Genomic DNA, 72,089 nt, shown 5'->3' on the forward strand with positions numbered 1-72,089 from the left:
ACATGTTCTGGTTGTCGTCAATCACACTCTCCAATAGAGGATTTTCGTGCCCAGAATACCCGGTTGCCTCAGTTACAAACTTTGTGAGATAAGCTTGGAATGTGCTTCTGAGTTCATTTACCCTATGCTCCTTCAAGATCACCCCCTCTTTCTTATGACAACTTGGAAACAGACATAGGAATGTTTTACAAGTTGACATTAAACTGTGGCATCTCCCATCTTGGAAAAAGTCATTTGTAACAAACTTCCCTAATCACTGTGCGGTCTTTCTGAAATATTGTATATATTTTTGTGTACTTCTTTTAAGGTACAAAGAGTTAATAATTCCCCCTTTTTTTAGTGAAGTTCAGTTTTGTTTTCCTTGTGTGATAATTCTCTATCTCTCAAGAATTGCAGAAACCATGCAGGTATGCCCCCATCTTGGCCTCCTATGTTGGTGTTCTGTCCTAGGCTTCCCCAAAAAGCACTAAGCAAACTCTTTGTCCTGATCAAACACCTTTTATTAAATGAATGTGAATTTCTTCATCCCCTAGCGCTACATCATCTTATTAAAAACAAGCTGAATACAAAGATGCAGTTATATTAATTGTGAACATTTAATACCTTGTTCTTGGGGGCGGTTTCTCATTATTTCAGCTGTTTTTAGAAAGAAACAGACACGTGTTTGAAAGTTCTTTTATTAGATCCTTGTTCCACTTGCCTTGGTTTATTAATATTATCTGACTTCCTTTCTATCCAATGAAACTCTGAGCTGTGAACAAAATAAAAAAACAAGTCAAGCCCCCTCTTAAAAATACACACCAGAACTTCACATACCTGAGGTGCAGTAACTAACATCCTGACCAATGCGGGGGAATAAACCAGGCTTTCTCAATCTTCTGAAACAATAGTAGGTCCAATCTGTTCATCTTTGAGTGAGAATACTCCATAGCACAGGCACCACCATAAACAAGCCATGTCTCCTGGGCTCATGTGGGGACATTGAGGGGCTCTGGAGCAGTCCCACTGTACAGATAGTCCTCAACTTACAACCGGTTGCCTAGTGACCATTTGAAGTTACAACAGGCCACTCCCTCAAAGCTACTTAGGACCCCGATTTCAAAGTTATAAAGACTGCACACGCACCCTGTGATCACATGATTGCATTTGGGTTGCTTGGCAACTGGCTCTCCTTTACAACCATTTGCAGCATTCTGCAGTCACATGACCATGATTTATTTGATCATGGTTGATTTGTTGCTGCTAATTTTTTTAATATATTTTGTTGTTGCTTTCTGGCTTTTGGTTTCTGGCAAATTATGTCCATTGAATAAAATGGATTCATTTCACAACTTCAGCATTTGCTTAATGGAGCCATGGTGGTGCAGTGGTTAGAAGTCAGTATTGCAGGCTAACTCTGCTCACTGCTGGGAGTCCGATCTTGACCAGCTCAAGGTTGATTCAAAGAGGAAGAGGAAGAGGAGGAGGAGGTGGTGGTTGTAGAGGAGGAGGAGAAGGAGAAGGAGAAGGAGAAGGAGGAGGAACTATATTTAAAACTGTAAGGTCCCAGAAGTTTCCCCAAAGCCACTGAAATGCCAAAGAGAGTAAGACACAAGATGAGGCTTGCAAAAAATAATAGCTTTTTATTATGGCCAAAGTAAAAAGTCTGGGTGAATACTATGTCCAAAACATACAGACAAAATGCATGTAAGAAATAGCCACACCCTTACAAGAGTGGCTCAGAGTATTATACACATTTTACCCCATTAGAAACAAAGTTTACCCAATGAGAGACAACGTGGCCTTCTTTGTTCAGGTCCCTGTCTCTGCCCACCTTATCTATGGAGCATTCCTATAGGGGAGGTTTCCCTCCCTGGCCAAGTTGTTTATTTAGCAGAAAATGGTTTCAGGATTCAGAATCTATGAGGCAGGAAACTCCCTACTCTGGTTCTTTTATCTATTGGGCCTGATATTCCTGGTTAACAGTTTCTTCTATACTTTTAAGGATGTGCCTAGCTTCGAAGCCAAGAACAGAAGCAAGAGACAGAAACAAGATAACAAACTTTGTACTAATAGTAGCCAGTATCAAGGCTACAATTTACTAAGCTAGAATTAATTCCTAACAAGTAACTTCTGACAGTATAGACTAATATAAGCAGAAGCCAATGACAAAGGTTAATTCCTAATACATGATTTTTAGCGGTATATTATATCAGAAGCAAACAGCAAATATTGGTTTGATCACTATACTCCTTCAAACTGCTAAATTTATCCCCTCAGGAAAACATGATGAAATGAATATCAGAAATGAAGGAAGCACATCTGGTCCATTTGGGACATTTTTCTCTGGCTGCATCTCCCCTGCCCTCCCCCTTGAGTGAATCCAGGATGTGACTGAGCTGATTTTCCTCTCCGTGTAATTTCTTCAGTTGGCCTTCTGAACAAATCTCCAGAGATTTCTCTCAAGATTGTCTTAAATCAAAAACCAGAGCAGAGACAAACCAAGGGTGATATCTTGCCTTGAGCCTGTAAATAGAGCAGCATAAAGCTCTGCTGACACTGAGAAATGATGCTGAAGATCAGGGTACAGAAGAAGAAAGATTCCTTTGCTAGGATCGCCTTCCTACCTGAAGCTAAGGAAAGCCAACTAAGACTTAGGCTGCTCTTCATTCTTCCCAGTTTTCCTAACTGTGAGGAGCAAGTGGCTATGCCAGCTATGCAAGGAGTGAGTCTCTTCTTTTTTCTGCTTCTCCTTCCCCCGATTCCTGGGGGGATGCTGAAGGCAAAATGTCCCTTGACTTCACAACGACCTCCAGCAGAGTGGAAAAACTATTTCAAGCCAGGTGATTATCTCTTTGGAGGAGTCATCACTGCAAGGAAATGTCTAAATCCACTTTACCTTTTCAACCAGATCCCCTCCAGCCAACGTTTCCAGTGGTGAGTCATAATTTTGGAATGAAAGTTCCAAAAGCTGCTAGGTTTCTTTACCCTGCATGTATTTCACTCTCTTATCATTATCTTGTCCCTCTTAAATTGCTGGTGGTGGTGAGAAAGGATATGGAGAGCTGCGGTGGCACAGTGTTTAGAAGGCAGAACTGCAGGCTGCTTCTGCTGACTGCTGTCTGCCGATAATTTGGCAGTTCGAATCTCACCAGGCTCAAGGTTGACTCATCCTTCCATCCTTCCGAAGTGATGGCCCAGATTGTTGGGGGCAATACACTGACTCTGTAAATGGCCTAGGACTGCAAAGTACTATGTAGCAGTACATAAGTCTAACTACTAAGAATAAGAATAAGAATCCTTTTATTGGCCAAGTGTGATTGGACACACAAGAAATTTGTCTTGGTGCAAATGCTCTCAGTATACAAAAAAGAAAAGATGCATTCATCAAGAGTCAAGAATCATAAGGTACAACACTTAATAATAGTCATAGGGTACAATAAGCAATCAACTCATACCAGGAAACAGTCAATACAAATTGTTAGAATACAAGCAAGAAGGTTACAGTCATAAGTGGGAGGAGATGGTTGAAAGGAAGGATGGAAGGATTAATAGTAATAGTAACATTAATGCAAACTTTGCAAATAGTTTGACAGTGTTGAGGAAATTATTTGTTTAGCAGAGTGATGGCGTTCAGGAAAAAAATGTCCTTGTGTCTAGTTGTCCTGGTGTGGAGTGCTCTCTAGCATCATTTTGAGGGTAGGAGTTGTGTCCAGGATGTGAGGGGCGAGCATTCTTTTTGACTTGTAGAGTATACAGGTCCTCGGTGGAAGGCAGGTTGGTAGTAATTGTTGTTTCTGCAGTCCTAATTACTCTCTGAAGTCTGTGTCTGTCTTGTTGGGTTACAGAAACAAACCAGACAGTTATAGAGGTGCAGATGACAGACTCAATACTATTGCTATTGCAATCCCTGAAGTACCCAGCCATCAAATGCCCAGCATGCTCTTTTGGCTGGAGAAATTCCTTTGGACCAATGTTGTCTGATTTTCAGAAAAAAGCAAAAATCATGTATGCTGTTGACAATATCCGAAGAGTGCCTCTGTGTCCCTTAAGTTCTCACTTCCCACAAGTGTGGAAGTTGTGGGTGTCAGAAGAATAATTTGGGGTTCCAACTCGAGCTGGGGTTGGTCAGCAACAGTGTTCTCGTTGTTAATGAAATTTCTTATCACTTCCTTTTTATAGATGTGTTAAGTCTGTGACCTTTCCACCAATCATGAGAGCCATCACACCTAATATCATTCAGGCCTATCATACAGGTTGTCCTCAACTTATGACCACAGTTGAGCTCAAAAGTTATATTGCTAAGTAAGCCAATTGTTCAGTTAGATTTTTCCCCATTTCTTGCCACTGTTATTAAGTTGATAACTGCAGTTCTTAAGTTAGTAACATGGTTGTTGAGTGAATCTGGTTTTGTCATTGACTTGGCTAATCAGAAGGCTGCAAAAGGTGATTGTATGACTCCAGGACACTAAAGTGTCATAAATATGAATCAGTTTCCAAGCATCTGAATTTTGATTACATGACCACAGGGGTGCTGCAATGTTGTAAATGTGAAAATGGTCATGAGTCATTTTTTTCAATGTCATTGTAACTTTGAACAGTCACTAAATTAATGATTTTATGTCAAAGACTGCAAGTATTTTTCTTCCTGAATTAAATTTGCTGTTTCTCTCTCTGGATGTGAAAGAAGGTAGAAGTAAATGAGATGTTATGGCTGAATTTGGCATATCGATACATCATCTGATTTGCAGGAATCGAAAACTACCGATCTGGTACCTCTTGTCCTTCTTGATCGCCAGCCGCGAGATCAAGAGGAATCCCCTCATCTTACCCAACATCACTCTGGGTTACAACGTCTATGACAATCATTTCAATGCAGAGATGAATGCTGAAGCCTTGCTAGATCTGCTTTCTGCTGGAGAAGCAAATGTTCCAAACTACAAATGTGGAAGACAGAAAAATATCCTGGCTCTCCTTGAAGGGACCGATTCTGACCTCTCCCGCCACATTGCAACCATGGTCAGCATCTACAAAATCCCACAAGTAAGTGTGGAAGTTTTCAGTATAACTGTGGCTCAAGATGCAGAAGGACCTTGACAGACTTGAACATTGGGCACGATCTAACAAAATGAAATTCAAGGGTGAAAAAAATAAGGTTCTACATTTAGGCAAGAAAAATCAAAGGCACAGGTACAGTATATGTGGTACCTTGCTCAATAGTAGTAACTGTGAGAGGGATCTCGGAGTCCTGGTGGACAACCACTTAAATATGAGCCAGCCATGTGCAGCAGCTGCCAAAAAAGCCAACACATGTCTAGGCTGCATAAACAGAGGAATAGAATCAAGATCACGTGAAGTGTTAATACCATTTTATAATGCCTTGGAAAGGCCACACTTGGAATACTGCATTCAGTTTTGGTCACCATGGTGTAAAAAAGATGTTGAGACTCTAGAAAGAGTGCAGAGAAGAGCAACCGAGATGATTAGGAGACTGCAGACTAAAACATATAAAGAACGGTTTCAGGGTATGTCTAGTGCAATGAAAAGAAGGACTAGGAGAGACATGATAACAGTCTTCCAAAATCTCAGGGGCTGCCACAAAGAAGAGAGAGTCAAACTATTCTCCAAAGCACCTGAGGGCAGGACAAGAAGCAATGGGTGGAAACTAATCAAGGAGAGAAGCAACTTAGAACTAAGGAGAATTTTCCTGGCAGTTAGAACAATTAATCTGTGGAACAATTTTCCTCCAGAAGTTGTGAATGCTCCAACACTGGAAGTTTTTTTTTTTAAAATGTTGGATAACTATTTGCCTGAAGTGGTTTTGTTAAGTTTGAGGCATGGGTTTAATGAACGGAGACCAGACTGTAAACCGTGAACTTCAGCTCTTTATTCACAAGCATAACAGAGACAAAAAAAACCCGGATAGCAGCCGCCCTTTTATAGAGTGAACTGCTATCCGGATGACCAATGGATGTTGTTATAGGGTTTGAACCTTGTCCAATGGGACTCGGCCCACTAATAGCCAATCAGATTGCTCGGAATGAACCAATCATAACTTGTCATTATATGGGCCAATAGAAAGAGCAGGATTACGATCCTGCTATGCAAATGAATCTTTATTAATTACATTTCTTTAGTTCACAACACCCCTCCCCCCTTGGTTCCGTTTGACGGCCGTGGTGACGTAATCGCGCAGGTATGCAGGTTGTTTTACCTGCCTATTCGATTTTCGCTGTTCCACCGGTTTTTGTTTAAAGTTCGGTTCCGGCGGAACGTAAGGCTCGTCTTCGCACAGGGTTGATTCCACGGTGCTGTTTTCGATACTATCAGGGTCCCTTAAGTCCATTCCTGGATCGGGCAGGCATGTTTCTACTACGGTGTTCCTCTGTGGGGAGGATGCCCCCGATCCCGGACCTTCTTCAGGTGGCGCGAGTACTAGGTTTAGCGGCCGTCTGTCCTTGATTACGTCATCGTCTATACGGCCTTCATCCCCCTCGGTATTCCCTCCCCCTTGAGTTTGGAAGTCCGGGGGGTCGCGGATATTGGGTTGTAAATGAGATCGAAGTTGATCTATGTGGCGTTTCCATATCTTGCCGTCTGTCATCTTAAGGCGGTAAGATCTAGGGCCAGTGAGGTAGACTACGGTGGCTGGGACCCACAACGGTTCGCCGGAAAGGTTTTTGGCGTAGACCAAGTCGCCTACCTTGAATTGGCGATGCGTTCCGCTGGATCCACAAGGTTTCTCTGGCGAATACGACGGATGTAATCGGTCGAGGTGGGAGCGAAGCTTTCGCCCCATTAAAAGTTCGGCTGGAGTCTTGTTGGTGACACTGTGGGGGGTAATGTGTTGTAGTAAGAGTATTTTGTTCAATTTAGTGTCAATGTCCCCCGGATCCATTTTTTGTAGTGTCTTTTTAACGAATTGGACCATCCGTTCCGCCCTACCGTTTGCCGCAGGGTGAGCCGGCGAAGTTAGGGCATGGCGGATGCCCCGGTCCGCCAAGTATTGTTCGAAGGTGAGAGCAGTGAACTGGGGTCCATTGTCGGAAACTAGAACGTCCGGAAACCTGTGTGTTGCAAATAATCTATCTAGTTTTTTTAATAACGGAGTCAGTAGTTGTGCTTTTCATCTTGTGGATTTCGAGCCAGTTGGAGTAAGCATCCACGGTTAGGAGAAAAGTGTGTCCTTTAGTGGGTCCCGCGAAATCAATGTGGATGCGGGACCCACGGGCCTCGAGGAGTTTCCCATTCGGTGGGAATTGCTCTCGGTGGGGCGTTGCTGACTTCTTGGCAGTTTCTACACGTGGTTACCCAGGCTTCAATTTGTTTATCGATGCCTGGCCATCACGCGTAGCTTCGAGCGAGAGCCTTCATGCGGACGATGCCCGGATGTCCTTCATGCAGGGTTTGCAACATGAGTCGCTGCAGTCTCTCTGGTACGACGACTCTATCTCCCCATAGGATGCAGCCCTTCTGGGAAAATAGTTCCGTTTGCCGGTGTTTGAACGGTGCAAAAGTTTCTTTGACTGGCCACCCGCGTTTGACCCAACTGAGAACTCTTGCGAGGATAGCATCCCGTTTTGTGTCGGCGGTGATATCCCTTGCCGTTAGTGGCGGTGAGTTGAGGGTTTCAATTTGCAGCGTAGTGAGGGTTGGAGCTGGGTCGCTGACGGTTTCCGGAAGTGGGGAACGGCTCAAAGCGTCAGCGTGGGGAATGGCTTTCCCCGGGCGATGCTGCAGTATGTAGTTGTAGGCTGCTAGGAATTCTGACCAGCGAGTCATTCTAGGCGACAATATATGCGGCGTTGGTTTATCACCTGATAAAATGCCAAGTAAAGGCTTATGGTCTGTAACTAGAATAAAGGGCCGCCCGTAAACATATTCGTGAAATCGCTTCACGGCCGATACAATAGCAAGAGCCTCTTTGTCAAGTTGGCTATAGTTTCGTTCAGCCTTTGATAACGTGCAGGAAAAATACGCAATAGGAGCCTCATTCCTGTTTGGTAACACATGGCTCAAAATGGCTCCAACCCCAAACGGTGATGCGTCGGACGTAATATTTAATGGCAAAGTCTCGTTGTACTGCATTAGCACAGCGTTGGAGGTTAATAAGTCTTTCACCTTTCTGAAAGAGCGCTCCTCTTTGTGACCCCAAACCCAAATAGCTTTCTTGTCGAGAAGTCGATGTAAGGGTTCGGCTACTGTTGCCTTGTGAGGCAAGAAGATGTTGTAAAAATTAATGAGTCCCAAGAAGGCCTGGAGATCAGCCTTACTTTTAGGTCTTGGGGCGTTTTTAATTGCTTTGAGTTTGGTCTCGGTGGGGTGAATCCCTTGTTTATCGAGGAGATACCCAAGAAACTTCACCCGCTCAGTACACAGTTGACACTTATTTTTTTTCACCTTGAGACCGGCGTCTTTGAATCTATGCAGAACTAGTCTGAGACGCCGTTCGAGCTCTTCTCTATTACGGGCAGCAATTAAAACGTCATCAAAATACGGCACAACCCCTTTTATGCCTTGCAAAAGTCTCTCGATTAGACTCTGAAATATCCCTGGGGCTACACTCACTCCAAACTGGAGTCTGTTGCAGTTAAAGGCACCTCGGTGTGTAACGATAGTCTGTGCCTCTGCGGTTTCCGCATCAACAGGTAGTTGTTGATACGCTTGCGCTAAGTCCAACTTTGCGAAGATGTTCCCGCCGCCCAGGGAGTGGAGAAGATGTTGAACCACAGGCACTGGATAAGCGCTCTGTTGGAGTGCGTGGTTCAGGGTGGCGCGGTAATCTCCACAAATTCTAATTGACCCATGGGTTTGATAGGGGTTACGATTGGGGTTTCCCAACGGGAATGGTCAATAGGCTCCAACACCCCTTGGGCTATTAACTTATCAAGTTGCTCGTCGATCTTGGGTTTAAGGGCGAATGGCACCCGACGAGGCTTAAGGCGGATAGGGGCTACTTCTGGATTGAGGCTAAATGATATAGGGGTCCCCTTGTACTTGCCTAAGTTGTCCGAAAACACATCCTGGAATTCTTGGATGATGCCCTCTTCCCAATCATCGCTCTTGGCATGGTGAATGCCGGCTAATTCAATCCCTAGTGGGGCGAACCATTGTAGGCCTAGCAAGCTGGGCCGGTTACCATCGACGACAGTCAATGGAAGTGCTGCACTATGATTTTTGAAAGTTACTCGAACTTGAGTCAAGCCGGTGACTGGAATCGTGTTCCCCTGGTAATCTCTGAGGACGATCTTCTGGGTGCTGAGATCCTGACGACGGATGGCAGGGATGAGTTGTTTGAGGGTCTTCCAGGAAACCATCGAGAGGGACGACCCCGAATCGACTTCCATTTGGCAAGGTTGGTTTTCGATGGCGACTCTCACTCGGATTTTCTGTGCGTCTAGTAGTGAAGCGTGGCCGATGGTTGTCGTTTGGTGTGCCTCTTCCCGTTTTGCTTGAAGAGCCGGTGCCCTGTTTCTGTAGGAGTGGTTGTTCTCTTGGTTACCCAAGCGATGCCAATTTACAAGAACGTTTCTTGTGGGTTGTCGGAGGTTGCTCTCCCTTCGGTTCGGGTTGGACTCTCTCTTGCTTCTGCAGGCCCGTGCGATGTGGCCTCTCTTCCCACAGGCGTGGCAGAGTGCGTAGCGGAATTTGCAGTTGCTTCTTTTATGGGTGGCTCCACAACTTGTGCATTTGTGCGGAGTCCTTAGAGTTCGTGGACTTTGATTGCCCAGAATCCTGATGACTTCTTCTTCATCACTCTCTGGATTACGATTCTTGTGATGGGTTGTTGCCGAGAACTTCTCTAAACCAGGTGAAGTGTCATGGGCGAGTCGACGAAGCGGTGCGTGGTTGCGGCGCCTTCGAGCAGCCGACTTCCTGGTTTCTTCTGCTGCAGTAGCATAGGTGACGGCCTTTGGAAAGCTGACGTTGCCTTTCTCCATAGGCCTTCTATGTCCCCGTGTGGTGCATCTAATCCCAGAACTATGCAGCTCTGGTTTTTCTGTTGGTCCCTCTGGTAATATTCGCGTATTCGGGCCAGTGTTGATGCAGCGGATGCATAATGAGCCCGCAGGAGAGGTACGAGGGTGTCCCAATCCATTTCTTTTACTTCAGCCGGTTTTGCAAGTGCTTTAGCCACCCGGAATACGGCAGGCCCGCAGTGAGTCAGAAACACTGCTCTTTTCTTGCTGGTGGAAACGTCCTCTAAATTGTTGGTTTCCAAGAACATCTGAAAACGATCCATATACAACTCCCAGTCTTCTTTTTCTGGGTCAAAAGGAGCGGGTGGTATAGCGCCACCTGACATCCTGCCGATGTAGGTGCGCTCTCAGCCACGTGCTTCGGTTGGTGCTCTGTAGGGTTTAGCCAGCTCTATTGTCTCCGCATCCCACCTTCATCGCCAGTGTTAAGTTTGAGGCATGGGTTTAATGAACGGAGACCAGACTGTAAACCGTGAACTTCAGCTCTTTATTCACAAGCATAACAGAGACAAAAAAAACCCGGATAGCAGCCACCCTTTTATAGAGTGAACTGCTATCCGGATGATCAATGGATGTTGTTATAGGGTTTGAACCTCGTCCAATGGGACTCGGACCGCTAATAGCCAATCAGATTGCTCAGAATGAACCAATAATAACTTGCCATTAAATGGGCCAATAGAAAGAGCAGGATTATGATCCTGCTATGCAAATGAATCTTTATTAATTACATTTCTTTAGTTCACAACAGGTTTCTTGCCAAGGCAGGGGGTTGGATTAGAAGACATCCAAGGTGCCTTCCAACTCTGTTATTTGTGGCTATTCTGTCTCAGTATTTTTCCATAAGACAAATCCTGCTCAGCACGTATACCTCTCAGAGCAAAGTTCACCAAGCTGACAGGAAAAAGGAGCTGATAAGATTAGTTTCACAGAGGTCTGTGTCAGATAAAAGATGTGTATTCGGTAAAACATGTTTATCAGTCACAAAGTTCGTTACTTGTATCACGTAGCCTGGTCTCAAAGATAAAGTTTGTAACTTCTTTGTCTTCCTGCAATCCCCCTCACCCTCCCTCTTTTATTCAGTACAATAAAAGAGGACAGCGCAGAGCAGGCTAGCAGCCTGAACAATCCCATCTGTCTCAGGCTCAGCCGGGATAATTCCATCTGCCCCAGGCGATGTGCTGCCTCACCTGAAGAAATCTTTTGTTTCGTGTCTTTTTTTCTTTGTGCTTTGCACTCACCCTTGCGAGGGCTCCACTAAATTGCTTTCTGAGAGGAATTCAGCAAGCAAACCAGGAGATCGAAACAACAGACCGGTCGCTCGACGCGACAGCTGGGGGCTCGTCCGGGATCCCTTGATTCGTCCGGGATCTCTTCGATTTTCTGGTTCCAAGGTGTGACTTCTGTCTAGAGGTGCATCGCCTTCACTCCCATTGCTACGCACCTGGCATAGGTTTCGTACGAACGTAAGTAATGGGCTCCTCACTTTCTCAAGTTTCGTCAGGGCACAGGGACGAACTTTATAGTCTAGTGAAGAAGGCTAATTCCTTTCAGAAAATTAATGGTACAACTGTGTACCCAATTTCGAAGAAATCTTTAAATAAATTTATAATTTATATTGAGGCACATTGTCCAGCCTATCCATCTGCTGGAACTCTTAGCCATTCTCAATGGGAAAAATTAGGGAAATATCTACATGAAATTCCCAGAGCTCCCATGGATATACTTATCTCTTGGAGAGCAATAATGGCTGCTATAACAATTGTTTATCCATCTTCTAGTCTTCCTGAAAATTCTTTTTCTCCTGTTTCCTCTGATTCCCCTTCTTCTAATTTAAAAACTTCCAAGCCTCTTGCAGCTCATCTTGATACAAATTCTTCCTTACCACCTACTTATCCTGACATTTCTTCCCCTCCTCCTTCCTCTCCTTCTTCTCTTCCTGATTTTTCTCCTATGAAACCTGTGGGAGGAATTATAACTAATCTTCTGTCATCACCTCTATCTTTAGAAACAGAAGATCCTTCTGCTTATCCTATGACTATCATCCCTGGAGCAGCAGGAGGCAATGTTCATAGTAACATTGAGTTTAAAGTTTTGAAAAATATTAAAGATGCAGTTACAACTTATGGATTACATTCTCCTTTCACTAGGGGAATACTTGATTCTTTGGTTACAGCTAATACAGTTATGTTATTGTTTGATTGGAAAATGCTTTTTTCTATGCTTATGACTCCAGCGCAATATGTTGTGTGGCAATCTGAATATGAAAAAGGTATTGAGGCTGAAATTCGTAGGGGTTTGCCTGCTGGAGTAACTGTAGATCATTTAATGGGCAAAGGTCAATTCTCCACTCTAGTACAACAACAAAATTCTCCCCGTCGTAGTTTTGCTATTATTCATATGTGTGCTATGAATGCTTTAAAGCGAGTGGATGATTCAGATTCGCAGTCCACTCAAGCATTTTTAAAAATTATGCAAGGTCCTGATGAGCCATATGCTTCATTCATCAGTCGGCTTCAGACAGCCCTAGATAGACAGATAGATAATTCTGTTGCTAAACAAGAATTACTTATAAAATTGGCTTTTTCAAATGCAAATCATGATTGTCAAAAAATTCTACAGCCAGTCGCTAATAAGCCAGGAGTGACATTGGCTGAGTTTTTACAACTCTGTAGAATTGTAGGAACAACTACTCATAAAATGGATATGCTTGCCACTGCTATCACTGCTTCATTACCAAATTCTAATTCTGCTTCCACTTCTCCTCCTGATGCTTTTGCTGTAACACGCAATGGCAATTGTTTTAACTGTGGCAAGCCAGGACATTTTAAAAATCAATGTCGTATGCCAGGGGGTGGAGCTGTTCTTCGTGGCCAAACCAGAGGTCCATCTTCCTCATCTAAGCCAAAAACTATCTGTCCTCGCTGCAGGAAAGGCTATCATTGGGCTTCACAATGTCGTTCTAATCCTTCTCCCTCTCAGCCTTCGGGAAACTAATTGAGGGGTCTTCAGCTAGCCCCGCCACAAAGGCTGAATTACCTGTCACAACATTCCCTGTGGTATTGTTAGAGGATCTTGTGTATGATGATCCTGGTGCTGTTTTTACTCTTCCTTTAACTACAACGCTTCTCAAACCTTTACCTCCTTCCACACCTGTCTTGCTTATTCCCAATTCTTCTCTTACAATAGAAGGTGTGGTTGCAGCTCCTTACTTATATGATTCTTCTGCTCTTAATAATCTTGCATTGGCTGCAATAGGAGATCGTTGCTTTACTTTAAAAAAGGGGACAGTAGTGGCTACACTTATAATTTTGCCTCTTTTTGAACCACTTTCTTTGTTTGCATTACAGCAGCCTGTTCAAGCTTCAAAACCAACTCTTTCTGTTACACTCAATGGTCGAATTTTTGAAGGTCTGATTGACACCGGTGCAGATGTTTCTGTTATTCGTTCTTCTGAATGGCCCTCTTCTTGGTCTCTCACAGAAGCTTCTTCAGTGCAGGGTGTAGGTGGAGCTCAAGCTGCTAAGGTCAGCTCTCATTGGCTCTCTGCTTCTACTGAGCATTCTACTTTAACTGCTTATCTTAAACCCTATATTCTTCCTCTACATTGTAATCTATGGGGACGTGACTTACTTTCTCAATTTCAGGCTTATATTCAGATACCATAGTTTTTCTATCCAAATGTCTATTTCTCCTTTATCTCTTACTCTTAAAACCTCTATTCCTGTTTGGGTGGATCAATGGCCTCTCACCAAAGAAAAATTGGAGGCTTTACATCTTCTTGTTCATCAACAGTTATTAGAGGGACATATTGAACCATCCACCAGTCCTTATAACACCCCAGTATTTGTAATTAAAAAGAAATCTGGCAAATGGCGTCTCCTTAATGATCTTCGAGCCTTGAATTTAATTATTCAACCCATGGGGCCACTGCAGTGTGGTCTGCCTAATCCTAATTTGATCCCAGCTGGATTTGATCTCATAATAATAGATTTAAAGGACTGTTTCTTTTCTATACCTTTGGCACAAAAGGATAGGATCATCTTTGCATTTACAGTGCCAGAGCTTAACAATTCTAAACCCACATCTAGGTATCAATGGAAAGTTCTTCCACAAGGTATGCTTAATTCACCAACTATGTGTCAATTTTTTGTCAATGAGGCTCTGCATCCTTATAGATCTCAATTTCCAAGTTTTCTTGTATATCATTACATGGATGATATTTTAATTGCTGCTGATGGGCCAAAGGGGACAGTTCAAAAAACTTTCCCGATCCTCTTGACCACATTAGCAAAAGCAGGGTTACATATAGCACCTGAAAAAATCCAGTCTCACTACCCAATGCAATATTTAGGTCACAAGGTTTTAGCTTCTACAGCATCTCCACAAATTCCTTCACTCACACTTCCACAGCCAACAACATTGGTTCAATTACAGCAGTGCTTGGGGGTTATTAACTGGGCTAGACCATATCTTGCTCTAACCACACAGATGCTATCACCACTTTTTCAAGCACTAGTAGGATTGAAAAATCCTGCAGATAAGGTCTATCTTTCAGATCAGCATCTAGAAGCTTTAAAACAAGTAAACACAGCCCTAGCAACTCAATGGGTAAATCGTGCACTCACAGACACACCACCTTCTCTTGCTATTCTTTCCACTCATCAACTACTGACTGCAATAATTATTCAAATATCAAATACAAAAAATCTTCATATCTTGGAATGGTTACACCTACCACACACTCCAAAAACATCTATTTTTACTAGAGCAGCACAAATGGCTTCTCTTATAGAAAAAGGGCGTAAGAGAACCAAAGCTCTAATGGGAATGGATATTTTTACATTGTATATTCCTTTTAAGATTACTCAATGGGAACCTCTTTTTCAGACTTCCACAACACTGCAGGATGCGTTGGAAGATTGGTGTGGCCAAGTGTCGTGCCACCTTCCTTCTGATTCACGACTGCAGGTGTTGAAAACAGTTCCTTTTGTTTTACAATCACCTTTTGTCCAACAGCCATTGAAGGAAGGCTTAACTGTCTTTACTGATGGTTCAAAAAATATTGGAGCATGTACATGGTATGAAAATGCTCAATGGCATAAACGTTTAACTACTTCACAATCATCAGCACAACAAGCTGAATTAGCTGCTTTCCTATTGGCGTTGTCTCTTTTTTTCACAACAATCTTTAAATGTAATATCTGATAGCATGTATGTTACTCAGATGGTTGCTCATATTTTTGATGCATATATTTCTCCTGTTACCCCTCCCTCTCTAATGAAACTTTTTTTACAGCTTCAGACACTGCTGAAAAAGCGAGGGAAACCTTTATTTGTAGCCCATATCAGAAGTCATCAGCAATTGCCTGGATTCCTAGCAGAAGGCAATCATATGGCAGATGAGGCTTGTAAAATTATGGCCTCCTCTCCCCTTCTCCAACAGCTTTCACCTGGGGAGAGTCATGATTATTTTCATCAAAACAGGAAAGCCCTGGTGCAACAATTTGGAATTACATATCAAGAAGCCACGGCAATAATTCAACAATGTCCAACATGTAGCTTGCAGGCCAAAGGTATCCCTGAAGGTGTTAATCCTAGGGGTACTCAAGCCTGTGATACATGGCAAATGGATGTAACTCATTATCCTCCCTTTGCTCCCTGAAATACATTCATGTATCAGTAGATACTTATTCAGGGTTTATTATAGCAACATTGCAAAGAGGAGAGGCTACAAAAAATGTTATTAATCACTGTATTCGATCATTCGTAACGTTGGGATGTCCAAAAATTCTCAAAACAGATAATGGTCCTGCTTATGTCAGTTCTCCCTTTGCTGAGTTTTGTCATAAGTGGGCCATTACACATAAGTTTGGCTTACCCTTCAACAGCCAAGGTCAAGCGATTGTGGAGAGATCGCACCTAACTTTGAAACAAACCCTTGATCGGCATCTGGGGAAAAAAAGGCTCAGGCCCCGAACCTCCCACGTTGCAAAATATCTTAAATGTTTGTCTGTACACTCTTAACTTTCTCAATCTTACTGGCTCTCCTCCCTCCACAGCGGCTTCTCGCCATTTCACCAAGCCAGTAGTTCCCTCTTCCCGTCCTCTTGTTTATTTCAGACAGCTTCCAGATCCTGCGTGGAAAGGTCCTGCACAGCTCATTACCTGGGAAAAGGTTACGCTGCTGTCCAACTTCCTGATCGAAAGTGCTTTGGGTTCCTGCTCGCTGTGTCAGACCTTACCATGGCAAACCTGACTCTAACTCTAATCTTTCTTCTGATATCAATACTTCCTGTCTTTTCTCAATTTAAGGCATCTCCTGATGCTATTTTTGCTTTCCTTGCTGACACTGTTACCTTTATTTTTAAAGATAATCTTCTTTCTGCATGTAATTATGTTTTCCAACACAATGGTAGTTTTCTTTCTCCTACTTCTGACATAACTATTTACTATTACTATTCTCCTTGTTTAATATTTTTAACTATACATGTCACTCAGCTTACTATAGGTTCTTATTCTTGCTTAGGATTTTTCACAATCACACTTATTTCAATCACACTGTTCTATTGCTTTCCACTTCTTCAGTGGCATCTCCTCCACTATCCTCTGCTTTACTTACGTTGCCATCTCAAGCTAATTCTGAGACAACTTTTCCTGGAGATAAACTACGCTGGCATCTTCGCTGCTGCTTTCCACCCTGTGATGTCACCAAATGCATATGGCATCATTCATCTTCCTGGGTTCCTGATCGCTACAAACCACCTGTCGTGCGAAGACGCTACCTCATCCCTGATGACATCCATCGCAAGACTACAGCTCTCATTCGAGCTCGCCATCTTGGGTATCCTGCCTTCATCGCTGACAACTCCATCTCTAAGCAGTCTGCATCTCATGTTGTTCCAAGATTTGGCTATCATCGCACTCCTCGAAGCATACAATCATCTTCTACAAATGAACATCAACCTCAAACTTATACATGGACTATCCTTGACTTTCAAGGAAAAATTTTAAATACCACCACTAACTATACTCGATGGCCATGGTTTCCTCAGCTTTTCATGGATTTTGCTGAAATGGGGACAGGAGTAGAAAAATTTGCAGACAAAAAACTACAAGCTGATACATGGGACAAGCAAGGCTCCTGTTCTCCAGCACCTGCTGACAACTTTAGACTATATTTTTGTCCTGCTCATAGTACTGGTACTTCTCGTTCTGCCTGCGGTGGGGTAGTTGACAGATATTGTAAAGAATGGAGTTGTGTATCCACAGGTCATATCTGGTGGGAAGCACCTACCAAAATGACTATATTCATATTACCCGTGCTCAAGCACATCTTCCCTGCTCTCAATGGCCTTGTTGTGGACAGAGAATAAATCCACTCAGAATCACTTTTACTGCACAAGGAAAGACAATTGCAAAAAAAACAATGGATGGTTGGGTTCACTTGGGAGGACGTCAGTGGGATGGTCAAGGAGATGAAGGGAATATTTTTACAATTCGTCTTTCTATATCCATGTCTAATTATGATGTTGGTCCCAATCCCAATTTGAAATCAAACTTTCTACAAAAACCCAATATTCAGGTGAATCCATTAGTACAGTTGGTTAATTCTTCTTACACATTGCTAGCAACTACACTTAATGATTCATCTAAAACTGATCGTTTGAAAACACTTGATAATGAAGTTAACAATACTCAAAAAACAGTTAGCTTTCTCACATCCATCATTGAATCAAAAGACCTTGTCAAAAACCTTTGCTGGAATGGTACTCTGACCAAGAGTCAGAGGAAGAAATAGACACTAATAACTCCTTTTCTCCAAAGAAGTTTTGTTAACTCTGCCAAGTCATGATTTGGGGGATGAGGACTTTTCCTCATATGAGTTGGTTCTGCAAGGCACCAACAAACTGAAGGGTTTGTTGCCACCTTATGGGACTACTCGGGAGGAGAAAGGACTCTACCTAGAATCATGAGCACAAAAAATAAAGAAAAGGAGGAATTGTGGCTATTCTGTCTCAGTATTTTTCCATAAGACAAATCCTGCTCAGCACGTATACCTCTCAGAGCAAAGTTCACCAAGCTGACAGGAAAAAGGAGCTGATAAGATTAGTTTCACAGAGGTCTGTGTCAGATAAAAGATGTGTATTCGGTAAAACATGTTTATCAGTCACAAAGTTCGTTACTTGTATCACGTAGCCTGGTCTCAAAGATAAAGTTTGTAACTTCTTTGTCTTCCTGCAATCCCCCTCACCCTCCCTCTTTTATTCAGTACAATAAAAGAGGACAGCGCAAGCAGGCTGGCAGCCTGAACAATCCCATCTGTCTCAGGCTCAGCCGGGATAATTCCATCTGCCCCAGGCGATGTGCTGCCTCACCTGAAGAAATCTTTTGTTTCGTGTCTTTTTTTCTTCGTGCTTTGCACTCACCCTTGCGAGGGCTCCACTAAATTGCTTTCTGAGAGGAATTCAGCAAGCAAACCAGGAGATCGAAACAACAGACCGGTCGCTTCGACGCGACAGTTATTCTATTCTGTTCTATTCTATGTTACTCATATATTACAAAAATGTGCTCTTTATAAAAGGTTGGAACTTCTGCATTATAGCCATTGTTTTAAAATGATATACTTTAAACTGCACGCAGTCATTTTACGGATCATTGTCAATTCCTTCCATTCCGTGCAGGTCTCTTATGCTTTTGTTTCGAATGACCTGAATGATAAAACCCAGTTCCCTTTTTTCTATCAGATGCTCCCAAAAGAAGGGATCCAATACACAGGGATTGTTAAAATGATCCAGTATTTCAAATGGACCTCAGTGGCTCTCGTTGCTCCAGAATCAGACAACGGAGAAACATTCATGAAAACATTAAGACCCTTACTCGCCCAAAATGGCATTTGTGCTCTGTTCTCACAAAGCCTATCGGGAATCAATACCAATCAATATACGCTAACAATTGATTTTTATCTCAAATGGAAGCAAGTCAATGTGTTTATTTACTATGCCGAGACCATGTTGCAATCTTCCTATTTCTATGGGATGGCATTCGTTGACAAGGCAATTCTGCAACTCTCAAAAATTTCTTCCTTAAAGAAAGTCTGGATCGTGACAGCCATGGGGGATCTCACTTTTAATATGTGGTATCAAGATTTCCAACAGGTTCACAGTATGTTCACCATTTCCATCCAGGCTAAGAAATGGATAAAGGATGACGCTGATCAATTTTTTCCTTCAATCTTGGAATTCGGTAACAAAGCTTTTCTGTGTTCATTTAAAAAACATGCTGGTTAAAGGCTGGTTGAGATGCAGAGAGAATGAACAAATGGAAAGTCTAAAGCAGAAGGAGATAGAAGCCAGCCTTTCTCTGGACAACCATCACATTTACAACTCTGTCTGGGCTGTGGCAAGAGCCCTAAGTGTTGCCTTGATCTCCATATCCAAATGGAGGATGCCAAAAGAAGATGGAAAGGTCTCGGAACTGAAAAGGATACAGCCTTGGCAGGTATTTGCTACTCTGTCAATCAAATCTTGGTTGAATATAATGATTATATAAATAATTGTATGTAATGGTTGTATAAACAGAGGCATAGAATCAAAATCACGTGTAATATTAGTTGTTGTTGTTGTTAGTTATGAAGTCATGTCCGACTGATCGTGACCCCATGGACAACATTCCTCTAGGCCTTCCTGTCCTCTACCCTCTTCTGGAGTCCATTTTAGCTCCCGCTGACTGCTTCAGTGACTCCATCCAGCCACCTCATTCTCTGCCATCCCATTCTTTTTGTTTTCCCCCTCAATCTTTCCCAGCATTAGGCTCTTCTCCAGTCAGTCCTTCCTTCTGATCAGGTGGCCGAAGTATTTGAGTTTCAACTTCTGGATCTGGCCTTCTAAAGAGCAATCAGTATTGATCTCCTCTAGAACTGACTGGCTGATCTCACTGCAGTCCATGGGACTTGCAGGAGTCTTCTCCAGCACCAGAGTTCAAAGGAAATATTAGGACCACTTTATAACATTTTAGTAAGGCCACGCTTGGAATACTGCATCCCACATGGGTCACCACACTACAAAAAAGATGTTGTGACTTTGTAAAAAATGCAGAGAAGAGCAATTAAAATGGCTAAAGGCCTGAAGACTAAAACATATGAAGAACGGTTGCAGGATTTGGGTTGGCTAGTCTGGAGAAAAGGGGTGACATGATAGCTGTCAGGATTCCGGCAGTTACTGCAATTAAATCATGAGCCTCGAGCCACACTCCCAAAACTAAAAAGGATTTATTAGAAGTTAACATTCTACATCCAGCATTAGCCTGGGCATAGCAAAATCTGAGATATGTAATTCACTGTCACCCTTGATCCTGCTTCCCACTCCCCACCCCTCTGGGTGTATCATCCAATGAAAAACATCCATAGACAACAGTCATCAATCAAGCTCTCCAATTGGATTTTTGCATGGCAGAAGCTTCAGTCATTTAATCAGTCTCTGAAGAAAATATGAATGGAAATTACTTTCGATTCCACACTGCTGCCTACTCTTTGAAACTACGCCCCTTCTTTCTGTTGAAAACTATAAAATGTGCATACAAAATGTTTTATGAATTGACAATAGCAATATTTCAAGATGGTCTTCAACAAAGAAGAGGGGGTCAAATTATTTTCCAAAGCACCAGAAGGCTAGACAAGAAAAAATGGGTGGAGACTGATCAAGGAGAGAAACAAGCTAGAACTAAAACAATTAACCAATGGAATCTTCAGAAATTGTGGGTGGAGGTTTTTAAGAAGAAACTGGACAGCCACTTCTCTAAAAAACATATATGAATATAATTTGATCACCATAACCATTTGTATACTCTTTAGGTATTTGATAGAACCAAACACAAACCCAATAATCCAGTCCCTTCCTTTTCCAATCTCAGAAGAAGGTTGGAAGGCTGAGTCAACCTTGAGCTGGACAGAATCGAATTGCTGGCAGTCGGTGAATTTGCCTGCAGTACAGTGTTCTAACCACCGCACCACCATGGCTCAATATAGGGTATAGATAGTTTCCTGCTTGATCAAGAGGCTGGATTAGAAGTCCTCTGAGGTCCCTTCCAGCTCTATTCTATTCTAATAGTTATTTTTAACATTAATTATGCAGGATTTTATTATTTTCTCTATTATATTATTTTATTTTTTATATTTTATTATTTATATTTCATTTGACTTTTTTCATTTTTCATTTTTTATTATTAATACTGTAAGTATAGGTATAGGTCATGTTTTACTTTTAGAAGTAGTTTTCATTTTGGAGGCAAATGTACAACAGTGAGAAGGAATCCATCAAAGGGGTTTAACTTCCACATCTCATAACACATACTAGAAAAAAATACTCGAGGAAAATTGGGTTTCTCCAGACAGTAATGTTTCACATCCATTTGAATAGAGGACCATTAATCAGTTGGGATTAATGTCTGGAAAGTTGAAAAAACACTGCAGAAGAAAGTCAGGAGAAACATGTCCATTGTGAGCCTTGAAAGTCATATTTTACTTAGAAGCTTCGAGGCTGCTCCATTTACTTCCAGGAAATTTGGGAAGGGGTTTCATAGAGAGGTGGAAGATTAGACTCAACAACATTCTTTCTGTGAAAGTCAAGGACATGTCACCCTGCACCTGTAGAGGACTGTCCAGAGGGATGTCTCCAGTTGGAATGAAGATTTGATTGGACCATGTGATGGACTGGTGGGTGCAGGGGATGAATCTTTGAATTCTCTTTTGGGAAGGAAAAACTCAAAACTCTCAGATTCTGGTTTTCCCAGATGTGACAACTCTAATAAAATGGAACTTTGAGAAAATGCTTGTCTCAGAGTTTATGGGTTTGGAGTTTGTTAGCTGGAGCGGTGACATCCATGTTCTTCCTTGATGTGAAACTATTTCCTTTGCTATTGGACTGAAGGATTCCATCATGGGAATGATACCATGGAGACTGATTCTTTCTTCTATAAAATGCTATAGGGTTTTTCTTGTTGATGTCAATGTGTTTACCTTTCTAGTTTCACCCTTTCCTGAAAACCTCTCAGTTTTACAATTCCATGGACGGGGTGTATCTGGGCAAGAATGGCGAGCTGGCAGCTGATTTTGACCTTGTGAACTGGTTGTGGTTTCCCAACAAGTCTGTAGCCAGAGTGAAGTTTGGGAGTTACGCGAGACAGAGTTCCCAGGAACCCATCTTTGTCATTGACCAGCAAGCTGCTCTCTGGCCCCAAAAGTTTAACAAGGTGGAGGAAACTATTTCATTCCTATTTTACCTTTCAGCATTGTCATCCGTTTAGTACAGTTTCTTTAAAGTCTCTGAAGCCCTTCAAGGTTTCAGAAGAGTTGCAGAGCCTCATCCAACTCTTGTGGTTTACATATTCCATAAATATGCCTGATTCAGAAAGTTTGGATTATCTGAACATTTTATTCTTATTTTCATAACACTTTCTATAACTGGTGTATGTTACAAATGTGGACCAGTCCCAAGATGGAATGGGTCAACTCACCATGGCCATCTTGTCACAGCCAACTTACCACAGCCTACTCACCAGAACCAACTCACTATGGCCAACTCACCATGGGACAACTTCAGCAGTGGGATCCTACCTCTTCCACTACGGATTTCCTGATTGCGCGCATGCAGCTTTCACACACCAGCTGAGACCTGCAGCGCCAATCAGCTGAGAGGATAAAGAACAGAAAGGGGTGGATAAAAGGGCCGATTCTGCACTTTTCTCTCTTCTTTCTCTTCTCAGCTGATCATCAGAGGATTTTTTACTACATGTTCGGCTGAACCGGTAGGAATTTTTGGCTACCAGTTCGTCCAAACTGGGCTGAACCAGTAGCATATCACCACTGGACAACTTGCTGAGCACAATTCACCACAGGACAATTCAACAATTCAATTTAATTATTATAAAATAATTGAAAAATTATTTTAAATGTTTGCTATTCAGATTTCATTTTCTCACTTTTTTTGTGTCCTTTCTTTCATGATTCTATCCCACCGTTTCTTTGATATTAGTCTAACTCTTTTCGCAGCAAGTTGGTTGCAGTGAGTTAGCCAGATCTATAGCAATAGCAATAGCATTTAGACTTATATACCGCTTTATAATACTTTACATCCCTCTCTAAGTGGTTTTACAGAGTCAGCCTCTTGCCCCCAACAATCTGGGTCCTCATTTTACCCTCCTTGGAAGGATGGAAGATTGAGTCAACCTTGAGCCTGGTGGGATTTGAACTGACAAATTGCAAGCAGCCAATAGTCAGCAGAAGTGGCCTGCAATACTGCACTCTAACCACCGCACCACTGAGGCTCTGGTCTATCCAGAAATACCCACAAACTACAACTGATAATGAACAATAGACAAACGTTGCAAAACAACCTGAAGCAGCAGATTCACAGGAAGAGATAATTCGCTTGTTTCTTTTTTTTTGCAAGTTTGGACTAACATGATCGTGTGACTCATATATTTTTTACCAAAATAAAACACATGTAATGCAATAAACATTTCCCAATGGTGGCTCTTAATAAGGATTTCTGGAAGAGCTCTATTTTATTATTTCTCTCAAAAGCCAACAAAGTTGAGGCAAACATACACCAATTTCCCATTGCTAAGTATTCCACAGTCTGGAGCAGTGGTTGTATTCAACCGGTTTGCACCAGTTTGGGCAAACCAGTAGTAAGGATTTGGCATGGGTCGCGAACCGGTAGTAACTTCTGGCTGGCCACATATCTCACCCAGTCGCCACTGCTCGATTGCCCTGCCTGCCCGATGCTCGCCCACCCATCACTCCTTAAAGTATTTTTCCCCTCCGACAATCAGCTGTTCCTAAGATCAGCTGTGCTGGGATTCCCTCACTTGCTTACTGCTTTGTCCAGGAGGCTTTCCTAAGGCCCAGGAAGACAAAAAAATGGGGAGAGTCCTACCAAAAACCATACCCACCCAGTCACATGTCCATGTCCCCTAGCCATGCCCACAGAACCAATAGTAAAAATTTTTGAATCCCACCACTGGTCTGGAGGCAGAAAAGAAGAAAACCTCCCCTAGACTCAGCTCTGTTCTCACAGAAGGAAGATTCCCTGGATAAACTGCTGCTTCCATTAAATGCGCCTAATCTTTGTTACAGGCTTAAATTTCAATTGAATTTGGCCTGGCTCTACTATTCCTTTCCTTTGATATGAACTGTAATATTTATGTCCTGGCTTCTGTGCTCAGAGTCTGCCTCCCTCCAGGTGCGTGGAAAGTTGTCGTTCTGGATACTTCAGGGAGAGCCAGGAAGGGAAGCCCATCTGCTGCTACAGCTGCGTTCCCTGTGCAGAAGGGACCTTCTCCTCTCAAGAAGGTGGGTGATTCCAAAGGGAAGCAGTCCTTTAATAACAGAAGAGCAAAATTGGAAGGGACTGTTGAGGTCTTCTAGTCAATCCCCTGTTTATTCTGTACAATAAACTATACCATTCAGCATCTTTCTCCCAGCTTGGAACTGAACTAGGGTTTACTTCCAATAATCTGAATAGAAAGATACTTGATGATGAACTGGCAACTCATTAATCTGAGCTTCCACACAGAAAAGCAGAAAGATGCCCTGGCATTTAAGACAGTTGATCGCAGTCCCTAAAAGTGTACCTTTGGTTTTTCTATGTTTTTAGCCATGGACCATCTCTGGTGGTGACATAGAAAAGCTAGACTAGTGGCAGGAGACCATATGTATTATCATTCTCCTCTCAGGAAAGTTGGTGACTCCAGAGTGAAACATTCCTTCAATAATAGAATAGCAGTGTTGGAAAATAACTTGGAGATTTACTAGTCCACCCCCTGCTCACTCTGGACAATGAACTATGCCATTCTGGACAAATGGCTGTCAAATCTCTTCTTGAAAACCTCCAGCGATGGATTACACTTGGGTTTTTCTTGCCTAAATGTAGTACTTTACTATTTTTCACCTTCGAATTTCATTTTGTTAGATAGGGGCCACTGTTCAAGTCTCTCAAGATGCTTCTGTATCCGAAGCCTATTTTCTAAAAGTGTTGACTATTGATGTCGTCTGCATATTTGATGAGTTCCCCTTCTATCCCCTCATCTAAAACATTGATGAAGATGTGGAAGAGTACTGGGCCTAAGACAGGAGATTGGAGTACCCACTGCATACTTCCCTTCATGTAGTTGCAGTTCCATGAAGGACTACAGGTTAAGTGCAGTTGGTCAGCCACAGGGGTTGGATTCTACTGGTTCAGCCCAGTTCAGAAGAACTGGTAGCTCCAAACATCAGCTTTGAGCGCACCAGCTTGCTCTGATGAACAGTTGTTAGGCCCACATGCCTCCCTCGGTTCTAGTCTGTGCTTGATTTTCAGGTTTTCCAGCTCAGCTGATTTGCACAGCACAGCGGTGCCGCACATCAGCTGTTTTACACACAGGGCTCGCAGCAGGTGAGTTGCAAATGCTGTCTGCATACATGAAGCATTTTTTAGTGTGCACACACACAAAGTGTGCACTCATCGAACCAGTTGTTACACCGGTTGAATCCCACCCCTGGTCAGCCAGTAACAAATCCATCCAGTAGCAGTACTCTCTTATTAAACAAAACATATGTATTAATAAGATTAACCTGAATAGAAAGATGGTGAACTCGCAACTCATTAATCTGAGCTCCCAGACTGAAAAGGAGAAAGGTGCCCTGGGATTTATTATAATTAAACACAGTCCATAAAATTGTACCTTTGGTTTTTCTATTTTTTAGCCATGTGGTAGCATGTGGTACCATCTCTAGTGGTAGCATAGAAAAGGTAGACTTGTGGCTGGAGATGATAAGCACTATTTTTCTTCTCTTCAGATGCAGATTATTGCACCAAATGTCCAGAAGATCAACATCCAAATAAGGAGAGAAATAAATGTCTCCCTAAGGAATTAAGTTACCTGGCCTTCAATGACAATCTGGGGATCACCTTAACTTCTCTTGCATCCTGTTTGGCCTTAATTATTACTCTTGTCTTTGCAATCTTTGTTAAATATAGAGAAACTCCCATTGTCAAAGCCAACAACCGGGACCTCTCATACATCCTCCTCACCTCTCTCCTGCTTTCCTTCCTGTCCGCATTTCTCTTCATTGGACGACCAAACAGAGCCACCTGCCTTCTCCGACAAACTACCTTCAGCATCATTTTCTCAGTGGCTGTTTCTTCTGTCTTGGCCAAAACAATCACAGTTGTGTTGGCTTTTCTGGCCACAAAGCCAGGAAACAGAGTGAGAAAATGGCTTGGAAAGAGTTTAACCAACTCCATCATCCTTTCTTGTTCCAGTGTCCAGGTGATCATCTGCAGCATCTGGCTGGTGGTCTCTCCCCATTTCCTGATTCTGACATACAGTCTCAACCAGGAAAGATTGTGCTTCAATGTAATGAAGGATATCTTGCAATGTTTTATGTTGCTCTCGGCTACATGGGATTCCTGGCTGCCATCTCCTTTGTGGTGGCTTTCCTGGCCAGGAACCTCCCAGGGGCCTTCAATGAAGCCAAGCTGATCACTTTCAGCATGCTACTCTTCTGCAGTGTCTGGATCTCCTTTGTACCCACCTACCTGAGCACCAAAGGGAAATACATGGTGGCTGTGCAGATCTTCTCCATCTTGGCCTCCAGTGCTGGCCTGCTGGGCTGCATCTTTATTCCCAAGTGCTACATTATGTTAATAAGACCAAATCTGAATACAAAAGAGCAGCTAATTGTGAAAACTTAAGTCGGCAACTGACTCTTATACATTTTTCCCCACAATGTCATCATTTCACACAAAGTCTGTGTTCTAAAAAGTCTTGTAATGGAAAATTTGTATTTTTATTCTTGGCTGCAAAAAAATGTATTCAAATCTATAAGTAGCATTTCAACTCTCACACTTAATTATTTTTATCTTTGGTTACCTACTGTATATATTTCCTACTCTTTATAGCCACATAGTCGACTAATTTTTCAGAGTTAGAATCTAAAATTATTATTCAGACCTTTCTATATATTGACCTGCCTTTCGGTAGCAGCCAGTGGATCAGGGTTCAGTGTTACATTTCTGTGGTTTGGCATTGCAGGTCCCAAAGGTGTTTTTTTCCAAAAGGTGACTGGATTTTTCCCCCCAAGAAAGTCCAATTGCATTTTGGATGAAGCACCTTTGGGACAACCATGACCTAGATGATTGAGAATCTCTGTAGACACCGCATTACAGGCTTTGTGTCACATTACTCCAAAATATAAAAGATCCAAATCTTTGGATTTGACCATCTGTTTAGTCTCTTTTCCTTGCTTTTCTGGAATTAAACCCTTTATGCACGAAGACAAATTCCTTGTGTGTCCAATCACACTTGGCCAATAAAAAATTATATTCTATTCTTATTCATCTTTTGGATTTTCTTTTTCTTTTTCATTGCTATTTTCAGCAGGCTTTAGGAAATAGCGGTGAGTCTATTATTCCTGTATTGTTTGTAAGTGAAGAAAAGAAGGCTTGTCTTCTGTCACAGCCAACTCTGATTCTCTTGGAAAAAAATCTGTAGGAGGGAACTGCTAAATTTCTGTCCTATTTGTGACTTAAAAGTGTCTTCTCCCTTCTCAAAATATTTCCCTTCTGAAAATATTTACAGACCCCTCACATTCTGGACTCAACTGTTTCAACTCCTACCCTCAAAACGATGATAGAGCACTACACACCAGAACAACTAGACACAAGGACAGGTTTTTCCCAAAAACCACCACTCTGCTAAACAAATAATTCCCTCAACATGATCCAGCTACTTACTAATTCTGCATTAATATTACTATTAGTCTTCCCATCCTTCCTTTCACCCATCTCCTCCCACTTGTGACTTGTGACTGAATGGCTGTAGCTTTTTTGCTTTTTTTGCTTGTATCTTTATGATTTATATTGTCTCCTAGTAGGATTTCATTGCTTTGTACTCTATGACTATCATTAAGTGTTGTACTTTATGATTCTTGATGAATGTATCTTCTCCTTTTATGTACACTGAGAGCATATGCACCAAGACAAATTCCTTGTGTGTCTAATCACACTTGGCCAATAAATAATTCATTCATTCATTCAAAATGAGCTATGTTTTGTTTCCTCAAGCAGAATACTTATGCTTCAGAGTCCAAACTCTTTGTGGTACATTTGTAAAGCCAGGTTAGGGGATCAATGGACATGTTAAGGTAAATCTCTTATATACCGACCTATCATCTCTTGATTGACACATTCTGTTCTCTAACTAATACTACAGAAGACCATTATAATGCATTCTTACTTGAACTTGAAAGAGTCATTAAACTATATGTACCATTAGTAACCCCTAAAAACAAAACAAAAAAACAAATTACCCATAACAATAACACATTTCCTAGTCGTACCACAACTAACTGCAATGATCTACTACATATTGACTTTACAGAAGATAACGTAGAAAAGGCACGATGTAATCTAAAACCATCCCTATCTATTGGCCCCGATGGGTTATGTGCATACTTCTTTAAAAAAGTTTCTTCTGCCATAGCAGAACCCCTAAGCATTATATATGATATATCATTCAGAACCAGCTCCTTACCGAACCTATGGTCCTTAGCTACGGTCATCCCTATCTTCAAAAAAGGTGACCCCAGCCTGGTTGAAAACTACAGACCAATCTCACTGTGTTGTGTCACTCTAAGTGGAGGGTGATGAATTGGTTAATGATTGATTCCATGCAAAGTCATGGAATCAATCATTAACCAATTCATCACCCTCCACTTAGAGTATAACAACTTACTCTCCAAAAAACAATTTGGTTTCGGGGGAAAATTGTCCTGCAACCTAGAACTCCTACACTGCAAAAATATATGGACTACTCTACTCGACCAGGGTAAAGCAATGGATGCAATTTACATAGACTTCTGCAAAGCCTTTGATTTAGTGGTACATGACAAACTACTATTAAAACTAAACGCTTATGGCATTTCCGGATCCCTTCATAAGTGGATTACACTTGACATTCCTGTCAAACAGGCAACAAACAGTAAAAATAGGGAGCGCTATATCAAATCCTGATCCAATTAACAGCAGTGTCCCCCAAGGTAGCGTTCTAGGACCCACATTCTTTATACTCTATATAAATGACTTTTGCAATCACCTTATAAGCAACTGCATCCTCTTCGTGAATGATGTAAAACTATTCAACACCACCGGCAATACTACTGTTCTTCAAAGTGACCTTGATTATGTGACTGAATGGTCAAACATTTGGCAACTCCAAATCTTGAGCAACAAATGCTCTGCCCTACACATTGGTAAAAATAATCAGTACACCAAATACAAACTAGGTGGATATGACCTCATAGATGACCCTCACTCTGTCAAGGACCTAGGAGTACTCATATCTAATGACCTAAGCACCAGAGCTCACTGTAACAGCATTGCCAAAAGGCATTAAGAGTTGTAAATCTAATCTTACAAAGCTTCTCCTCTGGAAATTTTTTTTTTTTTTGAAAACAATTTTATTGATTTTCTACAAACAAACAAGACAAACAAAACATTAAAACATCAACTCTCTTATGTACATACAGTGTGTCGGTTGGTTCATCAGTTTTGTGCATTCATTTCGTAGTCTCAATTACAGTTATATTACATAACAACTCATATTATCAATCCAAACTTATATATCCTAATATCGCTATTAAAAAATCATTTGACTATACTTTTAATCATTCATGCTTTATGAGCTAACAATACTTTAAACAGTTTATTCTATAACAAATCATATAATCATACCAGATCTATCCTAGAAACACTTTATAGATATAATGTCAAATAACAAAAGCGAAAGAAAAAATAAAGATATTCCCTGCTGTCTAACATTCTAAATATTCTATTATTGTATTTTGTCGTCTAGCCATTGATAAAAAAGATCCCAAATTTCATAAAATTGTTTATCCTCTTGCTCTCTAATTTCAAATGTCAATCTACTCATCTCAGCACATTCCAATATTTTCTTAATAATTTCCTCCTGCGATGGTATTCTCTCATTCTTCCAGTTTTTAGCAAATACAATCCTAGCCGCTGTTAATACATTTACAATCAGATATTTCAAGTCTTTACTGTATGTATCTGGTAAGATTCCCAATAAAAAGAACTCCGGTTTCAAATCTATACGTTTCTTTGTCATTTTTTCCAACCACATGCGAATTTTAGTCCAATATTTTCTAGCGTCCTCACAAGTCCACCACATATGGTAATATGAGCCAGGTATCTGATGACATTTCCAGCATTTTTCAGATTTATTCTTGAACATTCTTGCTATTCTTGTCGGGGGTAAGTGCCACCTGTAAAACATCTTATACAAATTTTCTTTATATGCTGTTGACATTGTCATTTTATAATTTTGAGACCACAATTTTGCCATTTCTCTAAATCAATCCCATATCCAAAATTCTTCCCCAAACAATCATAGTTTCTTTAACTTGTTCTTCCTCTAATTTAATTCCCAGTAAATAACCATATAAGTTTTTAATCACCTTCTCATCAGTACCCGTCAAGATCTTATCTAGATCAGTCTGTTTATCATAGAATCCCTCTGTTTTAGAATCTTCATCATACCTTGAATGTATTTGCGCATATGAAAACCAATTCATCTTTATACCTTGTTCCTCTAAATTTTGTATCGATTTAAGTTCACCCTTTTCATCCAATAATTCCCCATATCTAACTGTTTGTTCCTTCTTATAAATTATAGGATAGGAAAATGCTTCAATAGTCGATAACCAAACTGGAATTTTCAAATAACACTGTCTTTTATCTTCTCCCAGTTTAACCACAAAGACTCCCGTATATAATGTCTTCTAAAATAACCCTGTGTTTTAGTTCCCTTATACCATAAAAAAGCATGCCAACCCAACAGCAGATCATGACCTTCTAGTGTCAACAATCTAGTCTTTCTTAATGTTATCCATTCCTTGACCCACATCAAACTTGCAGCTTGGTAGTACAATTCCCAATTGGGCAGGCCAAAACCTCCTCTAATTCTAGCATCTTGCAAAAGCTTTAGCTTTATTCTCGCTTTCTTACCTTGCCATATATACTTCAGCATAATTTTATTTAAATCTTCAAAATAGTCTTTTCCGAGCCTAATTGGTATTGTTTGAAACAGAAATAGGATTCTAGGTAAGATATTCATCTTAATTGTTGAAATTCTCCCTATTAATGACAATTGTAAGTTTTCCCATTTCTTCAAATCTATAGCTATCTGTTGTTTAAGTTTAATATAATTATTCTCTTTTAATGTGCTACATCTTGCTGTCAAGTGTATCCCCAGATATTTGACCTTATTCGTAACTTGGATTTTCAACAGGTCTGCCAGTTCTTCTCTTTGTCTCAGTAGCATGTTCTTTGTCAAAATCTTTGTTTTGTCTTTATTTATTTTCAAACCAGCCACCTCACCATATATCTCTATCTTTTCCAATAACTTTGGAGCTGTTTCTAACGGATTTCCAAAATAAAGGCTAAGTCGTCAGCAAAGGCTTGCAGTTTAAATTCTTCCTTTTTAATTTTCATTCCTTTTATGCTTGTATCATCTCTAATATTTCTATTCAACACTTCCAAAGTCAATACAAATAGCAAAGGAGATAGGGGACATCCTTGTCTTGTGCCTTTTCTTATATTAATAAAGTCTGTAAGTTCTCCCTCCATCATTACCTTTGCTGTCTGCTTATTGTATATGGCTTCTATTGCTTGAATAAATTTTCTGGCAAACCCATCTGTTCCAATAGTAATAACATAAATCTCCAGTTCACATTATCAAATGCCTTTTGAGCATCTAGGAATATCAAAGCCATTTGCTTTTCAGGGTGTGCCTCATAGTATTCCAAAGTATCGAGGATTACTCTCATATTGTCTCTAATTTGTCTCTTTGGCAGAAATCCATTTTGATCTGGGTGAATAAAATTATTTAAGTATCTTTTAAGTCTTTCTGCTAAAATTGAAGCAAAGATTTTATAGTCTGCATTTAATAAAGAAATAGTTCTATAGTTCTTAATTTGCAGTGGATCAGCCTCTTCTTTTGGAATAAGTGTAATATAAGCCTCTGACCATGTTTTGGGTATCATCTTCTTTGACATAGCTTCATTCATAACTTCTAGCAATGGAATGCTCAATGATTCTTGTAATGTTTTATAAAATTCTGCCGGAAGCCCACCTGGACCTGGTGCTTTCCCATTATTTTGTTTCTTAAGTGCTTCAGTTAATTCAATCATTGTTATGTTGCTTTCTAGCATTTCTTCAGTCTCTTTAGATATCTTGGTAGGTTAGCATTCTGTAGATACTGTTTGACTTTTTCCTCATCAATATTCTCTTGCTTATATAGTTGCCCATAGAAATCTCGAATAATTTCCTTTTTCTCCTTATTACCATAACAAACTTGGCCTTGATCATCTATTAACTTCAATATTTTTCTTGATTCTTTCTCCTTTTTCAATTTGTATGCTAACCATCTACCTGGTTTATTTGCATCTTCAAAATAATTCTGTTTAGCATTTCTAATTTTCTGTGCCAATTCTTCTTTCTCTATTAATTCCATTTTATGTTTAGTTATATCCAACTTCAATTTAATATCCTTTTTCTGTGGCGTTTTCTGTAATTCTTTTTCAAGTCTTTTATACTCATCTTCCAAAGCCTTAGTGGCTTGCCTTTTCCTAATATTCTTTTTTTCTTATATATTCTATTATCAGACCTCTAGCATATGCCTTCATTGTATCCCAAACATTCTGTGTTGAAGTATCTTCTTTTTATTTTCTTTAAAGAAGAAAGCCAATTCTTTCTCCATCCATTGTGTAAAATCCTTTTCCTTTAAGATAGTATTGTTTAATGTCCATCTCGATCTTTTTTTTTGTCCCTTCCATTTAATTGTCATTGGGCTATGATCTGCCCAAGTACTTATTTCAATATTTGTTTCTTGAATATTAGATATTAATTCTGTTGAGATCCAAATCATATCCAATCTGGACCATGATAAATGTCTATTTGAATAGAAAGTGTATTGTTTAATTTTAGCATTTCTTTCTCTCCAAATGTCTTTTAAGGATAATTCGTCTGTCATTTTAAAAAAGGATTTAGGGAGAGTCTTTCTATTTTGCTTTGTTGTTGTTGCTATATAGTCCAGTTTATTGTCCACAATTCCATTGAAGTCTCCCATCATAATTATATTAACATAGTCCAGTCCAGTTATTTTCATGTGTAATTTTTATAGAATTCTTCTTGTTTATCATTAGGCGTAAATTGCAATCAAAAGTATTTTTATATTGTTATCCATTATTTCCACCATTAATACTCTTCCATCTTCATCAGTATAAATCAATTTTGCTGGGATGGCCTCTTTAATGTATAGGACCACTCTCTTTTCTTACATTGAGTCAAAGAAGTAAATATTTTCCCTAATTTTGGCTGTACTAACAATTGTTCATGTTGTTTTTAATATGTACTTCTTGTAGACAAATTATATCAAATTTTAATTTCTCTAATTTATGAAATGTTTTCCTTCTTTTAACAGCTGAATTGAGTCCATTTATATTCATTGTAATCAATTTTTTTTCTTCCATGATTATGCTTTATATTTAGGTGGAGCTTCGTCTCAGTGATACAGCTGCAATCTCGGGGCTCCGAGATCGCGGCTGATATTTTCGTCCCTGGTCGGTCCCAACGGACCTAAACCATCCCGTAGAGACGGTGACCGTGAAGGGCACATTCCTGGATCCCAGGGACATCGCAAAGTCCCTGGTTGATCCAGGAGAAGTCCTTTGCTGGCGGCGGAGAGGCAGCCTTCATAGCTGCTGAAGTCGGGACAGCTCCAGAAAGGAAGAGGCTGAAAGTGAAAGTGTGTCGGCTGGGTGAGAAATTTCTTTTTGGGAGGGGGACTTCCGGTTTGCAGGTTTTGGCAGTGGCAGGGATTTGCGATACTGCACGATCCCTGCTGCGTTCAGCCATCAAGGTTCCCCCGATCCGTTTGGATCTGGGGATATAGCTGCCCGTAGAGGCAGCTGAAGACAGGGGGATCCAGACAGGGGTTTGGGGCATCGCAGACCCCCTCCCCAGCTGGCAAAACCCCTTTTCCCAAGACGGACGAGCGGCGGTCTGCAATGGCCGCCACAAAGAAATCTACAGCCGGATAAGCAGGTGCAGGAGGGAGAAAGCTGGAAGAGTAATGAAAGTTGCTTTCAACTGGGACAAGGCAAGAGAAAGTGCCCTGAATCTCGAAGGCTGCTAAGGATACATTGTTCCTAGTAAGAGTTACGAGCTGCGAACATTCTAAAGGGAAAGTTTTTTTCTTTCATTTCACTCTCCTTCCTAACATGACAGCAGATGGAAAAAATCTTCTTGGCTGTGAGTGGGAAGAGAGAGGGGAAAAAATTGGAGTATTTGAAAATAAGGAGAAGATTGCCTAGATTTTTAAAGAGTTACTAAACACCAATAAGACTTCTAAAAGAGATATTTTAAAGGGAATTTTGTGACTAAACTTTAACCCCAGAAAGAGAAAGTGAAGAAGGAGAGAGTACTTAAAAGAAACAACCTGTTTGGATTGTTTGGTGATTTTGGAACTTCTGAGAATTATTTCTGATTAAAAGCACTCGGGTGGTTGTTTGGAAAAACTTTTTCTCTGCACAATGGCATCACTTGTGGATGGATTGAAACTTGTATACCAAAAATATGAAAAAGAAAAGCAAGAAGGGAAAGATGTCCTTGGCACTCTTTTTCAATTTTAGAAATGGCGGTTTGTACTTATGTAAATCTGAATGAGCAACAGGATGATGGGGACAAAGAAGAAGCCATCTTTGATGAACAAATAACTTTGGTTGGAAAAGGGAAAAAGAAAGAGAAAAAGGAAAAGAAGACTTTAAGATCTGGAAAAGCAACCCAAGAAGAGAAGAATAAGGTGAAAAGGGGACATTATGTTAGGAAACAACAGAAAGGGGAAAGCAGAATAAAAGGGAGGTGGAGAGACAAGGGGTAAAGAGGACAAGGAGAAGAAGAAGCAAGGGAGAAAGGAAGGGATGAGAAGCCTTAATGGTGGGGAGCAAGTTGTAAAGAAGAAAAAGTTTTTAGAGACAATGGATAATTTATTGAAAAAGGGATTCTAGAAAGGTACATAAGATTGCATTTCTATATTTGTATTTAGAAATAACCATAGAAAATTAGAAATAATATGTAATTTAAAAAGCGATAAAATATTTAGTATAATCTAGTGAAAATTTTGTTAAGAGAAGGGGAGTACTGTAATGGAACAATGATTTAAGATATGTGATGTGGGGGGGGAATAATTTTGGAAAGCATAAGTGTTCCCACAAAGGCATGATATTTAATTGAAATGGGTAAAATGTTTAAGATATAAATGATTGATAATATTAATGATTAGACTATGTTATTCTAGTGAAACTTTTAGTGAAATGAGAGATTTGAAGTAGGAGAAAGGGAACATTGTAATGAAATAATGATTTATAATATGTGATGTGGGGGGGAATAACTATGGAAAATAGGTGCTCCCATAAAAGTATGTGATTTAATTGAAAAATAATGTGTTAAATGTTTAAGACATAAATGAATATCAATATTAATGAATAGATTTGTATTGGTTTTGATAATACTGTATAATTTTAGAATGTACCAGACAGAATCCCAATGTAAGTTATGTGTTTTATATTAAGTATTATAAATATAGGAGAAAGAGATAAAGGCATCATACTCCATTTAGTGTACAGGAGAAGTTTTTTTAAAGAAGAAAGATAAGTGGATAGCTGGAAATAGAACAGACAAAGAATAATAAATATTATGATTCGAATTGAGAGGAGATAAATAAAACAAAATTGAGAAAATTTAAAAGAGAGAAGTTATATAGAAAACTGAAAATGCTAACAAGATATGGAATGGTATATAAAATGAATATGAATTTGAATTTGTGTCTGTATCAAGAGTGTTAACCGGGACTAAGCAACTTTCAGAAAAGAGATTTTTATGCTTTTATGTTTTATGTTTCTGTGTATGTTTTGTATGTTTTTAAAAATCAATAAAATTTGTCCAAAAAAAAATAATTCTTTTTTTTTGTCAATTCACTGAGATTTGAAAGGACACTCTGAATATAAGAAGAAACCTGTGAGATTTTTTTTTGACAAAACTGTATGAGCGGCGTTTTTAAAGGGATGTCAAATTGAGGCTTGGATTATTATTTTTTTCTTACTTTTTTTGTTTTGGATTTCAGCGCGACTTCGTAGTTACCGGACTGAACTTTCTCTTATATATATTCTTATGCTCCTTTTTATTTTTAATTTTCTTTTAGGATAGAGGCTCCCTTTGGCTATTTTCTCTTTTTATATATATATGTGTAAATACTTTTTCTTTTTCTTAACTTAAACTATGTTTTTCTGGCTGTGGGGGGAGTGTATTAAGAAACTTTGTAACACTGCCAACTAGAGGCTTGAAAATATTTTATTTGAATTGGAGAGAACTGTGAAAAGACTCCTTCTCAAGGACATTTCAATTTGATAAGATAGAGGAGAGCGCAGCAGAATATTATTACAGGTGCTTTCCTGGACTCTTATCAACATTTCAACACTTGAGGCTTGGCTTTGAAGCTTGTGGAGAAGAGAGTCATAATAAGAGCCTTGGACAACTAAACAAAGTGCAGTGTGTTTTCTTATCTTTTTCAGTTGTGGTACCCCTACTCACCAGCCTTTCTAAATTTTAATTCTAGTAATATTCTTATTTTTGCTTTTTATTTTAAAGGGAAAGCCTCAGAATTTTTTCTTTATTTTTCTTTTCTTCTCCTTCTTTTTACTGGGATTTTTTTGTTTTTTCCATCCATGTTTTTGGACCATTCTGCCTTTTCCTTTTTATTATTGAGATTTCCCAATTGGATTAAGGTGTGAAGAACCTGAAGGAATTTTTTTTTTTTTTCCTTATTTTTGTTCTTTTTTTCCTAATTATTATTATTATTTTGGGCTTTTTTCTTTTTCTATTTTTCATTTTTATTGTGGACTACTTCATAATTGGATTAGGGTTTAGAAGAACCTGAAGATTTTTCTTCTTCTCTTTCTCCTTTTTCTTTTTGTCATCGGGCTTTTTACTATTGGATTTTTCCATTTTGGATTATAATTGGCTATTCTACCAGTTGGATTAAAAGTTAAAAAGAATTTGAAGGTCTTGAAGCGTCAAAATGAGCAGGAAACCCATATCTTCTGTGGTTTCTACTTCTACTTCTGCCTCCCCACCAGCTGGACGACAACGTTTAATTCAGACAATGTTGAAGCAAGATAAAGAACAAGAAAAACTGACTTTACAGATGATTATGCAAGGAATCCAAGATCTCAAGATAAAAACAGATACTATTGAACAAAGAACAGAGAAGACTGATGAAAAAGTGGAAAATATCCAACAAATGATGGTGAAGTATGATGAGAGATTCCAAAAATTGAGGAAGAAGGTAAACAAAGAGAGGAGAAGATTGGAAATATTGACAGCAGATTAACAGTGGTTGAATAAGATAAAAGTGGGATGTTGAGGTGGGAGATGGAGAGGTCAGAATTCTATCTCAGATTTCAAAATATAGAAGAAGAAAAAGGACAAAACTTGGCTGCGATAATGATAGAATTGTTGGTGGATGCTTTGGAAATTACAGAGGAAAAGATGATGGATGGAGTAGACGAGGTATACCGAGTTTATACAAGATATGCGATGAGAAATAACTTACCAAAGGAAGTCCATATTAGATTTACTAAAAGATCCATTAAAACACAAATATTACAAGCTGTAAGAGAGAAGATGTTGAAATACAAAAGCAAAGAGATTGTGGTTTTAAAACAAATACCCAGAAGAGTGAGAGAGATGAGAAGAGAATATCGATTCCTGACCAAAATGCTATTGAAAAAGGAAGTGAATTATAGATGGCTGATTCCAGAAGGATTAATGTTTATGTGGCAAGAACAGAGACATAGAATTGATTCAATTGAAAAAGCAGAACTTTTCCACGCAGAATTTTTTGGAAGGAGAGAAGCAGAGGCAGAGAAAGAGGTTTCATTAATTGAGTTTCAAGAGGAACAACTGGAGACTGAAAAAGAGGAAGATGCTGTAGGTGGACAGGTGGATAGTAAAGAACAGCGTGAAGTAAGATCCACGAGGGCTGTTCTCCTCTGGAAATATTGAATTGCTAACTAGGGCATACACATACACAACTTTTGCTAGACCAATACTCGAATACAACTCATCTGTCTGGAATCCACACTGCATATCGAACATTAATACAATTGAGCGAGTCCAGAAGTATTTCATGAGAAGAGTACTACACTCCTCTGCTCGCAACAGAACACCCTATATCACCAGACTTGAAATATTGGACTTGGACAATCTCGAACTATGCCACGTATGGTTGGACTTAAGCGTAGTACACAAAATTATCTGCTACAATGTCCTACCAGTCAATGACTGCAACAGCTTCAACTACCAGCTTCAACTGCAACAATACAAGAGCACACAACAGATACAAACTCAGTGTAAGCCGATCCAAACTTGAATGCTGAAAGTACGACTTCAGCAACAAAGTGGTCAATGCCTGGACTGCACTACCTGACTGAATGGACCTGATGGACCTGAATGGATTCCAGAGAGAACTGGGGGATAACCTAGGGTTTTGCTGCATGACCCTGCTGAAATCTTGGTAACAACTTGGAATCCAAGGGCAGCTGAAGCTTTGGACAGAATCACACCTTTGTGGCCTCTCTTGACCCATCACTCCTGATGCTCCCCGTGGTTTATGGAGGAGTTGCAGGCATTGAAATGCATTAAGACAGTGGCCCACAACCTTTTGGGCACCAAGGACTGGTTCCGCGGAGACAGGCTTTTCTGAGGACCAGAGAGGACATGCTTTCACATGCTGCCGTCATCCCACAAATGGGGCTTTACTTGTTTGCGTGACCCAGTTTCTGACATGTGGCAGACCGGTGTTGGTCCACAGACTGGGTGTTGGGGACTCCTGGATTAAGAGCAGAGGTGGTATTCAGCAGGTTCTGACCAGTTCTGGAGAACCAGTAGTGGAAATTTTGAGTAGTTGGGAGAACCAGCAAATCCCAACTCTGACTGGCCCCACCCACATCTATTCTCTGCCTCCTGAATCCCAGCTGATCAGCTGGGTCTTCTTGTGTTGTCCTGCACAGGAAAACAGAGCTGGAAAGCAGGTTAGTGGGGTGGAGAGGGAATAGAGATTTTGCAGTTTTGCCTGCCACTCCCGCCATGCCACGCTTATCAAGTCATGCCACACCCACAGAACCTGTAGTAAAAAAAATTGAATTCCACCCCTGATTAATTGATGTCTAGAGTGCCACTGGAGGAAAATGAAGTGTGCTGTCCAGCCAGTTATAGTTAGTGGGAATTGGTATAGTTAGTTAGTAATTGTGTCATGCCCCTGGTGGAGACTGACTCTGAGGAAGAGGAGGAACAGCCAACAGGGAGTGGGAGAGTGACTCCAGAGGTGGTTGAGGAGGCTGAGGAAGGTCAGAGTCCGGCTGAGCAGTCAGAGGAGGATCCAGGCCCGTCCCCTATCCATCCTAGGTCACGCAGGAGGAGAGGATCAGGAAAGCGAGTCCTCAGAGGAGATACCATGATCCTCCTCGTGGCTTGCAGGTGGGAGCTATGTATATAAGTTTGCAACTGCGCAGTTAGAATTGCTGAAGTCAATTAGTGTTCACCTTGAAAGAGGCTTATGCTTCCATGGACTTTTCTGTTATTTTCAGTATCTCGGCGAGAACTCTCATCTGGGTTTGTTTTGGTTTTCTGTTTGCCTTATTTACTTTTGTGACTTTAAACTGTGCCTAATAAAACAGTGAAGTTAAGTTGAAGGCTTTACCAGACTTTAATATAAGTTTTGGGTTTTGGGTTATCACAAATTGGGAGCTGTCCCCTTAGGGAATGCATCATGGTAAATGTAGTTAAAGTATCCTGGGAAATGTAGTTCATGTCATGTGGCCACATCTGTAACCCTGATTGGTCACTGAATTGACTCTTGGTGAGTTGGGGAGGTTTCTTCACTCTTACTTAGACCCCAGCAGCATGCTGGTGCTTTACCCTTTGCTTCTTCATTATCAGGATGAGAGATAACCATCTTTTTACCCAGAAAGACAGATATGCAAAGAATTGGACATTGAGAAGAATCTCATCATAACTGTGAGTTATCTTGAGGATGCCTGATGAACCAATAAAAAGACATTGTATAGATGCTTTGTGGGGTTATCTATCTGCCTTTATACATTCAGTCAGTAATTATAGAGGACAGAATATGAAGGATACCTCTGACTGGACATGACTTAGAACTGCTATTAAGGCCTACATCATGGTGGTAAGAGTGACAAAACTATATTATTTCTCTGCCCTTATTGAATCTGCAGAGTGTCGCCCAGCAGCCCTGTTCCAGATCACTCAGTCCCTCCTGGGATAGGTGTGCTCAGGTAATCACCTTCAGGGTCATACAGAAGAATTTGTTCAACACCTGTTGAACAAAGTTGCTTGGATTCATTCCCAGCTGGAGCCCATGTGTGGAGCAGATCCATATGAGATGCCTAAGAAAAGATCTTGTTTGGTTGTCTGGAAACAGTTCAATCCTGTTGGATCTGAGGAATTGGACAGAGTCCTCAACACTGTCATCACAACCATGAGATCCTTGTCCCTTTGGGTTGGTGAAAGCCCCCAGGATGGTGACTAAGAGGCGGTCCAAGCAATGATAAATTCCTTTCTGCAAGAGTGGATGTTCCTGGGGTCTTTTAACAAGGCCCTGTTTTGCCCCCTTCTTTTAAAAAAAACATCATTTGAACTTGCCTGCCTGGACAATTTTCATCCAGTTTCCCATCTTCTTTTTTTAGGGAAGATGGTAGAAAAAGTGGTTGCTTGGCAACTTCAGTGGGTCCTGAATGAAATGGAAGCCTCTGGACCCTTTCAGTCAGGACTCAGACCTAGTTATGGGATAGAGAGAGCTTTCAACTCAGTCAGGAACCTGTGGCCACTAAACCGAATTGTTTCTATTCTCACTAGGTACTATAGCTGCAATACTGATCTAGTAGGAAGGGGTAAATAATAGGAAGGTCATACAGATGGGTTTATTAAAAACACTCCAATGTCATGCTGTAAGGTGGGGCCAGGTTATGAGCAGGAATGCAATTGATCACTTGCAGCATGCTCCTGCCCATTTGCAGGCTTGTATGTTCTGCCATTTCCTCTTTTCCTCTCTGTTTCTCAACTTTTTTTTTTTTTTTTTTGAGATACGCTTTGTCAGGCCTGCCCCAGCTCATGACCTAGGAAAGAAAGACCCTTGATTCAGCAGTGGGACTCTACCTATTCCACTACCGGTTCAGTGATCGTGCACATAGGCACTTAACACATGTGCAGCTTTCCACACACCAGCTGAGTCCTGCAGCGCCAATCAGCTGAGAGGATAAAGAAAAGAAAAGCGCAGGAGTGGTGGGAAGGCTGATCCTGTGCTTTACTCTTCTTTCTCCTCTCAGCTGATCATCCCATACTTTTGTTCCTCCTCTCAACTGATCGGGTTTTTTTTTACTACCGGTTCGGTCAAACCAGGCCAAACCAGTAGCATACCACCACTACCTTGATTCCATTTGCTTGAAGTGATAAGGTTTGTTTGTTTTTTTACTAAGGTTAAGAAGTTGCAGTGAAAGGGAAAGCTAGATCTGGAGGTTCCAACTAATGAATCCAACCAATTCAGCACTCTGAAACTTGCAACTTTCTAAAAGAATGGTTTTATTGAGTACATCATTTAAAACCAGCTCTAACTATTTCTCGCACTTTCAGTATAATTAGGGCATGGCTTGGATGGTTGGCACCACAAAACAGTTTTGCATCCTGTTCCCAAGCCAGGTGTCTGGTACATGCCAGTTCTCATATTTCTGGTTTCTGTCAGAGCTGTCACCCTCTTTCCCTCTCATCTTCATTCTCTATCTTCCATTTCCTTCCTCCTCCCTCCCACCCACAATTTATGACAGGATACCAGAAAAGTGTAAAAGATGAAATTCTGACACCCCTTAGGAGAATACCTTTTATCGCCATGTGCCACCCCTATTATAGGTTTTTGAAACTCATAACTTCATTTAATATCTTCAAAAGCAGAATTCACACCAAATATCAGGCACGGTATCCTAAACTGGTCTTCCTTCAGTGGGCCTTCTGGTTACTTTGAATATCTCAAGTCTCCCTCCATGTGCCTCTAGGGAATCAATTTAGAAGATTGTACTTGTTGGTTTTCTTCTCCTTACAATTCTCGAATAAGAGGACTCTTGCTTATCTTCTGAACAACTCTCCAGGGATATTTCTCCAAGGCTGACTTTGAGATATATATCAGAACACAAAAAAACACAATACAACTTGCTCTCAAATCTGAAAGGACAACAACAAAACGCCTCTTGCATCACTGAGAACTGGAGTTGAGGACAGGAGATGTGAGGAGGATTCCTTCCTGAAGATATCCTTCATAAATAAAGACGTATTGGTTCCCCTTGCATCAGGAAAGCTGCTAAAGACATAGACTGCTTCTAATCTTTTCCCTAATTGATTCTGCAGAACAAGTGAGCAACTAGCTATGCCAGCAATGCAAACAATGATTCTACACTTTTTATTGCTTCTCCTTCACCCAATTTCTTGGAGGATGCTGAAGGCAAAATGCCTCTTGACTTCACAACGATATCCATCAGAATGGAGCAATCGTTTCAAGCCAGGTGATTATGTCTTTGGAGGAGTCATCTCTGCAAGGAAAGTTCTAAACCCACTCTACACTTTCCACATCATTCCCTCAAGGCAACATTTCCACATGTGAGTGATCATTAATAATGCAGTTTGTTTGCTACTAGTTTTCTTTCTTCCTAATTTCTTTCAACCTCTCCCTGATACGTGTCCCTCAACCTTGCTGTTGGAGGTGAGGAAGATTTTGGAGATGCAGCACCAAAATCATAGCCTGCTCTTTCAGAAGCTTCACTGAACAGATTCATTTTGAATCTGCAATGAACAAGAACATGCATTCAATTTTGCAGCTACTAAGATTGTTGGATGAGCAGGCACAAAAACAGCCAGAGAAGTGATTGAAGCCTGGGAAACATAAGTCCAAAAGCTCAGAAGACTAAACCTCTGGTCCCAGTGACCAATCCAGTTTGGATCCTGCAATATTACCCTTGGAAACATGTATTTGTCTTCATTCATTGGATTCCTTTTGAACCGAGAGGAAACCAGTGTTGACTGACTTTCTAATGCAAAACCAAGCCATGCTTGGTGTTCAAACTACTGAAAAGTTGTTCTAAGGGTGCTTTTCAACACCCAAAGACCTATTGATATGTTCCCTTGATCTTTTCTTCATGTAGCTCCAGAAAGGGGCTCCGCAATCCAGTACAAATACCACAGAAATGTCCTACCTTTGAAAAGAGGGAAAGTGTTCCCTTTGATTTCTTCATAACACCTACTAGAACTTTTTCTTTTCCCCTGAAAACTCCATTGTTGCATGTCACTTGTTGCATCTAAATTCTGCATATAGTTAATCATACAATTTTGCTACAGAACCCAATTCTGTATCATTTACTCTTTAGTTCAGAGATAGACTTGTACCATTTTTATATCAGTTACAACCAAATTCATTACAGGAGATTAGCATCAGTCTTTTGATTCTTTAATTAAACTTCTCACTTCCTTTTCTCAGATGTTGGGTCAAAGTCTGTGGCCAATCCTGACTATTATCCCACCCCATTCCACTTATGCCTATAGGTAAAGGTGAAGGTACCCCTCCTATTATACCATCATATTAATTAATTTCTGAATTAAGATTGTTGCTTCTGTCCATTAATATGAATAAGGAAGCAAGGAGAGAATGAGATCTTGCAATTAAATTTGGGGTAATAGTTTATCGTCTGTTTTTCAGGTCTAAAAGTGTTGATCTCAGGTACCTCTTGTCCTTCTTGATTGCCATCCGTGAGATCAACCAGAATCTCCGGATTCTACCTAACATCACTCTGGGCTACAATGTTCATGACAGTAAGTTCAATGCAGAGATGACTGCTGAAGGCTTGCTGGATCTGCTTTCAGGTGGGGAGGCAAATGTTCCAAATTATGAATGTGGAAGGCAGAAAAATCTGCTGGCAGTCCTTGAAGGGACTGATTCTGACTTCTCCCATCATATTGCAAACATGATCAGCATCTACAAAATCCCACAGGTAAGCAGGGAAAGTTGTGAGTTGTGATCACATTCTGTCCTGGAATATCCAAGAATGTTGCAAAAACAGACGGAGATGTTTAGTGCTGTGTAATTAGCAATTTTATATATAAAATTGGTTGATAAAAAGCTCTAACAATAACTTTACAAAAGTTTTCTCACTATTGTCTGTCAGTGAAATTTTTTTCAGTCAAAAATCAGTATGGTTCGGGCTCTATTCAAATAAAATTGAAAATATTAAAGCAATGCTAAAACTTTATTAGGGGAAAAAAGAAAGCACTATCTGTTTTTAAAACTGCCTTCAGTTCAGTGTGAAAAGTCCTTTATTGCTATACAGCCCTGTGAAATTTCTGCAAATCAAACTTGTTATACAAACATACCGACTTATTTCAAACTTAGGATAATTTAAAACAGATGTAAGAAAAAATAAATAGCTTGATTTGTTCTGTCTTGCCTTCCCTTTCCCTTAACAGATGAGGGAGTACACACACACACAAACACAGGCGGGCAAGCTGGCTCGGACTTCACAGAGTTAATTCTTTGGAAATGATAATATTCTTGGCATTCCACCACTTCCTGCCTGTCAAGCCCGAGCTGGCAGCAATTATAAAATAAAGTTTTACTCATAGAGATAAATGGTTCTTTTAATTCATAAAAATCACAAGGTAGTCCACAAAACATTCGTTCACGAAGAACGAATTACTCTGAAGTAAGATTAAACTTTGTCCCATACAAAGTTTAAGGAGAAAACACACCCACTTTTATCCCCTGTGGGGTGTGGCTCAATGACTCAGCTCACTCTCTGACCCTTCCACACCTCCTACATTGCTGCTTGTTTCTCCCTACGATGCTGCTTGGGGTCGAGCCAATACTCCTCCTCTTCACTCCCTGTCAGGGGCTGCTCCGACATGCCTTCCTCCTGATTCATCTCATGCTGTTCCTCTCGGTTGTCTGATGGAACCTGAGGCATTACCAGGGAGGAAGGTCCTGGGGAGGAAGGCATTCCCAGTTCCTCCCCCTCATGTTTCAGGTCCTCTTCCTCCGACAGCATAGGCTCGGGAATCGGGGCCACAATATGGATTAATCTTGGCTCGACTTTTGGGGGAAATAGTGGGGGGTGTTAGGAATATAAGTCACCTAACAGGTATTTGGGTTAGAAATATATAAACCAGGATAAACATTTTAGTACTATATCTTTAAGGGAATGCAAGAGCATGCAATTGGGTGTGGTTTCTCAAACAGCCATAAGATGGAGCCAGAAACCTGGGTTGTTTAGTCTTAGTCTCAGAAGAGAGTGTGTCTGAGTGAGTATCTCTGTTTCCTTCTGTTGGTCCATTTTTCCTAATTGTCTGATATTACTGGATTTAATGTAAGTCTGTTACTGAACTGTTTTTGACACTGGAATTTGATATTTGGATTATCCCTGGATTGAAAAACTGACTGATTTTACCTGTGAATGACTTTTGGATTGCTTTTTTTGGACTTTGCTTAAACCTTTCTGGAAGTAAAAACCTACATTTACTGTACAGTATCTGTGTGCTCTGTATGTATTATTCCAACACTACTCTCTATACGTCTCCCTGTATGCGCTCATTCTCCTAACAGGGAATTACCTCAACAGGGGCGAAATAAAGTTATTATTTTAACATCCTTCCCCTTAACCATCTTGGTCCTGATAAAGATTTGGTTACAGTTCAATTCAGTTGGTGAGAACTGTGTCTATGTGTGTCTATCAATCGGACACTGAACTCAATACTGACTTTATCACCTACTGTATATGGAGAAAGTCTACATTTCTGGTTACTAGACTAAATATTTGAGATTCTTTCCTTGATAAAATTGTCAACCAGAAGCTTATGGCATATTCATGGGCACAGGTGATTGTTCATAATGACAAACTCATGGGCTTTTTGTCTATGGAATTCTCAGTCATCCAGATCATGCGTGTCCTAAAAGGTGCTTTTTTCAAGAGGCAACTGGACTTTTTTGTTTTTCTTTGTAGACGTTTCACTTCTCATCCAAGAAGCTTCTTCAGCTCTGACTGGATGGTGGGAAATGGAAGGATTTATACTCCTTGCAAACAGCTGGTCAATTGTACTCTTTTTTTTTTAAGTTTTCTTTATTAAACAATTAAACAAACACAAAGATGGACAATTCTTAAAATAAAAAAGTTGAACGTGGTACAGTCTCCCTAACGTCAATCATTGTCATTACTTTGCTAAATCTAATAGTAACATTACATAATTCTCCTCTGTACACTTTAAATAGAATATACACATATAATCATTCCTTATTCTCATTGATCTTCCTTGTCTCTAGCCAACCATAAAATTTCTCCCATGTTTTATAATAATCCGAATCTTCCTTATTTTTAGTTCTTTTGTTAGTTTATCCATTTCTGCACACTGTGATGTTCTTCAATATTTCCAATTCATTTGGGATGTCTTTATTTTTCCAATTCTGTGCATATGCCAACCTTGCTGCAGTAAATTACATGAATCATTAAGTACAGAGTTTCTTTATCGTATTTCCCAGTGTTAATTCCCAACAGAAAGAACTCAGGCCTGTATTGTATTTTAATTCCACACGTTTCTTCTATCCACTTATGTAAATTTTGCCAATAGTTTTGAGCCTCCTTGCAACTCCACCATAAGTGATAATAAGTTCCTATTTCTTTATTACATTTCCAACATATAGGGGAAAATTTAGACTTCATTTTTGCCAATCTTGATTGTGGTATATGCCATCTATAAAATAATTTATACAGATTTTCTTTAAAGGGTATCACTAATGTCATTTTTTAATTTCTATTCCATAGTTTCTGCCAATAATCTAGTTTTATGCTATAACCAAAGTTTTTCATCAATACCACCATCGTTTTAAATTCTAATAAAACTTAATATATTTTTTTAACCATCTTCTGGTCGGGTCCTAATAATATTTCATCTAGTTTTGTCCTAGTTTTACTAATTCCCCATTCTCTCTTATCTTTTAAGTATTTTGATTGGAGTTGCAAGTAGGCCCACCATTCTACCTCGATTCCCTGGTTCTTCAACTCTTGTCTGGTTTGTAGTTCTCCTTTTTCATTTAGTATCTCTTCATAAGTAATTATTTTCCCTTGGGGCAGAAGGTGTGGGTGCATCAATGCTTTTAGTGTTGCTAGCCAAATAGGAGTTTCTATATACATTTGTCTTTTTGTCTTATTCCAAGTGTTTAAAAGGGTCTATCTCACTTTATGCCTATACACATAACTATAACCTTTTGACTTCTCCTGCCAGAGGAAGGCATGCCAACCCCACTGTAAGTTGTAACCTTCTAGTATCAGTATTCTTTTATTTGTATGACTAATCCAATCTTTCACCCTAGTTAACATTGCGGCTCTGTAGTACAACTCCCAGTCGGGCAGGCCAAATCCTCTTTCAGTAGCATCTTGCAGCAATTTTAACTTAATTCTTGTTTTTTTCTTTTGCCAAATAAAATTTGTCGTTATTCTATCCAAATGATCAAAAAAGTTTTTCTCTAGTTTTATGGGAGCATTTTGAAAAAAACAAATAGTAATTTGGGCAACACATTCATATTTATTACTGCTATCCTTCCCATGAGGGATAGACCTATTTTGTCCCATTTTTCCAAATCATTAGTTATTCGTTTAATTAATGGGTCATAGTTGTCACTTTTAAGTGTTGTGTATCTTGCCGAAATAGTAATTCCCAAATATTTTACCTTTTCTACAATTTGGATGCCCATTCTCATTGCTAATAATTCTTTCTGTTTATTTGTCATATTTTTAGTAATAATTTATTGATCTTTAGCCCTGCGACTTCTCCAAATTCTTCCAATTTGTCTAATAATTTTGGTCCTGAATTTTGTGGTTCCTCTAATATAAAAAGTAAGGCTTGCAGATATATTCCTTGCAGACAACTGGTCATTTGTACTCTTTTAGAGAGTCACTGAGGCCACTTGGAAGTTTATCTGTGTCCTCACCTGCATAGTGCAAATGGGTGTGGAGCCTTCTTGGAACTGTTAAAAAGACTGTTGTAGACTGGAGATAAATGATATCATATCCCTCCCCCTTTGTCGAGAGAGGGCTGTTCAATTTTGAAATTGATGGCTTCTTTGACCTCTCTTTCAAACCTGCAGTCCTCTCTGTCCTAAATGTAGCTTTTGCTGTTTTCAAAAGATGTCTTCAAAAGAGTGTCCTTTGTCTTTCAAATGCTGATGTATTGCTGAACCTTGTTTTGATGGGTTTGTTCTCCTATGTTGTGCCATGTTGTGTTTATGAAATGGTTGTTTTGTTTCCCCAATGTGCAGATCTACACATGTCTCACTGCATTGTATTGCATATACTACATAGCTCATAGTTTGTGTCTGGGTGGTTTATTCTTAGGCTTGCCCAACACCCAGACACAAACTGAGTGACATGATATGTGCAATACAATGCAGTGAGACTTGTGCATATCTTGGATGAAAAGCAAAATGTCTTCAAAGAAAAACAAGAGAGTCCAGTTGTCTCTTGAAAAAAGCTCATAGGCTTTTCTTTCTTGTCCTTAAAATTTGAGCAGGTCCCCATCTGAAATCATGATTATTATTTTTTATCAAGATAGTTTTGAAATGAGATTAACCATTGGGAACCTGTTCCTTGTTGGAACTGCAGAAGATGAGGCAATTATACAGGTTTGGTGACCTAGCTAATTCTAAAGGATGAACATTCCATCCAACAGATGTTGAAATTGCATCAGAATATGCTGGATTGATTTTATGAATTTATTTCCTTTTGGGTTTTATAAAACATTCGGTGTAATTTGAAATTAGAAATATCCAGTGGAAAAGAGATGGAGGGGGAGATAATCTATGATGGTGAAAGGAAGCCATATATTCAACAAAGAGTGATCCTTAATACAGGAAGTAGAATTTATGTTCATTATATTGCCCTTATTTTCCAGTTACACAATTCAGTCAACATTTCTTTTCCTTTCCCTGGTCTTTACCAATTTCTTCCATTTTTCCAGGTCTCTTATGCTTTTGTTTCGGATGATCTGGGTGATAAAACCCACTTTCCTTTTTTCTATCGGATGCTCCCAAAGGAAGGAATCCAATACGCAGGGATTGTTGAAATGATCCAGTACTTCAGGTGGACTTCAGTGGCTCTTGTTGCTCCAGAATCCGACAATGGAGAAACGTTCTTGAAAACATTAAGACCTTTACTCACCAAAAATGGTATTTGTGCTCTTTTCTCACAAAGCCTATCGGGAATCAATACCAATCAATATAGTCTTTCAAGTGATTTCTATCACAAATGGAAACAAGTCAATGTATTTATTTACTATTCAGAAGCCACATCGCAAAGTCACTATTTCTATGGAATGGCGTTCATTGACCAAATTTTGCAGTTGTTAATAAAACCTACCATAGGAAAAATCTGGATTGTAACAGCTATGGGGGATCTCACCTATAATCTCCGGTTTCCAAATTTCCAATGTGTTCACAGTATTTTCACTATCTCCATCCAGGCAAAGAAACAGATAAAACAGGACAGCCTTCATCTCTTATTTTCTTCAATCTATGAGTTTAATAACAAAGTTTTCCCCTGTACATTTAAAAAGCTTGCCATCTCCATTAAAAGGTGGCCAAGATGCGAAGAGAATGAAAACATGGAAAGTCTACCACAGGAGGAGATTGAAGGCACTCTATCTCTTGACAGCCATCATATATATAATACCATTTGGGCTATGACACGAGCCCTAAGTTTGGCCTTTAACTCCAGAGGGAAGAGAAGGAAGCTGGAGGAAGGGGGAAAGACCTTGGAAGTAGAAAGGCTACAACCTTGGCAGGTATATTCATTTCCATCTGCTGGAGACACTTCAATTAAAATTATTTATGAATGATTTTAAAGAGGAATTTAGCCATAGGGAGAATAGAAGCATGTTTTTTTTTTCATAAGATTTTATTTATTTATTAATAAACCTTACAGACCTCTTAGGAATGGGGTGAAGTCAATAGTGGATAGTTTGAGGTTAAAGGAGTGGGGGTTTGAGGATGTAACTACAGAGTCAGGTAGTGCAGTCCAGACATTGACTACTCTGTTGCTGAAGTCGTACTTTCTGCAATCAAGTTTGGAACAGTGAACATTGAGTTGGTATCTATTGTGTGCTCTTGTATTGTTGCAGTTGAAGCTGAAGTAGTCATTGACTGGTAGGACATCGTAGCAGATAATTTTGTGTACTACGCTTAAGTCCCACCATACGTGGCATAGTTCAAGATTGTCCAAGTCCAATATTTCAAGTCTGGTGATATAGGGTATTTTGTTGCGAGCAGAGGAGTGTAGTACTCTTCTCATGAAATACTTCTGGACTCGCTCAATTGTATTAATGTCTGATATACAGTGCGGATTCCAGACAGATGAGCTGTATTCGAGTATTGGTCTAGCAAAAGTTGTGTATGTGTATGCCCTCGTTAGCTATTCAATATTTCCAGAGGAGAAGCTTTGTAAGATTAGATTTACAACTCTTAATGCCTTTTTAGCAATGCTGTTACAGTGAGCTCTGGTGCTTAGGTCATTAGATATGAGTACTCCTAGGTCCTTGACAGGTCATAACCGCCTAGTTTGAATTTGGTGCGCTGATTTTTTTTTACCAATGTGTAGGACAGAGCATTTGTTGGTCGAGATTTGGAGTTGCCAATTGTTTGACCATTCAGACACATAATCAAGGTCACTTTGAAGAACAGTAGTATTGTCGGTGGTGTTGAATAGTTTTACATCATTCATGAAGAGGACACAGTTGCCTATAAGGTGATCACAAAGGTCATTTATATAGAGTATAAAGAGTGTGGGTCCTAGAATGCTGCCTTGGGGGACACCGCTGTTAACTGGAGCAGGATTTGATAAAGCGCTCCCTATTTTTACTATTTGTTGCCTGTTTGACAGGAATGCAGTAATCCACTTATGGAGGGATCCGGAAATGCCGTAAGAGTTTAGTTTTAACAGTAGTTTGTCATGTACCACTGAATCAGAGGCTTTGCAGAAGTCTATGTAAATTGTGTCTATTGCTTTACCCTGGTCGAGTAGAGTAGTCCATATGTTTTGCAGTGTAGGAGCTGTAGGTTGCAGGACAATTTTTTCCTGAAACCAAATTGTTTTTTGGACAGTAGATTTTTGGGAGAGTAAAACACTCCTAAGCATGATGCATCAAAGAGAAGACTTTGCCCCCTTAAGTAAATCTGGTCTAGCAAATGTTTTGTATGCTCTAGTTAGTAGTATGATATTACCAGAGAAAAAGCTATACAGGATTAGGTTAACAACTCTTAATGCCTTTTTGGCTAGTTGTCAAAAATGCTAGTTACCTTTTTGGCTAGTTGTAGTTGCAGTGGGCTCTAGCACTTAGATCATTAGAGATGAGTACTCCAAGGTCCTTGACATAATGGTGGTCATCTACAAGTTCGTGACCATTCAGCTTGTATTTTATTTCTGACTATTTTTTGCTAATATGTAAGACATATTTCTTCTCTCTGTAGTAACCCCTCCCTATTTATGTCATCTCCCCCATCCTCTCCACCAAAATGGCAGAAGTACGTAGGATTAATGTCAGGGTTCCAGAATGTATCCAGTTTAATCAGTAACTCTGAGACAGACATAATCTCAAAGTGCTTTATTAAAAACAGGAACTGGCAACGTCTGTGAAATTTCAGAACTGAAATCATTCCCAGACTTTCCACAAAATTCAACCTACACCCACCCACTTTTCTACACCTGATTAATCACGTGAAACAATTACTCTGCAGCTGCAATTACTTGCTGCGACACACTCAGTAACCTTGAACTTTCAAACTAAATCTTTTCACTCTAAAAACTATTCAATTACATCACCCCCCTCCCACATTCTTCAACTCTGTGGCAGCAATGAATTCCAGAGCTGACAGGCATCCCCCCTTGAAAATCCCTTCTCCTATAAGAAAAGAAAAACAAAACACAACCAGGGGTTAATATATTGTCCTTAACCCCCTCTCCCCCCTCCATGAGGACCCTTTGGTTTGTGGGGAAAGTCCTCATGGAATTGGTTAACCAATTTATCAGCATGTACATCCCAACCTTTTACCCAACTAGCATCTGATAGAGGGTAATCCTTCCATAAGACCAAATATTGCAATCATCCTCAATGTAATCTAGAATCAAGGATTTTCTTAATTTCATAATGTGTCTCACCCTGTACAGTTAACGGTTCAAGGGGAGCGATTGGTATTGGTCTTATCATTGATGTAGCAACTGGTTTTAATGGACCCAAGAATTTTGGTCCCAACTTCTTACTAGGAAGTTTCAATCTAAGATACTTGGTTGACAAATATACTCTGTCTCCCACTTTAAATAGTGGTTGAAGGGATCTATGTTTGTCCGCTTGCTTTTTGTAATCTTTTGCAGCTTCAGTCAAAGCTTTTTTTTTTTTAATCTTTCCAACCTTTTTTTAATGAGTTCATCCATTCTGTTAGAGACATGGATGTGGGAGGTTCTTTAGGTAATTCTGGCATCCCACAAAGTCCATCCTAGTGTTGATTTGGAATGGAGTCAGCCCCATGCTGCTATGTACTGCATTATTATAAGCAACCTCTGCAAATGGTAATAATTCAGCCCAGTTTTCCTGTTGATAATTTACATAACATCTAATATATTGTTCAACCATGGCGTTTGTCCATTCTGCTGCTCTGTTGCAGGCCGGATGGAATGCGGAGGATAACCCTTGGGAGGACCCAATAGACTTCAAAAATTCCCTCCAGAACTTAGCAGTAAATTGTACCCCTCTGTCTGATATTATTCTACGAGGTATTCCATGTAATCTATAGAGATGCTTCGTGAACAGTTTTGCAAGCTTTTTTGCAGATGGAAGTCTTTTACAGGCTGTAAAGTGGGCCTGCTTAGAGAATAAGTTAATGACAGTCCAAATGATTGTATTCCCTCCACTCTCAGATAATTCTACAATAAAGTCCATTGCGATTTCTTCCCATGGCTGTGTTCGTTCAACGACTTGTTGGAGGAGGCCAGGGGTTTTTCCAGTTCTGTCTTTCATTGTGGCACAAATTGAGCAACTTTTTACATAGTCCTTGAAGTCAGGTTTCATTTTTGGCCACCAGAATTGTCTTCTTAGTAAATGTAGGGTTTTTAAGAACCCAAAGTGGCCTCCCAGCTGCGAGTTATGGCTACGCTTTAGTACCAGTAGTCTTAGGGTTGTGGGTACATAAAGCTTAGTCCCTTTCCAAGCCAGTCCCTCATTCATTGTTAATTCGGTTTGATGGTCCAGAAACCAGGGATGGGTCAATAGGGCAGCTTTCAATTCCATAATCAGCTTGTCTTCTAGTCATTTGGGGTTGCAGTTAGCTTGGCCTCAAGTGGTTACTTGGCCTGCCGATTGAGCTCCTGATATTAAGGCTTGTACTATTTCCTCTCGGTGACTGTAAAACTGAGGTTTTCTGGACAGGGCGTCCACCAATATGTTTTTCCCTGTGGGAGCCCCCTGAAGTCCGAAAGGCATGACTCTGAATTGGAAACTACTCAAAGGGCAGTTAAAGGCTGTTTTCCACTCCTCTCCCTCTTTGATGCAGACCCGATAGTAAGCTTCTCTCAGAACTAGCTTGGTGAATACCTTGCCTTTTGACAGGTGGTTTAATAAGTCCTTCATGAGGGAGAGAGGGTACATGTTTTTGAGTCCACACATAATCTCAACCCACCATCTTTCTTCTCTTTGAACAGCACGGGGGCAGCTAACCTCGATTTGGCAGGTTCAATAAAACCTTGGTCCAAATTGTTGTCAATGTATTTCTTAATTCAGTCATTTCAGAAGGTGTCATGGAATACATCTTTGGTTTTGGTAGTTTTGCCCCGGGTTCTAATTCCATGGCGCAATCAGTGGCTCGATGTGGAGGTAAAACATTACACTCCTCTTCACTGAATGCTTCAGCCAAATCTTTGTATTGGTTGGGTATTTGGGGGGTATTTGGGAGAAGGTCAGATGCTGTGGCTGCTGGTTCAGGTTTTGGGTTCAAATCAGCTGGTGGTTTCTTAGTGGGAGGAAGGGGGGCAATGGGCCCACCCCAATGATGATTTTCCTGAATCCATCCTCCCATTTGATGGTAGGGGCCCATTTGTTTAGCCAAGCAAGTCCCAATATGATTGATTCTGACATTCTGGGGGCCACTATAAAGCGTATGAGTTCACAATGAGGGCCCATTTCCATCTTGATCAACTCTGTCATTTGGGTAGCTGGGGTCCCCCCAATTAATGTCCCATCCACTTGCTCAAATTGGATTGGGTGTCTTAGTGGGTTATGCCCAATTGTTCAATGATAGGAAGCCCGATAAAGCATCTAGAACACCCAGTATCAATGACAGCTTCTAACTCCCCAGCCTCCCCTGTGTTAGGTACCACTAACTTGACTTTGACAGTAAAAGGTATGATGGGAGCACTCACCATTGGGTCATCTTCATAGGTCAGGTTCTCGGAGATGTGGTGGCAGTCTGGTGGTCTGTTGCTCCCATCTGCGCAGAGGGGACTTTCCCAGCTGTGTTTGGTGAACCAGCCTCTGGCTGGAGGTCTTCCTTGACTTTTCCGACCTCTGATAGATGTACTAGACTTTGATTATGGTGCTCATAGTACAGGTGTGGGAGCCAGACAGTCAGCTGCTCTATGGCCATCCTGGCCACAGTGGTAACATTTTATCATCCTGTTGGTTCAGATACGAGTAGCTTCAGTGGGTTTGGTCAGCAGTCGCCTAGTCACAGTTCTCTTAGGCAGGCCTTCAGAAAGGAGTTTTCTGTGTGGGTTGATGTTGTGGTCTAATCTGAGGGCAGTGGCATACCATGCTTGCAGAGTCACTGGTATTCTCCAATGTTACAGGCCTTCTTTACTTCTGGGTCAATGGCATTCTTAAAGTAGTTTAAAGTCATCCTTTTAGGCTAATCCATGAGATGGCTCGCGACCCTTCTAAAGTCCCAAATAAAGTCTGATAAGGGTCGCTTGCCTTGTTTCATTTCCATTAACTTCTCTTCATTTTCTGCCACCCTTTCTGGATTTTCAAATCTGAGTCTCAATAATCGAATAAATCCATTGACATCTTGTAATTTTGGGGCAGTTGTGTAGTTGGGCCACCCAGTCAGATGCATCCCCTTCATTCATCCCATCTGTTATGGCAATAACCAAGTCGCGCTCTTTCATGTATTGATCTCCAAATTGATCTATGTGGGACCGGATTCAAGGGAGGAAGTAATTAAAATACTCATGGAGCCCGTCGATAACGGCTTTGAATTGTATTTGGTCCAGTCTGGGTCATGGTTGGGAAGGTGGTACGGGCCTGGCACCTGCAGGTTGAACTGGAATGAAAGGAGCCTGATAGGCTGCGTATCAAGACTGGGCAGGGCCCCTGAGGCCTGGCTGGGTTGTGCCTCTCTGGGAGAGGGGTCCCTGCAGGGTTGCTCCAATTGGGGTTTGCATTTGTGGTTGCCATGAGGAAGGTGGGTGTTGCCTGGTTCTCTGCCTGGTTGGAGGGGGAGTGCCTGTGGTCTGTTGTCTCCTTCAACCCAGGGCTTTGTTGGTGCTGGCATCCATTGGCACTGAATCCACTCCTGGCCTGGATAAAATCCCAACCCTGGAGGGGCAGAAGGTAACCTTCTTTCTGGAAAGTGGGGAGCAGGACTTGGGGGTTTCAACATACCTCTGGTAGTCAGCACCTCTTGTCGCCGTGGGCTTTCATGCTGGGCCTCTCCAACTGGCATCTGTGTAATTTCCTTGTCCCTTACAATACTTGAATAAGAGAAGATGGGTTGTGTCAGGCTCCAACTTGGCCAGACAGGTTGTGGCTTTGAGACCAAACTTCCCACTTTTAATTGCTGGAACTGTTGTGGTAATTCTGCCATTGATGGGCTCCCAGAATAAATCTTGGGATTATCATCTTGAGAGAGTTCCGACTCAATTTGGGCCTTCTCTCTCCAGTCTGCCTCCTTTGCTGTATACAGAGGGCTAGGGAAAGATTTTTCCTCATGCTGTCTGTTTAAAATCATTTTGCAACTCCCCCATGAGTTGGAACGTCTTGGCCTGGCTCCCAAATCCTCTCTCTCTTCTGCAATTCTAAAGGCATCCATCATCTCCTCCAAAGAGGGGCTGAAAGATTCAGCTCATGCCCCCAAGCCCCGTCCTGCTCACCTTCAGTATTGGCTGATTCTTGAGCTTTCTCCATCACTGGAAAAAAGTCTCTAGGGTTATCAGCAGCCCCATTAGTAAAGAGGGAGTTCTGAAATACTGTCAGGGTTCCAGAATGTATCCAGTTTAATCAGTAATTCTGAGACAGACATAATCTCAAAGTGCTTTATTAAAAACAGGAACTGGCAACATCTGTGAAATTTCAGAACTGAAATCATTCACAGACTTCCTACAAAATTCAACCTACACCCACCCACTTTTCTACACCTCATTAATCACATGAACCAATTACTCTGCAGCTGCAATTACTTGCTGCAACACACTCAGTAACCTTGAACTTTCAAACTAAATCTTTTTCCTCTAAGAATTATTCAATTACATCATCCCTTCCCACATTCTTCAACTCTGTGGCAGCAATGAATTCCAGAGCTGACAATTAAAATGTTGTGTCAACTTTGAACTGAACCTGGCCACAGCCATCTCTCTGTTCCTCATTTGCCACACAGGGGGGAAGGCGGTTGGAATGCATTCCAAGAAATAACAAAGAGCTTTCTCATGAGAACCGAGGTCATCTCCACTGGCAATAGGTAAGGTTGAGAAAAGAGTGCCTGAAGAGGCTGCCAACTAACTCAATTGGCCAACATGATATGTGACATTTAGGGATAGGGTTATTTCCTAGTTTAATTATACTGAAACGGCAGGAAAGATTTAGATTTGTTTTCATATATGATGTACTAATTGAAGAAGATCTTTGAAAAGGAGCCAAGTCTCGGAGTTCTGATTTGCTTGAGTTCAATAGTCAGAGCTTGACATATTACACTTTTCAAAAGGCTGTAGAATTTCTTTGTTCATATGGATGTTCTTATCATTCCAGTTGCATCCTTTCCTACAAGATCCCCAGTTCTACAACCATTCCATACATGGGGTGTATCTGGGCAAAAACAAAGAGCTGGCGGCTGACTTTGATATTGTGAAGTGGTTTTGGTTCCCCAATAAGTCTGTGGTCAGAGTGAAATTTGGGAGCTTTGCAAGATACAAATCCCAGGATGCCACCTTCCTCATTGACCAGGATACGATTATAAGGTCTCAATGGTTTAAGAATGTAAGGGTAATCATTAACTGTAGTCCTGTTTCTCCCCTTCAATATCATCATACTTTAACACATCCCCAGTCAACTTCTTCAAAATTTGTGAAGCTCTGCAAGGATTCATAGTAGTTGTCAACTCATAAAGCATTTCTATGCCTGTTTCAGAATTGCCATAAACAAGGGAGGGAGGTAATCTGAAGGACCAGGGTGGCAGTTTAAAACCAGAAGTACATTCTATCATTATCTTAGAAAGATTGTAACCAGGCTATCGGATCTTCTGCCCGCAAAATCCCTTAATTGGAGAATGTGATTGATGACACTTCTCCCATGAACGTGCTTCATTGGAGCATCTGATTTATGATACACCCAGGGCAATGGTGGGATTCAAATTTTTTTACTACTGGTTCTGTGGGCATGGCTTATTTGGTGAGCATGGCTTGGTGGCCATGTGACTGGGTGCTCGTGGCTTGGTCATGTGACTGGGTGGTGTGGCTTGGTGGTCATGTGACTGGGTGGGCGTGGTCAACTTGACATCATTCACGCATCTGATTTATGATACACCCAGGGGGGAAACAGGGTCACAGGTGACTGTAAATTACATATGCCAGAGTTGGCTTCATACAGGCTGGTCATGTTGTAATAAATCTTCTGGATTCTTTTGAATCTTGGCTAAAGGCTCATGATTTAATTAGGGCAACTGCTGAAATCCTGACAGTAGTCATAGAGAACATCTTATAAACTGAAACCTTGATTTTCCCATTCTTCAATTGATTCAGGGGCTCTGGTTTGGATTTCCAGTTCAAACAATGCCCTTTCTTTTTATTTGTATAATATTTTTCATTGTCATATTTTACAGAAATCGACAGGGAAGCCACCAGTCATAATTCCTGCAAAATAAAAATGAGCAATAGAAAAAAAAATAGCAAAAATTGAGGTAGAAGATTCACAGGGAGACATGGATTGTTTAATGTTGTTGTTCTTCTTGTTGTTGTTGTTGCACTGTTTGTGTATTTGATTTTGGACCACCATAATCACATATCCTGTGCTTTTCAAAAAAATAAAATAAAGCATCCATAAGACAATAACCAATTCCTGAAATGTTATGCTGCTCATTTAGAAGGTTGCCAGGAAAAGCTCCATCTTATCATTTCTCTCAAAGGTCAACAGAGACGAGTCAAAGATAATCTCTTACTGAAAACTATTCCAAAATCGACAAGTGAAAAAGAAGAAAATTAGAACAATTAATCAGTGGAACCTCCAGGTTTCCTGCCTAGGCAGGGGGTTGGATTAGAAGACCTTCAGGGTCCCTTTCAACTCTGTTATTCTATTTTATTCTTTTCTAAAAATTCCTAGACTCCATCTCTTTGATCTCACCAAAAGCATATTCTCAAGATATTCATCTCCTTTCATTAAATGACCTGGGTTAAATTAAAGAAGGTTTGGCCTGGATCTAAACTTCTCATTAAGGACCCTTGCCAACTCTGCCTTACAATTCCTTTCTTTTAATATCAACCCAAATATATAGTCCTTTCATCCTGCAGTGGCCTTCATCCTACAGTGAATAGACAAAGGTTAAAATGATGGTGATGATGATGAAACAGTCCTTTATGTTCCCCATTTTTCTGCATAGAGTCTGCCTCCCTCCAGGTGTGTGGAAAGTTGTGTGCCTGGATTTTTCAAAGTGGGCCAGGAAGGGAAGCCTGTTTGCTGCTATGATTGTGTTCCCTGTGCAGAAGGATCTGTCTCCTCTCAGGAAGGTGTGTGAGTACAGAGCAAAGAGGGCTGTCACCCAAAAGACTAATAGTTTTTTAGTCTGTTTCTGAAATAAATCATACATCTAAAATAAAACATGCTGTCAACTCATAAAATATTTATATTGTCTTTTTAGAGTTGCCAACAAAAAGTGAGGGGGGAAAGGGGTTTGAAAGAGCAGTGCAGCAGCTTGGAAATCGAAAGTGCATTCCATAAATAGTTTTTCAAAGATAGTAACTAGATGACTGAAATTTCTGCCGTGCAAATATCTAACTAGAGAGCATGACTGATGTATCTTGGCTATGGATATGTTCCATTGGGGAATATGAATTATGATACACCCGGGGGGGGGGGGGAACCAGGGTCAAGGGTGACAATGAATTATGTGTCTCAGAGTCGGCTACACCCAGGCAGTGCCGGACATGTTAACTCCCAATAAATCCTTTTGAAGTTTTGGAAGTTTGGCTCAAGACTCATGATTTAATTGGGGTAATTGCCGGAATCCTGACACACACATCTTAAAAAGAAATGCAATAGGAAGAAAGATCAGAGATAATGAACTAGCTGAACTGAGCAAAATAATAAGTTCTTTTTTTTTTTTTTTTTTTGAAAATTTTATTGATTTTTGAAAACAAACATAAACAAACAAAACATAAAACATAAAAACATAAAACATCTTTTTTGAAAGCAGCATAGTCCCGGGTTACATCTCTTCGTACAGACAAAAATTCAAGTTCATGCTCATTTTTATATTCCATTCCATATCTTATTACTATTCTACATTTTCAATATAGCTTCTCCCCTCTTTTAACTTTCTTAATTTTATTTTATTTATTTCATCTCAATTCAAATCATACTTATATTCTTTGTCTGTCCTGTTTCAGCTGTCTATTATCTTTTCTCATTAAGCAAAATTTCTCCTGTGATCACTGATTGGAGTATGACGCCTTTATATCTTTCCCCTAAAATTATAACACTTAATATAATACATAACTTCCATTCGGATTCTGCTTGGTACTTTCTAAAACTACACACTGTATTTTAAAGAAAAAATTATAAATGTATAATATAATTAGAACAACAATCCATACCAATTCAATTCTATCATTAATATTAATATTCATTTCAATCTTAACATTTTACACATTACTTTTCAGATAAATATCATACTTCTATGGGAACACTTATAAACTTTCCATAGTTAATTCCCCCCCACTTCACTTATATTTTATAAAACATTGAGTAATTAAAATGTTCCCGTTCCTTCCTGATTCAATTCTCTCATTTATTTTATTTCATTTATTTTGTTCACAAAAGTTTCACTAAGTTACACTGACTATTTTATCCCTCTTTTTAATCATATGTTGTTTCCAATTTTCTAACATTATTTCTATTACAAATATAACAATACCATCTTATGTACCTTCACAGAATCCCTTTTTCAGTTAAATTTTCACCCATTATCTCTGAATAAGTTTCTTTACATCTTGCTCCAAACCTTTGTAGCTTCTCTTCCTTTCCTTCTTCCCTTTCTTCTTCTCTCTCCCCTTTTTACCCCACTGTCTCTCCACCTCCATTTCCCTCTTCTGTATTCCCCTTTTCTGTTGCTTTCCAACATTATGTCCACTTTTCAAATTATTTTTCCCTTTTTTGGTTGTTTTTTTAAGTCTTAATTTCTCCATTCTCTTTCCCCCCTTTCCCCTTTCTTCCCCAGATAGAGTTACTTGTTCATTAAAGATGGCTTCTCCTTTGTCCCAATCTTCTTGTTGCGCAGTCTTTTCTTGTTGTTTCTCATAGTTACAAATCACCATTTCTAAGAATTGAAAAATGGAGCCAAAGGAGCCCTTCCCTTCTTGTGTCTCTTCATTATATTTTTTAAATTCCATTTTCAGTTCAGCCAGAGATAGTGCCATTGTAGATTTTTTTTTAAACAACCACCCAATTGTTTTTAGTCATTCAAATATAATATCCAAAAATCCCAAAGTCACCAAGCAGTCCAATTCCACACAAGCTGTTTCTTTTCACACTTTCTTCTTTTTTCACTTTCTCTTCCTGGGGTTACTATTTAGTTACAAAGTTCCAGTTAAAATGTATCTTTTAGAAGTCTTATTGAGATTTTATTTTAGATTCTTTTAAAGTCCAGGCAGTCTCCTCCTTCCATATCCTGCCTTTATTCTTTTCCTCTCCCTTCCTACTTATAGACAAAAAGGATTTTTTAGTGTCCAGAAATCTTTATTGTCCCTTTGGCATTTAATTATATTTTCAGCTTAATTATTGGTGCCAAAGCGGATTTTTCCGATTTCTTATTCAGCTCTCTTTGTTGTCAATGTGAGGAAGGAGAGAGAAGAGAGAGAAAAAACTTTCCCTTTTCACTTTCTTTCGCTGCTTCCGACTCTTCTTTGGGAGCGATGTTATCTTTTATAAAATTTAAATTCCAGGGTACCTTAGTTGTTGCTTTTTATCCCAGTCAGCCAAAACTTTCACTTCTTATCTTTCTCCTGCACTTTCTTTTCCAGTTGAGTGCTTCTTTGAGGTGGCTATTTCTGACCACTGCTCCTACCACCTTCGGGAAAGGGAGTTTGACCAGCTGAGGAGGAGAGATGCGGCTCTCCTCGACCCTGCTGGCGATCTCCCCCCTCTTCACCACCTCTATGGGGTGGCTTAGCCCTGAAGCCAGTCAGCTTGGGGCACTCCAGCGGCGAGCCCAGGCAGAAACCACGCACGATCGCAGATTCCTGCCTGCCGCTGAAGCCCTGCAAACCAGAAGTCGACTAGCAAAATAATAAGTTCTAATTTCAGTCACCCACTGCTGTTTTAAGGCAGAAAGATGCCCCTTCACAGTCACAGATACCCAGAAAGTATCTTAACTATTGCCATCAAAAATAAAACAGTTGTGGCTGAAGATGATGCTATTTTTTGTCTCTGCAGATGCAGATTATTGCACCAAATGTCCAGAAGATCAACATCCAAATAAAGAGCGAGATGAATGTCTCCCAAAAGGAAAAACCTACCTGGCCTATAATGATAATCTGGGGGCCATCTTGGCTTCTCTTGCACTCTTTTTGACCTTAACTACCCTTCTTGTTTTAGCAATCTTTGTTAAATACAGAGAAACAGCCATCGTCAAAGCCAACAACCGGGACCTTTCCTACATCATCTTGTTCTCCCTTCTGCTTTCCTATTTGACTTCCTTCCTCTTCATTGGCCAGCCAAGGAGAGCTACCTGCCTTCTCCGACAAACAGCCTTTAGTATCATCTTCTCAGTTGCTATATCTTCTGTCTTGGCCAAAACTATCACAGTTGTGCTAGCCTTCCTGGCCACAAAGCCAGGAAACAGAGTGAGGAGATGGCTGGGGAAGCGGTTAGCCAACTACATCATTCTTTGCTCTTCCACAGTCCAAGTGGTCATCTGCAGCATCTGGTTGGTGGTGTCCCCTCCATTTTCTGATTCTGACATGCACTCCCAACCAGGAGAGATTGTACTTCAATGCAATGAAGGATTCCTTGCCATGTTTTATGTTGCCCTTGGCTACATGGGCTTCCTGGCTGCCATTTGCTTCATGGTAGCATTTCTGGCCCGGAATCTGCCTGGGGCCTTCAACGAAGCCAAGATGATCACCTTCAGCATGCTGGTCTTCTGCAGTGTCTGGGTATCCTTTGTTCCCACCTACCTGAGCACCAAAGGGAAGTACATGGTGGCTGTGCAAATCTTCTCCATCTTGGCTTCCAGTGCTGGCCTGCTGGGCTGCATCTTCATTCCCAAATGCTATATTATCTTATTAAGATCAGATATGAATACAAAAGCACAGCTAATTGTTAAAACATAGACCAACAATTGATTCTTACTCATTTTTCCCCCAAACGTTGTCACCATACCCATTCTTTGTTTTAAAAAACTCTTGCAATAGAAAGTGTGTTCATTTTGTTAAACTGTTCTAGGTTGAGATATTCTCTTTTTTATTACTACAGTCTTAAGGTCATTCCTTATACATATCACTTCCATACAGTATATGAAGCAGCCACATGACAATGTAGGATTATCAAGCTTTTGTTCTGTTTTGTTTTGTTCTCTTCTGTTTGCCAACTCTGATGGATCACCTACTATGAAATAATATATCCCCATTTTGGGAGGGAGGGATAACTTAGAGAAATGCAACTGCATAATATGTGAGTTTGAAATGGAGGAAATGTAACACTACGTACTTGAAATTAGATAGCAAGTTAAAAGATTTTGCAAAAAGAAGATAAGCAGCAGAAACCACAAGTAAGGGCAAATGGACATGTAGACTAAAAGCAAGGTAGAACACCAAAAAATAGGTGATAGCTTTGTGAAATTTTACTTTCCTATTTCTTGAAATCAATTGTATAAAAGATCGTGTTTTGGTGTTGTTCAGGGTCTCAGCTCCTTTAGTGGCTGGGACCCTTTTTGCTGAAGTGCTTCAATAAAAGTTTTGTGAGGAGGGCAGAGCTTCCTTTTTCATATAATTGCAACTAATTGGATTAAGGTATACAAGTGCTTGAAGATTTTTCCTTTTCCCCTTTTTACTTTTTCTCTAAATATTTTTTATTGGAGTGGCAGTTGTCTGCTCTTTTTTTTCTTTTTTCTCTTTTTTTTTAACCAAGTATAACAAGATGAGCAGAAAGACAGCAGCCTCAGCTTCTTCAATACCAACTGCTTCCTCTTCACCATCTGGAGGACAATGATCAATACAGATGATGTTGCAACAGGAGAAGGAAAAGGAAGTGACACTACAGATGATTATGCAAGAAATCCAAAAGATACAAGCAAAAATATATAATATTGAAAAGAGAACAGAGAATATTGAGCAAAGAACTGAAAAGACAGATAAGAAAGTTGAGAATATCCAACAGATGATGATGAAATATGAGGATAGATTTAAGAAAATTGAAGAACAAGATGTACAAATAGATAAGAAAATTGGAGATATTGATACTCAATTGAGTGAAGTTGAAAGAGACAGGAGCGGATCATTGGGATGGGAAATGGACAGGTCAGAATTCTATTTGAGATTACAAACTATAGAAGAAGAAAAGGGTGAAAACCTTACTGAAATAATGACAGAAATCTTGGCTGAAGCATTAGAGATAACTAAAGAGAAGATGGTGGATGAAATGGATGAAGTGTTACGTGTCTATACAAGATATGCAATGAGAAATAAATTACCAAGAGTAATTCACATCAGATTTACTAAGAAAACTATCAAAACATAGATACTGCAGGTGGCGAGAGAGAAAATGTTAAAATACAAAGACAAAAAAAAAATGTGGTACTGAAACAAGTACCGAGAAGAGTGAGAGAGATGAGAAGAGAATACTTATTTCTGACTAAAGAGTTGCTCAAAAGAGGAGTAAATTACAGATGGTTGATACCATAAGGCCTCATGTTCACCTGTCAGGAACAAAGATGCAGAATTGACACAGCTGAAAAAGCTGAGCTATTCTATCTAGAATGTTCTAGAGGAAAGGAGGAAGATACAAGAAAAGAAGAGTCATTAATTGAATTTCAAGTGGAGTGTATAACAGCAATTGAAAAAGAAAAAGAAGGTGAAGTAGATGGTGTACCCAGAGAGCAATGAGAACCAAGATCTACTAGAGCAACAAATCCTTCTTATAAAGTCTAAAATGGATGAAAGAAAATTGATTACGATAAATATAAATGGACTTAATTTAGCTACTAAAAGAAGAAAAGTATTGCATAAACTAGAGAAATTAAAGTTTGATATAATCTGCCTACAAGAAGTATATATTAAAAAACAACATGAATATATACTGAAACAAAAAAAATTGGGGAAATTATTCACATCATTGACAAAATGTAAAAAAAGAGGTGTGGTCTTATATATCAGAGATACAATTACTGCGGAACAAATTTATGCAGATGATGATGGAAGCGTTTTGATGGTGGAAATAATGGACAATAATGTAAAAACACTTTTAATAGCAATTTATGCTCCAAATGATAACCAAGAAGAATTCTACAGGAAATTACATATGAAAATAATTGAACTGGATTAAGTTAATATTTGTATAATGAGAGATTTTAATGGAATAATTAATGATCAATTGGACTATAAAACACAGAAAACAACAAAGAAAATTAGAAAGACATGGCCAAAATCCCTTTTTTGAATGATAGAGGAGATAAACTTAAAAGATGCATGGAGAGAGAGAAATGTGGAAAGTAAACAATATACTTTTTATTCAAATAGACATGCATCATGGTCTAGAATAGATATGATATGGATGTCAACAGAATCATTTTCCAACATACAAGAAATTGAAATAGAAACAAGTACTTGGGCAGACCATAATCCAATGACAGTTATATGGAAAGGACAAAAGAGGAGATCTAGATGGACTTTAAATAATACAATATTAAAGGAAAAAGACTTTAAACAGAAAATTGAGAGAGAATTGGTTTTCTTTTTTAAAGAAAATAAAAAAGAGGATACATCTTTACAGAATCTCTGGGACACAATGAAGGCCTACACAAGAGGTTTGATAATAGAATATACAAGGAAAAGAAATATAAAACAGAAAAAAAAACTTTTAAAATACTGGAAGATGATTATCAGAGACTGGAAAAAGAGTTACAGAAATTTCCACAAAAAAGACATTGAAATTAAAATGGACATAACTAAACATAAAATCGGATTAATGGAAAAAGAGGAATTAGCACAAAAAATTAAAAATGCTAAACAGAATTATTTTGAAGATGCAAACAAACCAGGCAGATGGTTAGCCTATAAATTGAGAAAGGAAAGAGAATCAAGAAGGATAAGTCAATTAACAGATGAAGAAGGACGTGTCTGCTATGGAAATGCAGAGAAGAAGAAAATTATACAAGATTATTATGGAAAATTATATCATCAAGAGAATATTCAAGAAGAAAGAATTAAGCAATATTTACAGGAAGGGAATTTACCCCAGATACCCAAAGACATTGAAACAATGTTAGAAGGGAACATAATGATGATGGAATTAACAGAAGCTTTTAAAAAACAAAACATTGGAAAAGCTCCAGGTCCAGATGGATTGCTAGCGGAATTTTATAAGACATTTCAGGAAACGCTGAATCTTCAATTACTAGAAGTTATGAATGTCAAAGAAGAGAATACCCAAAACATGGTCAGAAGCATACATTACACTTGTACCGAAGCAAGATACAGACCCACAGCAAGTTAAAAACTACAGACCTATATCCCTATTAAATTCAGACTATAAAATCTTTGCTTCAATCTTGGCAGAAATACTGAAAAAATATTTAAATAACTTTATTCATTCTGATCAAAATGGATTTCTGCCAAAGAGACAAATTAAAGATAACACGAGAATAATTCTGGACACTTTGGATTATTATGAGGCACATCCTGAAAAGCAAATGGCTCTGATGATTTTAGATGCACAAAAAGCCTTTGACAATGTGAGTTGGCGATTTATGTTATTGCAACTGGAACAAATGGGCTTTGGTAAAAAATTATTCAAGCCATAGAAATGATATATTATAAGCAAATTGCAAAGGTTATGATAAATGGAGAGTTAACAGATTCTTTAGATATAAGAAAAGGGAGTAGAAAAGGTTGTCCACTGTCACCTCTGTTATTTGTGTTAACAGAAGTCTTGAATAGGAACATTCGAAAAGAAAAAGAAATAAAAGGAATGAAAATTAAAAAAGAAGAGTATAAATAGCAAGCTTTTGCAGATGACCTGGTATTTATATTATAGAGGATCCACTGGAAACAGCACCTAAATTAATAGAAAAGATAGAAGAGTATGGAAAAGTAGCAGGTTTGAAAATAAATAAAGATAAAACAAAGATATTAACAAAGAACATATTAGTAAGACGAAAGAAAGAGTTGGAGGAAGTCTTGGAAATCCAGGTCACAAATAAGGTTAAGTATTTAGGGATATATATAACAGCAAGATATAGTACACTGAAAGAGGACAACTATCTTAAACTGAAACAATAGATTGTGACAGACTTGACAAAATGGGAAAATTTACAATTATCACTGATTGGGAGAATATCTACAATTAAGATGAATGTATTGCCTAGAATTTTATATTTATTCCAGACAATTCCAATTAGATTAGGGAAAGAGTTCTTCGAAGATTTAAACAAAATAGGCAGGAAAAGAAAGCGAGAATAAAAATTAAACTGTTACAAGATGCAAGAATAAGAGGAGGGTTCGTTTTGCCCAATTGGGAATTATATTATCAGGTGACAAACTTGATGTGGGTAAAGGAATGGATAACATTAAGGAACAGCAGATTATTGACTTTAGAAGGACAAGACTTGCTGTTGGGATGGCATGCTTTCCTCTGGTATAAGGGAACTAAAACGCAGGGGTATTTTGGAAGACATTACATTCGAGAGGCATTGTTTTTAAACTGGGAAAAGTTAAAAAAGCAATATTGTTTAAAAATTCCATTATGGATATCTAATATTGAAGCTTTTTCTTATCCAATAACATATAAAAAGGAACAAACAATTAGATATGGTGAGATATTGAATGAAAAGGGTGAACTTAAATCTATGCAAGCGTTGGAAGAACAAAGTATAAAAATGAATTGGTTTTCATATGCACAAATACAATCTAGATTTGATAAAGATCTTAAAACAGAAGGTTTCTATGATAAGTTGACTGATATAGATAAAATTTTGATGGGTACTGATGAAAAGGTAATTTAAAAACTCTATTGACATTTATTAGAATTTAAATTAGAGGAAGAACAAGTTAAAGAAATGATGGGGAAATTTTTTTGGAAATGGCAAAAATTGTGGTCACAAAATTATAAAATGACAATGTCAACTACTTATAAAGAAAATTTGTATAAGATGTTTTAAGGTGGCATCTACCCCCGACGAGAATTGCGAGAATGGTTAAGAGCAAATCGGATAAATGTTGGAAATGTCATCAGATACCTGGTTCATATTACCATATGTGGTGGACATGTTCAGATGCAAAAAGATATTGGACTAAAATCCACACATGGTTGGAAAAAATGATAAAACAATACATAGACTTTAAACCAGAAATATTTTTATTGGGAATTATACTGGAAATATACAATAAAGAATTGAAATATTTGATTGTAAATGTTTTAACAGTGGCTAGAATTGTATTTGCTAAGAATTGGAAAAATGAAAAAAATACCTATGCAGGAAGAAGTTATTAAGAAAATTATGGACTGTGATGAAATGAGTAAATTGACATTTGAAATTAGAGAACAAGAAGATAAACAATTTTATATGATATGGGACTTTTTATCAATGGTTAGATAAAAAGACATGGTAATGAAATAGACTAGGAAGTTTTGTAATAGAAGATTAATATACATAGAATATAATACAAAATATATAACCATTGGATGAATGTATAATATAAATTTATAATAAAATCTAGAATATCTCATATGAAATGATGGAATAATAGTTTAGTCAAATGAATGATTAATAATTGATAGATATATAAGCATTTGTTAGATTGACAATTTGGGAACGTTTAAACTTGTGAGTAAGGACTATGAAAGAATAACACAAAAGATTTGTAACCAACTGACATGCTGTATGTATATAATTGAAAGATGGTTTTATGTTTTTATGTTTTTGTCTGTATATGTTTGTCTTTAAAAAAAATACAAAAATAAATAAATAAAAGTTTTTGAAAAGTCCATCACTTGTGTCTGTCTCTGATCGGCTTCTGCACCAGGCTGACTCATTTTTGGGATGTTTCTGGTTGGGCCCAACCCTACTTCTAGTTTATGGCAGGCTTATTGGTATGGCATGAGGTTGCAATGGCAGCAGTTTAATATTTGTGATGATATCAGTGCACAAAGTGATGTCAGTGCACAAAGAATGAAGGGCTTCAATGATGTTATCACAACCAGTTTAGCTTGATGGCTCACCTACCACTAACTATTTTGTTGGAGACCTATAGGCCAAGCTCCCACTGACTTTCCTCTCTGAGGCAAACCTTTCCCCCTTCTTCATGTTTCTAAGGAAAACTGGACACCACAAACATCTTCTTTATTAGTTTATTCTACAATTTTACAAACTCAAAAGTTCTTTAACTGAGTACTTTTAGACATCCAAATTACTTATTACAAATGAATTAATGGCTTAGGAGCCTCCCATAATTCCCATCCTTAATAGCTATTACATACAGATTAAATTTAGGATGTAAAAACTCTAGGTAGCAAATTCCTGAATTGGTTACACCAGACATGTCAAACTCGAGGCCTGCAGACCAGATCCATCCTGCAATGGGGTTAGGTCTGGCCCGCAGACCTGCCTGGAGGCAGTGAGGGGCTGGTCCACGTCGACTCAGTCCCAGCCCATTCCCAACCTGGCTGGTTGCTCCTCCCAGGTGCGCACATAGGAGGAGGCAAGCATGTGGGGGCTGGCATGCAGCTGATTGCTTTTTGGCACTGGCTGGCTGCCATGAAGTTGTAAATCAGTGCATAGAGCCCCAACAGCAGAGCTATGCCCAACACCAGTGCCTCCATTGGCTCCCTGCTGGCCCCGCACTTCCCTTTCCCCCAGATAGCCCCCACCCCACCTTCTGTCCCCCTGTGGAAGAGAAGACCACTGTCATTGCTGCAACCCTCTCGCCCTCCCCTCCCGCCTCCTCCTGACCTCTCCTGGCAGTCTCCCATTTTTGGTCATAGGGGCCTCCATAGCCACCAGCAGTCTTGCCAACCTCTCGCCCTCCCCTGGTCCCTTCCTGGCCTAGGAAGGAAGGAAGGAAGGAAGGAAGGAAGGAAGGAAGGAAGGAAGGAAGGAAGGAAGGAAGGAAGGAAGGAAGGAAGGAAGGAAGGAAGGAAGGAAGGAAGGAAGGAAGGAAAAGCAGAATAAAGAAAGGAAGGAAGGAGATAGGAATGAGTAGGAGGGAGGGAGGGACAGAGGGAGGGAGGAGATTTGATTGAGAGGGAGGAGGACCTCAGGGATTTTAAGGTCAGGAATGGACAGGAGGCCAGCATTGGGTCAGGACTGGTGTGGGGACTTTCAGGCAGCCCCTCCCTTGGTCATCATGGTGAGCCAGGGATGGACAGAGGGGCATACAGAGACAGAGGTGGGCAGCTGACTGGGCTCCTTCCTTCTTTCCCTCCCTCCTTCCTTCTTCTCTTCCTCCTTTCCTTTTCTTCTTGTCTTCCTTTTCTTCTTTTCCTTTCTTTTTTCCTACCTTCTACTTTTCTTTCTTCTTCCTCCCTTCCTTCTTTCCTCCCTTTCTCCTTGCCTCCCTTCTTGCCTTCCCTTCCCTGATGGGTCCTTTGTTCGGTTGCTTCAGAGGAAGACCTCACTGTCCCTCTGTTCTCCTCCAGCCCAGAAAGCCCAAGACCCTCCCATACACACCATGAGAAACCTGAGAGAGCAAGCACAGTAGCAGCAGCCTCAAGGAGTTAAGTGAGACCAGGCAACCCCTCAAGGAAGCAGGGCAGGGCAGAGCAGAGTGGGGCTGAGCTGGGCTGCAGGGCCCGAGTACCTGAGAGCTTGAGGCCAGGCTGGCCACTTGCCCACGCCACTGTCCAAGAATCCTCCACATGGCCTGAGAGAGACAGGGAGACTCCACTGGTGGATGAAGCCTTGGCACTCACCCTGGTCTCACCTTCCTCCACTGGAGACCTCCAGATCCCCCTTCCCAGCCTTACCTGGCCCCACACAGGAGGCAGAGGATGATGGTGCTGCATGTTGAAGCACAGAAGAGAAAGTTTGCATGAAGCAGTTTGCTCCAAGTCCAATTTCTGTCTTGACTGAGCTCTGGAGAGAAGGAGGGAGTGGTGGGGGAGCTGCATGAGGGAAGGCTTCCCTAACAAGAAGTATCCCTATTGTCAAGGCAGAAGTTGGACTCAGAAGAAACTGCTTCTTGCAAACTTTCTCCTCCACCCTTCCACACGCAGCAGCATCGTCCTCCACCTCCTGCTTTGTGGGGAGGGGGCATCGGACAGGGAGACAGCAATGATGTCTAGGATTGGCAGAAGGCCCTCTCCTTCCTCTGTGGATAAAAGTCCCCAAACTTAGAATGCAGTTTGTATGTGTATGTGTATGAGAGTGCATGTTTGTGCAACTTGTTGCATGCTGGTGTGACTTGTTCTGTCCCAACCCCAGCCATCCTGAGTCAGCTGCGCCCATTGAGTGGCATTGAGCTGGCCATGCCCACCCAGCCATGCCCATCTGGTACTGTGAGTGATCATAGTCTTACATGCAACTGGCCCTCAGGGGGCAACCATAATACTGATGCGGTCCTCAATGAAATTGAGTTTGACACCCCTGATATAATGACTGCAGCAATCGCTTAACTGACCATGGTACCGCAGTGGTTGGAATAAAGTATTGCAGGCTGACTCTGCTGACTGCCAGCAGTTCGATCTTGACCAGCTCAAGGTTGACTCAAAGAGGAAAAGGAGGAGGAGGAGGAGGAGGAGGAGGAGGAGGAGGAGGAGGAGGAGGAGGAGGAGGAGGAGGAGGAGGAGGAGGAGGAGGAGAAGGGGGAACTATATTTAAAATTGTAAAGTCCCAGAGGTTTCCCTGAGCCACTGAGATGCCAAAGAGAGTGAGACTCGAGGTGAGGCTTGCAAAAAAATAACAGCTTTTATTTATGGCCAAAGTAAAAAGTCTGGGTGTATACTATGTCCAAAACATACAGACAATATGCATCTAAGGAATAGCCACACCCCTGCAAGAGTGGCTCAGGTTATTATAACCCAGTTAGAAACAAAGTTTACCCAATGAGACACAATGTGGTCTTTAAAGCCTTTTTGGTTCAGGTCCCTGTCTCTGCCCACCTTATCTATGGAGCATTCCTATAGGGGAGGTTTCCCTCCCTGGCCAAGCTAAATGGTTTCAGGATTCAGAATCTATGAG

At 40.0% G+C, this 72,089-nt stretch overlaps 1 protein-coding gene and 1 pseudogene across 1 annotated transcript; both read left to right on the forward strand.

Annotated features, from left to right (window-relative positions):
- The first annotated feature begins 4,773 nt into the window (after positions 1–4,773).
- On the forward strand, positions 4,774–26,692 carry LOC113427558 (vomeronasal type-2 receptor 26-like; annotated as a pseudogene).
- A 17,210-nt stretch (positions 26,693–43,902) lies between these two features.
- On the forward strand, positions 43,903–63,030 carry LOC148128500 (vomeronasal type-2 receptor 26-like). The gene is made up of 5 exons (XM_087948913.1): positions 43,903–44,187; positions 49,196–50,017; positions 57,239–57,466; positions 59,082–59,208; positions 62,132–63,030. Exons 1-5 carry the CDS (start codon positions 44,026–44,028, stop codon positions 63,028–63,030), a joined length of 2,238 nt encoding a protein of 745 aa, XP_087805039.1. The 5' UTR covers positions 43,903–44,025.
- The last annotated feature ends 9,059 nt before the right edge of the window (positions 63,031–72,089 follow it).

Source organism: Notechis scutatus, unplaced genomic scaffold (assembly GCF_049901735.1).
Source record: "Notechis scutatus isolate UNSWTSFEM ecotype Mainland unplaced genomic scaffold, rNotScu1.2 NSCUSCF38, whole genome shotgun sequence".
In the NCBI taxonomy this organism is placed as follows: domain Eukaryota; kingdom Metazoa; phylum Chordata; class Lepidosauria; order Squamata; family Elapidae; genus Notechis; species Notechis scutatus.

Excerpts from the sequence above, each read along its gene's own strand:
- LOC148128500 (XM_087948913.1), top strand. The coding sequence starts at position 44,026 with ATGACTGCTGAAGGCTTGCTGGATCTGCTTTCAGGTGGGGAGGCAAAT. Across the intron at positions 50,018-57,238 it reads AAAGGCTACAACCTTGGCAG|TTGCATCCTTTCCTACAAGA; the intron begins GTATATTCATTT and ends TTATCATTCCAG. Across the intron at positions 59,209-62,131 it reads ATCTGTCTCCTCTCAGGAAG|ATGCAGATTATTGCACCAAA; the intron begins GTGTGTGAGTAC and ends TTGTCTCTGCAG.